The sequence below is a fragment of the Benincasa hispida genome, chromosome 2 (assembly GCF_009727055.1).
Source record: "Benincasa hispida cultivar B227 chromosome 2, ASM972705v1, whole genome shotgun sequence".
Classification (NCBI taxonomy): Eukaryota; Viridiplantae; Streptophyta; class Magnoliopsida; order Cucurbitales; family Cucurbitaceae; genus Benincasa; species Benincasa hispida.
Genome location: NC_052350.1, coordinates 36,214,536 through 36,277,437, shown reverse-complemented (window position 1 = coordinate 36,277,437; position 62,902 = coordinate 36,214,536). Strand labels below are relative to the sequence as shown.

At 35.0% G+C, this 62,902-nt stretch overlaps 1 protein-coding gene, 1 long non-coding RNA gene and 1 pseudogene across 3 annotated transcripts; all 3 read left to right on the top strand.

Moving 5' to 3' along the window:
* Window positions 1–6,314: 6,314 nt before the first annotated feature.
* LOC120072278 (serine/threonine-protein phosphatase BSL3-like) lies at window positions 6,315–29,935 on the top strand. 2 transcript variants are annotated; one of them, XM_039024721.1, is made up of 22 exons: window positions 6,319–6,477; window positions 6,807–7,419; window positions 8,505–8,565; window positions 8,670–8,748; window positions 8,856–8,935; window positions 9,016–9,110; window positions 9,889–9,988; window positions 10,999–11,068; window positions 11,684–11,785; window positions 11,899–11,980; window positions 21,735–21,914; window positions 22,438–22,711; window positions 22,813–23,050; window positions 23,167–23,337; window positions 24,273–24,511; window positions 25,699–25,783; window positions 25,895–25,993; window positions 26,068–26,267; window positions 26,357–26,432; window positions 28,847–28,982; window positions 29,052–29,191; window positions 29,272–29,935. In XM_039024721.1, exons 2-22 carry the CDS (start codon window positions 6,990–6,992, stop codon window positions 29,353–29,355), a joined length of 3,021 nt encoding a protein of 1,006 aa, XP_038880649.1. In that variant the 5' UTR covers window positions 6,319–6,477; window positions 6,807–6,989; the 3' UTR covers window positions 29,356–29,935. The 2 variants fall into 2 exon arrangements, with proteins under 2 accessions (XP_038880647.1, XP_038880649.1); XM_039024719.1 differs by having other exon boundaries at window positions 6,315–7,419.
* LOC120072390 lies at window positions 8,148–8,286 on the top strand (annotated as a pseudogene).
* On the top strand, window positions 11,990–12,781 carry LOC120072279. The gene is made up of 2 exons (XR_005480403.1): window positions 11,990–12,143; window positions 12,229–12,781. It is a non-coding gene; the product is annotated as an uncharacterized LOC120072279 (long non-coding RNA).
* Window positions 29,936–62,902: the final 32,967 nt, after the last annotated feature.

Sequence of the window (62,902 nt, the reverse complement as noted above, 5' to 3'; positions counted from 1 at the left end):
ATGACAAATTTATATATAGTAAAAAGTTTTCTTCAGTTCATTGAAAAGGTTTTTTTTTTTTGCTTTGAAAATATTTTCAGTGGTTTTGTCATTTAAAATAATTTATCTTTATTATAAATTAAAATTAAAATTTCGAATTTTTTAATTTTGATAGTTAAATAATTTTTAAAACGAACGAATTGATAAAAGTGACAAATGAGAATGATGTAGATACTAATTAGATCATTAAAATATTGATTTTTTTTTAAACAAAAGGTTAATTCATTCATAAAATCAATTGTAAAAACGTTTATTCACAAATGAATTTTAAAAATTTTGGTATATTAGTAGTTTATCTTCTTCAACTCCTAACACTATTAAGGGAAAGAAAAACTCTACTTAAAAAAAAAAAACATCATTCTCTTAATTATTGTTTTCTTCATCCCTGGTTTCTTTCCAAAGTCATACATAAAAGGCTAGTAAGCAATGTTTTTATATATATTGTAAATGATGTTTAGCGATTATACAATATGCATTAGAAATAAGAATATAGATACTTCAAGAAAATAGCTCAAACATGCATACCAACCTCCCATGTAGCTGTTTTGAAGTTATTTTATAATTTTAAAAACGTGCCATATATATTTTTGTTGATGCTAAATTTTAGATAGGAGAAATACACTTGACTTTCATATATCAGAATTTGTTTGAAGGAGAAAAGAAAGTGACTTACAAAAGAGAAAACCTGCACATCGGTATGATACTTGCTACACTCACTCTGATGCTTAAGATAAAAAGTTAAATAGTGTGGAAGTTAGTGAGTTTGAGTGTAGGATTCAAGTTATCTCATATATTGTATTTATAGACGTGATTGACGTAGGTTGTGCCATTAGGGTTGCGAAGTCTCTTAAGTTAATTATAACTTACCGGGCCAAAAGGCGTGCTCGATTTTATGTTTCGCTACGGTCGGGCATCTCCTCATAGGCCCATTTTGATCCTAGGGCGATGCTTTGAACACGTGCCCTATTATCTATTTTGTTGGTCAAGGGCGAGCACATAAACTTTGGTTTTGACACGAACTAACTCTCTCCCCATGGTCCATGGATACTAATTTTGGCCCAAACCTTATTATGTTTTCCAACCTTTGTTGCGTATATTCTTATTTTATATTGAATATACCATTCGATCTAAAATCACTCGTAACAATTTTATAATTAAGTTGTTATTTATTATAAAATTGTATTTATGGTTAGAATTCTTTGAAAATTTTATTGTATTAAAAATTGGTAAGATTCAAATTTTATTTCAATATATGATCAAATAAAAAAAATCATGCGCATAAACACAAGTTAAAAACTAGAATCACAAAAAGTATATTGCATGTCACAGAGAGAGAGAGGAGAAACGAAGAAGAAAACAAAAACTGATTTCAATAATTGAGTCAACCAACGATCAACAAGTTTCCTTAATATTGCCATGCATATGTATATTCCTTTTGCAAAGAATATGTATATTGCCATAGTTGCACCTTACATAAATATCTACTTCAACTTATTTACAATTAAAGAAAAATAAATAAATCAACAACTTTAAAATGTTTGTTTGGGTTAAACCCAATAAGCTTATGTAATAAATTACTATATTTGAGTGGATCCATAATTAAAATATACTAACACACAAAGGATTTTATGTGCTCAAAATTTGTATATTTACTATGAAAATTAACGTCTCGTTTGATAATCATTTGATTTTTTGTTTTTTGTTTTTCAAAACTATATTTATAGACACTACTTCTACCTCCAAATTTGTTCTTTTGTTATCTACTTTTTACCAATTGTTTAAAACCAAGACAAATTTTAAAAAGAAAAAATGGCTTTTAAGAACTTGTTTTTATTTTTAAAATTTGGCTGAGAATTCAACCATTGTACTTAAGAAATATGCAAATCGTTGTAAGAAATGATAAGGAAATAAACTTAGTTTTCAAAAAACAAAAACAAAAAATGAAATGGTTATCAAACGAAGTATAAATTAGAAGATTCGAGGAGCAACTACGATGATTTAGCTAAAGCCTTTCCTAGATATGGTAGGATGGTCAGCATAATCTCTGTAATATACGTTACCGACCATCAGTTTTCAAAATATATGCTATGATATGTATTTGAAATGTTTGTAATTAGTTTTACAAGGGAGCGTTTCGAGCACTTAGTTAAGTTATTAAGTATCAGAAGTCGATTAATTTGTGAATGTAAATAATGTGCGTTAGAGATTAGAAAGTTTGTATTTGGAGTGAAGAGTAGTTTTAAGCCATGTTTACACAGGAGACAAGTAATGATTAAATTGTAATCTAAGTGGGCCCAATAAATTACATTTGTTGTTGTTTATCATATTTTTTCGTATTTGTATTGGTATGTGCGTGGGCGCACTACTCAATCTGTAATTAAAAAAATGTAAATCGATTGACAAGTAGAGGGTGATCAATCTATTTGTATTTCAAAATTGTTTGTATACTGTTACAGTATGAGAAGTATGAATATACCATATTTACTATTACGATTACCTTTACTGTTACCATTATTGTTTAGACTCAAATGGTAACGATAACAATAAATGTGATAGATTTATAATTTTAAGTGATTACATTGTGATTTTGAGTCATTACAATTAATCTATCAATAGAATCCTATTATGATTACACCAATTCTCGTTATAAATTGATAAACGTGGCTTTAATATGAATTTTTGAAGTTTGTATGATACTTTCCTTTTGCTATTTTTATTATATAATCGGAGGTATGTTTCAATCAAAATTTACAATAATAACAAGTTTGATTTCAAATTTTCCTACGATATTGGTTGTAATTTTTAATTTTCAATCTCATTCAAATTTGATATAAGATTAAATATATGGGTGTAACAATTTTTCTTAACGTGAGAATAAACTCTATATGACTTGAACTTATATTCTATTTTTTTTCCATATTTGGGATGAAATTTGGAACACATCCAAATGTGTAGGTTTGGAATTGATTTTCAAACTGTTAAAATCACTTTTGTTATATTTCAAACTTTGAAACATGCATTTAATCACCAAATTTAATATTTAATTTAAATTCTTAAATGTAATTTTCATATTATTACAATTGATTTTGCATGATTAAAAATATATTTCATAGTGATTTTAAAATCACTCCCAAATATGCATTTAATTTAATAGAAGGTAAATGTTAGGTACTATCCAAATTTTGGTTTATATTTGAAATGGATTTCTTAGATAGACCTTGTGAAATTTTTTGGAATGAAAATTTTGATTATGCCCAAATTCAGTTCCAAACAAATTTGAAATTTATCTAACTCATCTTTTAATTTAAATTTGATCCATTTGTGGATTATAATTTGAACCAGTTTGTTTAAAATATTTTTTATTTTTAAACAGGTTATTCTTTTAATATTAATTTTCTTTTGCAGGGTGAAATTGTTGAAATTATTGATATGTAGAGTAAATGTTGTTAAAGTTGATGGGTGGAGTTATTATCTTTTTTAGTACAATAATAGGTAAGAGGATTTAAAGTACAAATCTCTTAGCTTAGTTTGGGGTTACTATAATTTTAAAATAATAGTTGACAATTGTGTTTATAAAAAATGAACCGGTAAATGAAGTAAATTAATATTTTATAAATTTCAGTTTAAACTTCAAAATGAGGTTATAGTGTTTGATAAATAAATACAAAAATATGTTATTTTGGATAGAATAACTAAAATAGACTTATAAATAACTTTTTAATTTCTCTGTAATCTAAAATTTTAAATAATTGTTTAAAATTATACTTTTTTTAAAAAGAAATTGATGTACTTAACTCATGGAAATTAGAAAATAGATTTAATTAGGTGAGAAATAGATAAATATACAAAATAAATCTTATTTTTTAAAATATAAAATTGAAAACGGAATATTCGTTAAAAACTCTACTCAATTTTAGGACATTCTAAAAGCTAGTAGGAAGACTTTTAAAATATATGTGAAATTAACTTGTTTTTTAAAAAGTGATTTTAATAGATTTAATTTAAATATGTTTTATCAAACAAAAAAAAAACATTCAAATTGTTTCTATAATCACTTCTATTTCTCCCGAAAGCAATCTCAAATGCCCACTTACTTATTAATAGTTTTTGACAAGTAGTTTTTGGTAATCATTTGAATTTTGATTTTTATTTTTTAAAAATTAAGCTTACATACATTATAAAAATTTCTTCATTTATCATTTATTTTTTTACCTGAAAACTTAAAAAAATGGCTTTTAAAAATTTATTTTTGTTTTTTATTTTTAGAACTTGACTGATAATTTAATTATTATATTTAAAAAATATGCAAATGATCGTAAGAAATAGAGAGAAAATAAACTTAACTTAAAAAAAAAAAACAAAATAATTATCAAACGAGGTTTTAACAATGTAAAGTATAATTGCTTCTCATACATGCTTTTTACGAAAACATAGAGTTAGTCTGTCTAATAATAGTCTCCCTTAGTATAAATTTTATTTTAGTTTTAAAACTTTGATACATATTCCATTTGGATGTTTAATATAACTCATCTGATAAATGATAATTGTCATTTCATTTATTTATTTATTGGGAGAACATATATGTGCATAAATATGAATTGAAATCTTCATATAGTAATATCAGATTTTAAATTATTGAAGTGAATTTGAATTTTCGTATTAAATGTGTGGTAACAAATTAATGATAAAAGACAATAATAGTCCTTCGACAAAATTTATAACCATCAATTGTGGAATATTTATTTTTGATGTATTTTCAACCTTAACCTAAGAGATTAGAACCTCTTAATTTCAAAAAAATGATTAAGAAAAATAACTTAGGTCATAATTATTTTGTCGTTGGTTTTTTGAAATTATGTTTGTTTTCTTATCATTTCTTATTCATAGTTTTCAAATTTCCTACATAATCATTTAAAATTTAACTAAATTTTTAAAAACAAAAACAAACTTTTGAAAACTACCTTTATTAGTTTTCAAAATTTGACTTTGATTTTAAAAATACTCCCGACATGTAAAAAAAAAGTATAGAAAGTAATAAATGGAAGTGGTGTTTATAGGTTCGACTTTTATCATAAAAAAGTTTTTATTTTCAAATAAACCACGTATTCATTTTTTAACTTCGTTCAAAACTTTTTTTTTATTAAATTTTTATATCATGTCACCTCAATTAATGTAAGTTTTGTTTGTTTTATCATCCAAAATTTATTTGTTTTTAACTTCATTTAAATATTTTTCATTGAACTTTTACCTAAATTAACTTCATTCGAACATTAATTTATTTGTATATAGTTCATTTTATAATGTTATAATTAATTACCAATATTTGTAATTATTTTTCCATTATTTGTTTTAACTTTCTACTCTCCCATTAACATTTACACCTATATTTTACAACATAATTTTAAATGTTGCATTACTTTATAGAAATGATGATCGAAAATGGTCAATTACAGTCTAATTCAATCACAGTCAATGTTTCATTGATTAATTATAATAATTTCCATCAATTTTCATAAAGTTTCCCACAATATCTATCAATAGTCTCATAAAATTGGGACATCGAATTTACATCAACATTTATATTTTGAACTTTGATTGGAAAGTCTATATTTAGGACGAAGAGTTGTTTAGTTGAGTTCCTCAATAAATGTGCAAAAGAGATAGAGGAAGAGATGAAGTTCATTGACAAATTTGCAAACTTCAAAAGTGAATATTGATGAAGTTGGTGGAATCATAAGTTATTTAACACCAACTTATGAAATGACTTTACGACAATTTCAAATCTCCACTATAAAATATGGAAACATCTAAGCTTAAATGTCAAGGACCTCTAAATACATTATAATAACAAAAATTAAAAATATATCTAAATTAATAAATAAATATTTTACACTTTTTAAAATAGTTAACACATTATAGGGTGTTTTGTTTTAACCATAGTTTAATGTCGAATTTATGAAAATATAAAAATATCCATGAAAATTTATAAGTTATGGATATATTTTAATTTTCAATTTTGAATAAAAACTATTTAATATGGGGAATTTGAAAGAAAAATGTGAAAGCTATTTTTATCATCCATTTTTAATTGTAGAAAGAGGAAGAGAAACCTTTGGGAAAAAAAAAAAAGGAAAAAAAAGAAAAAAAAGAAAAAGAGGAAGAGAAGTATGGAGGGCGTGACACGCGCCATAAAGAGCGCGTGAGATAGATAAAAATTAAAAAACAAAGTTGTCCCTCCCGACCCGAGCGGATTTTGAAGCGAAAAAACACCTTGGAAGAAGGAGGTGAAATTTTCGGTTTAAACAAAAAAAAAAAAGAAAACGAAAAAGAAAAAAACACAAAGGCCTTGGACCAAGGTCCTCCATTTCCCATCCTCCTTCTTCTCTCCGCCGCCGCCATCACCACCGCCGCCGCCGCCGTTCCTTCCTCCTCCTCACGGTAATTCCTCACCTTCTTACAATCTCAATTCTATCCTAAAGTCATACCAATTCGTCCATAGAAGACGTGTTTTTCTTGTTATGTACATTTTTCCGATACCGGTAAAATTTTGACAGAATTTGGGCTTTATTGGGAGAGAGAAAACTTCGTATTCGTTTCTCATCTCTCTCTCTCTCTCACTTTTGTATTGTACGTATGTCTTTGAGGGGGCCTCTGAGATTGTCATCGGAATTTTGATTCTTCTTCTTTTTTCTTTTGAGCTTCCTCACGTGGGGGGAATTACGGGCGAAGAGGTAGAGGGGGTTACGGGGATTGTTTTTATATTGCAGTGCTCGTTTTGGGATTGATTGAAACAGAGGATTCGAGTTCTAGGGTTCCGGCGATGGGAGTTGGTTGACGTTATGTGGATGGATGATTTGGTTAGGAATTTCAATGTCGATGGAGATTGGTTTTTGTTGTGAATTCTAGTTCGGATCTCTTCGGGTAGGGGTTGAATCAAAGTGTTGAGGGAAATGGAAGTCGATTCGTCTATGTTGTCGGAGGTCGATCACGATCTGGCTCAGGACCAGAGCACAGCGTCGCCGCCTGCGGAAATGGAAGGAGACCAGGATGGGGAGCACACTCCTGGGGGAAATGGATCTCCAATTGAATCGCCTGCCACATCCCAACAGCAGCAGTCGTCTACGCCGCAGGTTCAGCAAATCCCAGTTGTCGGGCCGAGACATGCGCCAACGTACTCGGTGGTGAATGCTTTAATGGATAAGAAGGAAGATGGCCCAGGGCCGCGCTGCGGTCATACGTTGACTGCGGTGTCGGCTGTTGGTGAGGATGGGACTCCGGGATACTCAGGGCCGAGGCTTATCTTGTTTGGCGGTGCCACTGCTCTCGAGGGCAATTCTGCAGCTGCAGGAACTCCTACGTCCGCTGGAAATGCTGGCATCCGTATGTCTCTCTTTTCATTTACTTTTTGGTTGCTCCTCCCCCTTTTTGAGTTGCTGCCTGAAGCTTACTGCTTTTTTGCTGGAATTTCTTGGTGGTAATACCATCTGAAAACTGTACATGGACTTTGCACGCAGCCTTTTGGGTTTCTTTTCAATTTGCATTCTATATGTTCGTCTGCTTGCAATTTGATCGACTTACTTCTTTGCTTTTTGCTTATATAAATACTGAACTAAAGGTTGAGCAATTTTCCAGTTCTATACCATGTGTTGATTATTTAGTGTTATCAACTGACATTGGGGCACGATGTGGATGATATCTTCAATTTGAAGATCCCATGAAACATTTGACGCAAAATATATGAGAGCATCTGCCTCAGTCACTCAATTTTGATTGTGTGGCTAGGAACTGTTACGATTTGTAATGGTTCTTTTGCTGAGGTGTAGGATAGATTTCTTATTCTCTCCTTGTAGGTGCTTGGGACCAGTATAATATATTGCTCTTAATCAGTTTGGGCTTTGAATCCCTTTTGCTTTTGGTATCAACAGAAATATCACGATTTTTTGCAGATTAATTGATGTTTATTCAGGTCTCACCATCTGTCTATTGTTTATAATATTGAGGTTTTTACCCTATGTGTATGACGTTTATTCTGCATGCTTACTAGCCTCTCTGAAATTTAATGTTTCAAGTAATCAGGTCGCTTACTCTTATACTTTTGTTCTAGTATGGAGATAATTTCGGAGAGATGGTTGGCATCTCCCCTGACAGGGTCGGGAACAGCCTTTGGGCTTTCCTGTTAACACATATGATCGAGGCTTGTGTTGAGTGCAGGGAACATGAAAATCAACCTGTAGATAGGGTTTTTTTGTTTGTTTTTTTTCTGTGTTATTTTTTATATTATTATTATTTTTATAATTTGATTTGAATTGCTGAACCAAAGAGTCATCATTAATTGATACCTTAATTTTGTCTGTAAATTTACTCTTAAGGATTTATGCGGTTCTAGAGTGATAATCTTTAATAGCGTTTCTCTTTTATTTTGTTTTACATCTATACTTGACAATTTTGTGTCACTAATTGAGCAGGATTAGCTGGTGCAACTGCTGATGTGCATTGTTACGATGTTTTAACAAATAAATGGACCAGGTAAACTTTGGAGAATGCTACTTCCTAACCAACTCATTTTCTTTTTACTTCTCAACGAATTACTTTAATCAATGTTATTTTTTTTTCCTCAAATTTGTTTTTAGGGTTACTCCACTTGGAGAACCACCCACCCCAAGGGCCGCTCATGTAGCAACTGCTGTGGGAACAATGGTAGTAATTCAGGTATCTTGCTGTCAATAATCCCACTTAAATTCTCACACATACAGAATCACATTTTAGTTTCTATGATCAATATTATAATTTATTTAGGCCCCTTTATTTCAATGTAGGGTGGAATTGGTCCCGCTGGTTTATCTTCTGAGGATCTTCATGTTCTTGACCTCACACAACAACGTCCCAGATGGCATAGGTTAGAATTTTGGAGATGTTCTTGCTTGTTGTTTGATTTTTATGTTTTATGTTAATAATAGATAATTCCAAATCCTGTAGGGTTGTTGTGCAAGGTCCTGGCCCAGGACCACGTTATGGACATGTAATGGCTTTGGTGGGGCAAAGATACCTCATGGTAGTTGGCGGCAATGATGGCAAGTCACTTTGTTTCATTTTAAATGAATGTAGTCAACAAGAATTAATTACCTCAGGAGTCCTTTGGCATGCTTGATTTTTTGTAGTGTTGTGGGGTGGCAACTGCTAAACTCTTAAAAAGAAAACTATACCAAGAACCTGCATAATGTTTGATTTGTTCTAATCTTTCCTCTCATTTTACTTGTTTGCTTTAAACATTGTGTCTACGCCTTCCTGAGCAAATTGTGTCTATGCCTTTCTGAGCAAATTGTATCTATTCCAACAGCATCTTTTGAGACCAACATCTTTCTATCTTCCTATCTCGTTATTTGAACACCCTCAAGTCCATTGTAAAAGCTTAGAAAATTCACTTATTTCCCAATCTCTGAGATTTCTTCACATGAGTTATGATAACTTCCATGATTTAGAATCTTCCTGCTAAGCTTACAAAATTGAAACATTATTCTTCCCAGATCTTATAAAAAGCTTTGTAAATATTAGGGCCAGATTTTCCGCCCATATCTCTATAATTCCAAAAGGGTGTATTCTTGCCTTTGCCTACCCTAATTGAAAACAATCTGTCAAAGGTTTCTTTAAGCTTTATAATGTTCCACCAAAAGTTTCTTGGACAATCTGTTTTCACTTTTCACTTAGTAAACCACCCAAAAATCTTCTTTCCATATATGTCATAACCACTGCTAATGCCATAATTCACTTGGTTCATTTGGTTACCTCCTTAAAAAATCAGTTATTTTGTTCTAGAAGGATCTTGTTTAACTATTTGAGTGCACTACTCAGGAAAACGGCCGCTGACTGATGTATGGGCGCTGGATACAGCAGCCAAGCCTTATGAATGGCGCAAGTTAGAACCTGAAGGCGAGGGTCCACCTCCTTGCATGTAAGTTTCCCCATTCTCTTCTCTCTCTCTCTCTCTCTCTCTCTCTTTCTTTTTGTTAAGAAATAGTTCTTTGAAGTATGAAATTTACAAAAGAGTGGGAAGGATTCCTCAATCCTAAGGAGTTACTATGAATTTCTCAATTTGAGCTTAACTCAATTGGTTAATACATATATCCTTTGACCAAAGAGATAAGATGTTCAAATTTCCAATTTCCACCGACATGTTGAACTTAAAATAAACTTCTCTGTCTCTCACTAAAGATAGGATTTCATGTTTCCCTTTGGGCTTCGGTTTCGAAGCCTTTTGTAATTGCCCTCTAGACAACATTTACCTAGTTGGAATCCCTTTCTTTAGTGGGGTCTTTGCGGGCTTAATTTTTTGTATGCCCTTGTATTCTTTCATTTTTTTCTCAATGAAAGTTATTTCTATAAAAAACGAGAATCTCATTTGTACTTGTATGCATATCTACCTATAATTGTTTGTGACACAAGTTGTATCAGAGTTGGTATAAAGAAAAGAAAAGGAAACAATGAAGCTCTGAAAAATTTGCAAATCTTTCAAAACCAAGGCCTTGAAGAAAAGGGTTGAGTTTGGTGACGGTGAAATACCTAGTAAAATAAATAATAATAATTAAAAAATTGGGGTTGAGATTGGGATTTGGATAAGGTATGTTTGGTTTAGACAATTTCAAATGGGGTTCTGTGAAACTATGTAAAAATAAGTGCGAGATAGAGTCTAAGGTCATTAATGGTTGGGTCTAATTAGAATATGTGAGGGTGAAAATGTAATCTGTAGTTGGAGGCTTTATCTTATAGCTTAGGCTGGCTTGTGCAAGTTTCCGTTTCTTTTACTTTTTATTTTGAGGTTATGCTTGGGCCATGGATTTAATTTTGATAATTTTATTGCTGGAAATTATGAAATTCCTTTTACTATTTACCATTTGGCACTGTATGCTTTTCCGTGGATGTTACCAGATTTATCCTTAATCTAGGTTTTTATACGTTAATTAGGTATGCAACTGCAAGTGCCCGCTCCGATGGTCTTCTTCTGCTATGTGGAGGAAGGGATGCCAACAGTGTGGTGAGTTAAAAAATTGTCAATCCTTCTATAGTATTTATTATTTGTGGATGGCTGCTTCCATATCTTTTTGCAGATTGATGTCAAACATTATAGGATGCTGTTTCCTGAAATCTCTTGTATCTTTTCATATCATTTATTTTCTTGTTAAAAAAAAATCATGCATGCTTGTTCATGAGTCTCTGACACGTCTTTTGTGCTTAATAGTGTTCAGCATGTGTCCAAAAAAATATTCAACTTGTATACAATGTTTGAGGCGTATCCAACAAATCTTAGCATCTTCTTTGCGTGTTGAGCATGGAGATATTCTCTAAATTAAAGTATCTGTACTCAAGTACATAGCTTGGTGGCTGGTGCAAATAGCGTCCATTTATTCCATTTTATTCTATATCATTTTTGTTGATATATGCCAACTCAAACAGAGAAGAGAAAGAGGGTGGGATGCAACAACATAGGATTGCAGTAATTCAATTGTTTACTATTTTTTCTTAGGTTTTATGCTGTCATGAGTGTTCCATGTGTTATATTTATAATTTTGGAGTACGCTACGTATGTTGCTTTATATATGTTAATTTAGTATTTTACTTTTTTATGCTGTCCATTTCTAATTTTTTTTAGCCACTGGCAAGTGCCTATGGGCTAGCGAAACACAGAGATGGCCGTTGGGAATGGGCAATTGCTCCTGGTGTCTCACCATCTGCTAGATACCAACACGCTGCTGTAAGATTTGTTTCGTCTTTTCTTATTTATTTATTTATGTATTTATTTTTATTTTGGCCTCTCTATAACCGTACACCATGGAAAGTCTGGACAGACGTTTGTAATTCTTTCAGGTCTTTGTAAATGCACGACTCCATGTTTCTGGAGGGGCACTTGGTGGGGGGCGCATGGTGGAAGATTCATCAAGTATTGCAGGTTCTGGATTTTAGTATTTTAGTAGTTTCCCCACTTATGTTGCGATGTTGTATTATATATATATATATATATATTGATAGAAACAATTGCTTTCATTGAGAAAAAATGAAAGCATGCCCAAGCCCAAAGGAACAAATCCCACTCAAGAAAGGTTTCCAACGAAGTAAGATATTGACCAGTGAATAATTACAAAAAGAAACAATTTTTTCATTGATATATATATTAACAAGAAACATACTTTTCAATAGGAAGAAAATTGTATGGAGATACAATCTCCCAAAGGGAGAGAAGAAAAACAAAAAGAGAATCAATAAAAGCAAAAACTGGAACCCGGAGGAGCTTGAAACACAGACCAATAAATAAAACAGCTGCAACAAAGAGAGGACTAAAAGGAAGAAATTGAAGAGCGCTAAAAGTAACCCAAACTAAAATAGTCTGCAACCCAGAAGAGGCACTAAACCAGCTGGAAGAATAAAGCTTTCAAATCAAGTTGGTTGTTGTCGCACAACTCACAGATGCGGACTTGGGATGTGGGATGTTGATTCAAGTTCTTTTGAGTTAAATTATCATGGGTGGCTGGTGATCAAAGGAACAAAGATATATGTATAGATGTGTTTGAGGTCATGGGTTCGCTAAATCTTGAGTATCTTTTGAGTTTTGGCTAATTTCACTAATTTAGTATTATTTGAGACTGATTCAAGTTCTTTTGGGTCAAACTATTCTGGGTGGGGTGGTGGTAAATTGTGAAGTCAGGCCAAGATTGCTTGAACACCTTTGGTTATAGAAAAAAAAATTTGTGAACTAGGTTTGAATCTATTTTTTTTTTTTTCTTTTTAAATAAGAAAAAGTTTCATTGATGTATAAGATTACAAGCAAAAAGGGGGAAGAGGGCCTTGGTCAAATAAGTTACAAAAGATGTCTTCTGTTGGACTAAAGAGGAACAAAACTATAAGATTGAATGAGGAGACAATATACACCTAGAAAAAGCTAAGTATTATTGTCGAAAAGTCTATCATATGACTGCCCCTTGCCCATGAAAAGCCTGTGATTTTGTTCCTTTCAAACAACCAAAAAGAAAGCTCTAACCAAGCTCGACCAACTAAGATGCTTTTGCTTCTTGAGTCCATTTAGTAAAAGAAAAAGTTAATGCACTCACAAGCTCTAACCAACTAGGTATGAATTTATGATTACATCAAAATGTGTTCTTGACTCCCTTCTGTTTGAGTCCCCTTTCATATGTTGAGTGACCTGATGAAAAGTTTTTCTTTGTGGGCTAGTCTTCAATTTTGAAAGTAATTTGGGATGTTATGGTGGTGTATTCAAGCTGCAATGGATGCAAGGAAATGTCAGGACTGTTGAGTACCAAATCAAATTCTAAATGGCGTTACAATTTTATTATTGTTATTTTTACTCCGAAATGGTGTTGGTGAAATCCAGTCAACTACTGTTTTTTTAAAGAGGGTAAAGAAACCCCATTCCAAAGGAGTTACAAAAAATTTATCTAACTGGACAAATGAGAATCGAACCTATAAGAAGAGAGAAGCTTAGACTATTTACACCAAGAACTCACAATGAAAATAACATGATCAAAGAAAATATCAGAAGGCTTTGTTTTATTGTTGAAGACATGACTATTTCGCTCAATCCAGACAGACCCAAAAAAACCTCTGATGAGGTGCAAGTGCAACCATAAGAGTTTCTTCCTTCCTTCCTTAGAAAGGACAATCCTCAAGAATATGACCATATGAGACAATAAGCAAGGGATGATGATAGGTAATACTATAAACCATGAAAATAGAGAGGATGTGGCTCCAAAATCTGCTTGAAAAAGGCCAGAGGATAAAAGGATGATTTTGGGTCTTGCTGTCCATCTTGCATGGAGAGCGCCAACTGGGGGATAAGGCCATAGTTGGTATAGGACTTAGGACCCTTTCATTTTTCTGAATTTCCCTGTGACCAAGCTTTGGCAAAAAAGAACTTTATCTTCTTAGGGAAATGGTCAGTCCATACGGTTTTGGAAGGACTCATGGCTGGTTGTGAGCACACACTGTTTCCGTCTTCGTGCAGAAATTTGGTGGAAAAAATTCCAGATGGCTCAAGTTTCTGTTTTCATGAATTTTTTGTTTGTTGAGGCTGGAAATTAGATGAAAAATGGGATAGAGCAGCCCTCTCAAGGATCTTCACCTTGTTGAGATTCCTTCCAAAAGATTAAGATCCCAACACTCCCCCTCCTTCCATAACTCAGAGACTGACTTTTCTCTGAGAATTTGGGAAGGACGTGCATATATAGTATTCTTTAGATATTTGGCAGTTTGTCTTTGATTCAACTGTCAAACATAAATGGCCTCCTCAAACGGATTAATTAACGGTTTAGTTGGTTTGGTTTGGAGGTTTGCTTTTAGTGTGGGCCTAGGGAATGGGCTGCTGGGCTAATGCTTAATGGTGGGAGGGATTGGGATATGTAAATAAAAATGATGCAAACTCGTAGGTGGAATTCATTGGGTTGAGAATATTGGCCTGAATTTAAAGCCAATTTGAACACTAACATCCCCCCAGTTTGCCTCCCGTCTTTTCCCAGTTTGTCTGTTGTGTGGTTGGAGAGGGTAAGCGTATTTCTGGGTAGATTAGTGGTAGGGAATAGTCCCCTTTGTTTTGCGTTCCCCGTCTTTATCATCTTTCTTCCTTTGAAATCTTTTTTTTTTTTTTTTTTTCCTTCTTGTTAGGGGAACTCGGTGCCTTTTTCTTTTGGGTTTAGTTGCTCTTTTAACTGATAGGTGAGAGACTGATGCCATTTTTATGTTGTCGTTCGTGGGAGAGTTTAGCTTTAAGGGTGGAAGATGGGACGTGCACATTTAGAATCTTGGCCCTTTGGAGGGTCTCTCGTAACTCCTTTTTTCATTGTCTGCTGGACCTTCTCTAGTTAGGGAGTCTGTTTTCTTTGCCCTTTGGAGGATTTAGATTCATAAGAAAGTGAGGTTCTTTATTTGGCAAGTTTCACATGAACGTGTGAACACCTTGGATTGACTATTGAGGAGGAAGCTATTGTTATGGGGTCAGTTTTGTTGTATTCTCTGTAGGAAGGTGAAGGAAGACCTGGAACACATCCTTTTCTCGATACGAGTTTGTGCTCTTAGTGTGGAATTTGTTCTTCTAGATTCTTGGCTTTGCATATGTCTGGCAAAGGAATATCAGTGATGATCGAGGAGATCTTCCTCTATCTACCCTTTCGTGAATACTAGAAGTTGAAAAGCTTCCTCTTTTCAGATTCAATTAAGAATGCTCAATGTATTGATAATTCTTCAACCTTTCCTCTTCACCATTCTCGGATTTGTAAAGACTTGAAGAGTTATCCTATCCAGCCACTTTTAAGGAAGCAAATTTTAAGGAGGGTGAAGGGTCTAAGGCTTATATCGATTCGTTTGCAACTTGAACAAGGCTTATAGTAGCTCTTCCTTTGCTTTATTCTTGCAAAGGAGCTTCCTTTCTTTCAACTGAGATTGTAGGAGATAATGCTGATTTGATAGAATTTGGGTGTACTCTAGCTCAAGTGCCAACTTTAGCTTCGTTAAAGTTAGTTCACAATTCTTTGAAGCCTCTTTATCCCTCCCAGAAGTTTAAGCTATCAGGTTTCTCTTTTCCTAAGTCAAAAACCCAGTTTATTTGGGGTATTCCTTGTTCTTCTCCAGAAAGTCCATTAATTCACCATGATTCAGATGATGACTTAGTTGTTAGCGTGAGTAGTGAAGAGTTCAATACTTTTGATGTAGCCCGAGGATGAGATTTTAGTTTATGATGAACATTACAGTGAAGCCCTTGTAAATTTGTTTCAAAAGAATGAAGAGAGAAAGGACATATCTGTATGTCTCTATCCTTTATCTCTTTCTGAAATACCATCCCATCTTTCCTCCATTGTCGAAGTTTGTGGTTTGTAATTTTGTAAAGCTTGGCATTATTCGGTTTAGTTTGCCTTTTGAAGTATCTAGTATGATTTGTATTTTGTGGAATATTTGAGACCTTGGGATGTTAATCTTGTGTGATGACTGGAATTTTGTTTGAGGCCTTCCTTTTCAGAATTTTGTGGCCTGATTATTGGGGTAGCCTTTGGATGGGCCAGTGTATCTTGGTAGTGAAGTTGTCTCTCTGTTTGCTTATATGGTTGGACCCGAGAACTAGAATATCAAGGAATTTTTCTTTAGAGCTTTTGTTTGCATAAACTACTTCAAGTTTCTCTCTTTAAATAGATTGCTGATAGTTGAAGAAAGAATGTTTTTTTCTTCTTTTTTCAGATTTTAGGGTGGTTGTTACCAAGTTGTCAAAGTTGGAGGATGGGTTTTCTTGGTTTTTGTTTGCCCCCTCTCTCCAAGTTCTTGGTTGCCTCTATCTAATTAGAGAAGTCTGTTTTTAAGGCATTGTGGTTCTCCAATTGCATTAGTTGGCTTGATCTCCTCATTTGGCTTTGGTTTTATGGATTGTTGGTTATATTATCAGTTTTGTCGAAGTTGAAGCTGGCTTCCTCTCTCTTGGATTATCTCCTAATAGTTGTCCCCATCACATGGTTTCTTGTTCTCATAGTTTCAGATACAATGGTTTTTGGAGTTTTGTTCAAAGAGTCAAATTGTTCCGTTATGAGTTGTATTTGATTGCATTTGCTTTACTTATTTGGTCATAATTGCTTTATTTTGCTTTTTTGAGCATTACATTAGTCTCTTTTCATTTCATCAATAGAGTCTTGTTCCCTTTTCAAAAAAGTGGTAAGGCCAATAGGCTTGTAATCTCCAACTTTTATAGCATTAAATTTCTTTGGTAAAGAAAAATATGTTTCATTCATGTTTGCATCAATAATTCCGTTAAAAAATTCTTGGAACACCCTCATTACGTTGGGTCTAGGGATTTTTCAAGACTTTGTAAACAATTCTGCAGCTAATCCATTTGGCCCAGAGGATTTGTTGGAGCCCATTGCTTTTACTGCCAGCGAAACTTCATTTTCTGTGAAAGGTGCTTCAAGGGAGCTGTGCTGATAAATCCTAATAGGGTCCCATTCAATCGGCTGTGGAAGGAATCTCCTACCAAGTTTTGTTATAAGAAATGTCTCGTACAAAGAAATCAATTCAAGGTGTCTTGCAGAAAGAAATAATTTCTGTCTCTATCTCACTGTTTTGTAGCAAACTCACATTTCTTGCATTGAGAAATTGTGATAAATAGTAGTGTTTTCATCCCCTTCAAGGAACCATTCAGTTTTGCATTTTTGTCTCCATCAAATTTAAGTAATGCTACCTTTCTTGCAAAGATCAGTGGGTGGGAGATACCCCTATGCTCCTTGTTTGCTCGTCTTTAACATCTTTCTTCCCTTAGAAATCGCTTGGTGTTTGACTTTTTAGAATGGTGGGGAGCTTTTGTTCTTTTCCGTTTGGGTTTTTCCATTCTTTATTGAATAGAGAAGTGACAAATGCGAGCTATCTCGTCTTTGCTTGGGAGGTACTCCTTTAGGTTGGGGAGAGATTGGAGAGTGTGGAGTCCCAATCCTTTGGATGGATCTTGAGGTTTGATGAACCCTTCTCTTGTACTTGAGTTTGTCTTTTCTGTTCTTCGGAGGATCAAGATCTCGAGGAAAGTAAGGTATTTTACTTGGCAAGAATTACATAGTTCCTGTAACACGTTGGATCGGCTTGCCAGGAAGTTGTATTCTCTTGTTGGTCCTTTTTGTTGTATTATCGATTGGAAGACGTAGGAAGACTTGGACCATATTCTTTGGGGATGTGAGTTCATAAGTTTCGTCTGGGGTTTCTTCTTTCAGGCCTTTGGTTTTACATTTGCTTGGCATAAGGACACCATGTTATGATTAAGGAGTTGTTCCTTCTCCATTAACCCTTCCATGAGTGGGGTTGTTTTTTGTGGTTTGTCGAGGTGTCCTAGTTTATGGATTCTTTGGGAGGAGCGAAATGTTAGTGTGTTTGAAGGGTGGAAAGAAATCCTAGTGATGTGTGGTCCTTGTTAGATTCTATGTTTTCCTCTAGGCTTCGATTTCAAAGACCTTTTATAACTATTCTATAAGAACTATCTTATATAGTTGACATTTCTTTAACGAGGTTCCTTTGTTTGTGGGCTTAGTTTTTTGTATGTCTTTGTATTCTCCCATTTTTTCACAATGAAATTTGTTGTTTTCATTAAAAAAAAAAAAAAAAAGACTATGGAATAGTTCATTGTAGAGATGCATTCCATGATCCACTTCCTCCATAGGCTTCCAAAACCTTTAATCATAAGAAACATGTCAAGGAAATATGTCAACAATGTTGAAAGCTTCCTCAATGTCTAACTTGACAACTGTGCCCCTCGTTTCCTTCCTCTTCCATTCATTTATGTGCTCGTTTGCAATTAATGAGGCATCAATGATTTGTTGACCCTCCACGATGATTTGTTTCATGTTTTTGGCTTCTTCTTATTATTAGTTTTAGTTCTCTTTTTGTGGATGTGATGAGGGCGCTAAGGGGGTGTTAACCTAGTTGAGATGCCCGGGTGCGCTTGCTGATCCTTTAGCCTTTGCTTTTGCTCATTGTATAATTCCTCTTGTACTTTGGGCTTTAGCTCACTATTATCTTAATATAATGAATCATTTCCTTTTCAAAAAAAAGTTTTTGAAATAATAGATGGAAGGACCCACATTCAGAAAGGGCTCTAACAAGAATTTTGTACAATCCGGTGGTGAGGGTCATTGGCCTAAAATCTCCAACTCTTTGTACGTTGGTCCAAAAGGGAGCGGATTTGTAGAACATGCTATCTATTATTATCACATATCGCACGATCAGCCGACCTCTATAAAGTTCAGTCACATGTCCAATCTTTATCGAAAAAATATTGTGTTTTCAAAGTGCAAGGCGCACTTTAAGACGGCAAAAAGGCGTTGCTTGATTGAAGTGAGGTGCACCTAATGAAATGATAAATAATATTATTATAGATAAGAAAATACTTAGGATTAGAAAGAAATTAACTAATACTTAGGATTAGGAAGAAATTAACTCAATTTCTCTATATTCAGAAAATTGCTGGTGGTTTTTTTTCCAATTATTCAATTTCGTTGGGGTGTTTGGAGATAGTTTTAGAGGTAATGTACTTCAACTTCTTTTGGGTCCCTCCCTCAGAAAGAGGCCACGATTGCTATGGATCAATATGGTCAAGGCCATTCTAGCTGACCTTTGGTTCGAAAGGAATCAGAGAATTTTCCACGATAATGAAACTTGTTGGAGGGCTCGTTTTGACTCAACTCAAAGAAACGCTTCAGCTTGGTGCTCTTTAAATAGTGACTTTGAAGACTTCTCTATACAAGACTTAAATTTGAATTGGCAGGCCTTCATCTTCCCCGCTTTTTAGGCTTGTTGTCTAAGTTTTAATTTTGGTTTATTGCTTTTATCATTTTTCCTGTTTTTACTTGGACGTTGTACCGTTGTATGGACATGATGAGGGCGCTAATGGGGTGTCAACCTAGTTGAGATGCATGGGTGCGCATCCTAATCCTTTCTCTCAGTTGTACCTTGTAGTTCTCATTTGGTTTTTCTTCATGCTCCTTGTATAATTCTCTTGTACTTTGAGCATTAGTCTCTTTTTTATTTCATTATAATAAAGAGGCTCGTTTCCGTTAAAAAAAAAAGGAAGAAATTAACTCAATTAGTGTTGAAGAAGAAAAATGATAATTGAAAAAAAATAGAAATATAAGTAGAAATGCTTTTTAAATAGGTAAAAATATAGTGCTCTGAGTAGTCTTTATTAGAGTGGACAGATTGCTATCGGGTAGTTCGGCTAGCATGCATCTAGCATTTGTTTATTCTTGCCCGCCACTACGTTAATGTTGGTATCCAACCGTTCAATTCGTCTAGGAATGTATGAAAGAAAAGAGAGCTTTTCATGGGCTCTTCTTCTACCCTTCTAAATTTCAACCCTTCTTCCTTTTCTTCTTTTTTGATAAATTGATGAATGGCTGAACAATATTGGACAGATGCATCTTTTCAATTCTGTTTTTACGCCTTTGACCAATCTTCTTTTTCTTCCATTCTTGTTCCTTTCTTTGATTTTTCCTTAAATCTACCTTTACAGACTTTGATACTTCTTCTTAATCAAAAAATTGAAGAAGAAAATTAAAAAAGAAAAAGGGAAAACAATTAATAATTGAAGAAGGTGAGCGCGTGGGTCGCCTTGAACATCAAAGGTGCAAAAGGCGAGCGCCTTCTTAAAGGTACTCGCCTTGGGTACTTGCAAGGCGTTAAGGCCTCGCCTTGCTTTGCCTCTTGCCTTAGTCGAGCGCCCGGGTGCATCTCAACAACCCAAGCTTTACTATGGCGTATGTGGCAATCAAGTTCGATAGATAGTTAACAAAGTCTTGCCTTATTTGAGGCCTTTATTATAGCTTTTGGGCACAGTGGTTTAAAAAGCCCTCGTGGGCGTGCGGGTGCATCAAGTCGCACCTAGACTCAAGGCGCAAGTTTGGCGTCTCACCTTGAAAAGGCCTTTTGTGAAGCCCCAAGGCTCAAACTTCTGGGTCTTGGGGTTTTTTCATTATTTTTAAAAATAGTAATAATTACGGGGGTTCCTTCTTTATTAACTAAAAAAATCAAAATTTACTAAGCTTAAAAATCAAAACTTTTTTGGGTTTAGGAGTTTCTTTTCATTTCCACTTCAACTATACTTTCTCTTCTGTAGTATTTATATATATAGTGCGCCTCAGAAAAATTCTGCGCTTTTTTTTTGCGCATTGCGCTTAGCCCCAAAATATTATTGCGCTTTATTGCGCCTTGAGCTTCAGCTTGGGCATTAGTTGATAATATTGAAAAATTGGAAAAACCAGGTCATCCTCTCAGTATGTTTGCATAGGATGCAACCTTTGCGTTTAACTCGGTTGAAACAAATCCAAATTAATGTGATATCTACTTTACACTTGCTGCTTAGTTTTTTTCCTTTTGATATATTCTCTTCAGCCAAAAGTTTGATCCTAAAAAAAAAAAGAATATCTAAGATAATCCTTTCTTAAGAGGAATAGACAGTACAACAGACTGCACTAAGGAGAGAAACATTGTTGGGGTAAAAAGGAATTTTACAAACAAGTTGTGGTATGACTAGATCAACAATTTAAAAGTTGTTTCTGATATGCTTTGCTATAAACTCATTTGAAGCTTCAGCAGCAGTTCTTATCTTTAAAATTGGTTGGTACTTTACTAGCAGATGTTTGACATCAATACGATCTATATCCTTATGTAGCAACTTTCAGTTTTTCGGCATCAATTTGACTTATATCCCCTAATCTCCCCTTCACAGTAAGGGAAAACTCCGTGGCAGGCCTTTCTCTTACAGTTTTGTGAGGGATATGGCTGGGAGGTACAACAAATTTTTTTAAAGGGGTGGAGAGATTTTGAGAGGAGGTTTGGGAGGTTTTTAGATTTTATTTTGTAATTATCAGCTTGATTTATTGTTTTAGATTGGAATCACTTCTAGTTAGTTGTGGGATTCTTTTTGTGCTTGTCTTTTGTTTGCTTTTGTACGTGCCTTCATATTTCTATTTTCTAAATGGAAGCTCGGTTTCTTACCCAAAGGAAAAAAAACTCATGACTTAGTTTATGTAAAATTCTTGAGACCAGCTACATGTTAAATTATACTTCATGGTTTTACTCTCATTGGAAATATGGCCAATATGGTTGTACCTTTTTGGCTTTTATGTGTTTTATTCTCAACTTACACAATCAAATGCTTACCATATTTCTACTGTTTTTAGTGTTGGATACCGCAGCAGGCATCTGGTGTGATACAAAATCAGTTGTGACAAGTCCTAGGACAGGAAGATACAGTGCAGATGCTGCTGGTGGGGATGCTGCAGTTGAGTTAACAAGGCGTTGTAGGCATGCAGCTGCTGCTGTGGGTGACTTAATCTTTATTTATGGTGGTTTGCGTGGTGGTAAGTAATGAAAGTATCTACATTTTCTGGCTTTGAGATTCCCATTATTAATTTTCCTGTGTTGGTTTACTGCAGCAAATGATAACTTCATTTCTTCTACAACTTATTAGAACTTGAACTTTGTAGGTAGTGGAAGTGTGTTTTAACTTTTAACCAAGTCTCGTGATTTTATCAATGAAAGTCCAAGTTTGTTAATGTTGTGGATTACAGTTTGAAGCAATTTTCATATAGTGCAAGCTTGTAGAACTTAGGTTTCATATGTGTCATGATTGTGCTTGTTCAGCTGGCTTTGGTTGCATGCTCAAGCTGTTACGACATTGTAGATAGACTAAGAGTTAAATCATGCTTTTTAGCGCTTTACCCCCCCTCCCCCTTTTTGTAGCTTACATTGTTGCCTAATCAAATTGGTTATGGAAGCTCTATTTGTTTCTGATGTCAAATTCTGGGTGATGTGATTTTTCAATGCTACTTTTCTGTTGTTTCACAAGCCTGCAGTATAATAACATGTTCTATTATTGTTTAGGGGTGTTGCTTGATGACCTTCTTGTTGCTGAAGATCTAGCGGCTGCTGAAACAACAACTGCAGCTTCACATGCTGCAGCTGCAGCTGCTGCATCCGGCATCCAGTCTGGGCGGCTGTCTGGAAAATATGGATTTAATGATGAAAGGAGTAGACAGGCCATTCATGTTGTAGCTCCTGATGGTGCTGTAGTGCTGGGAAGCCCTGTAGCTCCTCCTGTAAATGGTGACATGTATACTGATATAAGCACTGAAAATGCTCTGCTCCAGGGCCCTCGGTAAAACAAAAGTTTCCTGATTTGAATGTTTTTTTTTTTTTTTTTCTTTTTCAAATACTTGTTTCTTGCATGCTGGACCAATGCATTTGGTCGCTCTTCAGGAGAACGAACAAAGGTGTTGAGTATTTGGTTGAAGCATCAGCTGCAGAAGCTGAGGCTATAAGTGCAACATTGGCTGCTGCCAAGGCCCGACAAGAACAAGACAATGGGGAAGTTGAACTGCCTGACAGAGATCGAGGAGCAGAGGCTACTCCTAGTGGGACACAAAGCCTAATAAAGCCCGACTCAGATGCATTGAATCACATTGCTCCTTCTGGAGTTCGATTGCATCATAGAGCTGTCAGTCTTTGAGTCTTTGATTCGGTTACCCTTTTGAACGTGATCTCAATAACTATGTAACCAAACCTCAATTTTAATTAAACTGGATGGCTGATAATTTGTCCCATTTGTTTCAGGTGGTTATAGCTGCTGAAACTAGTGGGGCTTTAGGTGGTATGGTTAGGCAACTTTCAATTGATCAGTTTGAAAATGAAGGTCGTCGTGTGAGCTATGGTACCCCAGAGAGTGCAACCGCAGCAAGGAAGCTCCTAGATCGACAGATGTCTATTAACAGTGTCCCAAAAAAGGTATTAACAGTGTCTCATATATTAAAATTACGTAACTAGTTAAACCGAGGGGAATTGAAAATCTTCTTATCGATAATGGTGGGGGGTGGGGGTCAAATCTCACCAGATTTGATGCTCCCAATGTTTTGACTGACATTTGATCCAGAATATTCTCTAAGCTCTATAGAGAAAAGAATTTGCAATATTATGCCTATCTAGTGGGTGGAATTGTGAGTGATAAAAGTTGAATAGCCATGCAGTTAGGTTGATGTATATTTTTGTAGATTGTTACATCCTCAGCATAGCAAGTGTTGCTTGTATTGGATGGTCTTAAGTTATTTCTCTTTTCTGCTTCAGCCGGTTTACTGTTCATACTGCTCAATGTTGATTTTGGAATTGTGCCAATTTCATAATTTATGTTTTGCTGTAGATTGTAATTCTTAGTTGAAGATATATGATCTTACAATGATGCTTGACTTCTGTAGTTGTCACCTCCTAAAGTTAATTTCTGACTTCATTTGGTATTGTGTCTGACTGTTTGTTTTGAAGTACTTTTTAATCTTCTGGGATATTTTTGTTTTATCTTTGTACTTGAGAACAATGCTGGTGCAGCAATATGTTTTCTTAGAGTTTCTCATTTTGCTTTAATATTCTGGGATATTTCTCATTTAACTTTTTACTTGAGAATGGTGCTAGCGCAGCAATATTGCCTCTCTCTCTCTTCCTAACATTTAACATGATGCTGACTCCTCCTTTTGACTGGTCTATTTTCTTGTGGGTACTTAGCTACGATTATTTTTTAGTTACTACAATGGGATGGCATTAACATCCAAAACAAAGCCGGTTTCAATGGCACCTTATTTCTTGGAGAAAATTTTTGTTTTGTTTGCTTATAATGTTTTTTCCTTTTTTTCCCCTTATGTAGTTCTTCTCTCTTTTCCCCAAAAATTTATCAGGTCATAGCCCATCTCTTAAAACCTCGTGGATGGAAGCCTCCTGTTCGCCGACAATTCTTTTTAGATTGTAATGAAATAGCTGACCTTTGTGAGAGTGCTGAAAAGATATTTTCATCTGAACCAAGTGTTCTAGAGCTCAAGGCTCCAATCAAGATATTTGGCGATCTACATGGTCAGTTTGGGGATCTCATGCGCCTTTTTGATGAGTATGGTGCACCTTCTACAGCAGGGGACATTGCGTAAGTTTTTGGCTTACATGTACTTTGTAGCATAAAATATGATTACTTCCTTGGGATCACAAACACCTTTTCATTGCTGAGAATATTCATTTTAAACCCATGATATTAGTTGGCCCCTGTTTTTTGTTGGAAGAAAGAGAAATCAGAAATGTGAGAGATAAGGGATAATGATTAAGGGCAGATTGGCCTCGTGCTGCACTCTAGGAGAAGGTTGCTTTCTCTGTGCAAGTTGTGTTTGTGCTGTCGTGCTTCAGTTAGTTAGGTTATTCAGTTAACATTGAAACAGTTACAAATAAAAGGTATTTTGTTACAGTGGGAGCAGGAAACTAGGTTTGAGTTGAACAATTTCAGTGTTGATTTCAGGTAACAAGGGCAGAGTTCTCTCATGGTCTTAGAATTTTGGTTAATAGCCTTAGTTTTTTTCTACTCTATTTCCACATACTTCAAGAAACGCTTCCCTTATGTTTGGGTATAGGCTTAATGGCTGAAAGCCTGAAACTCTTCTATTATGTTTGGCCTAATTCTTTATTGTGGCTCAAAAGGAGCTTGGAAACTCTCTTCCTTCCAAAAGAATGAAGAAGCAGACATAACCTAATGAATTAGACCCAACATAATGGAAGAGTTACAGTGGACAAGAGATGAGATAGATTAGCCCGTCAAAAGGATGAGGCCTAATTGATCATTACAGTAGAGCATAGCCACAAAGGCTCAAATCAAGGTATTAACCTAATGACATCTCTCACTCCCTCAAAACTCTATTATTCCTCTTGAGACAAATCTCCAAACTAAAACGAAGCAAGCCTGCCATGGAAATTTTACTTAAAAACATTTTTTAAAGTTCAAGGACTAAATAGATACAAACTTGATGGTAGGGATTAGACTTGTACTTCAGCCAAAAAATGAGTAAAGAATATAACAATCTCCACTTTTGTGGGTGGGCTCACTAGTGGTTAGGTAATCAACATTTGATAAGAATCATGAAAAGGCTCTCTACTTTAATTGCTTATTAATACAATTTGTTTTTTCTCGAATATTTGAGGCTTCTTGTTATGGTGTTGTAACTGTTAGGTTAGCCTGCAGGATGGTTAACCGTTTCCAATATAAATATTTTGGAGTGAGTGCATTAGTAAGTCCGTTTCTTTATTGTGCTTTATCATACTTCCTAATTTTCCATAACTTCTTATTAGGTACATCGATTATCTTTTCTTGGGAGATTATGTTGATCGGGGCCAACACAGCCTGGAAACCATCACTCTTCTGCTAGCTTTAAAGGTTCTTTTTGAAATACTATATTTGTGTTTATCGTAATTTAATTGTTACTAGAATGTTAATTCAATTTTTTTTTTTTCATGGGAAAATGTACCTATCTTACAAATTTTGCAGGTTGAGTATCCAAATAATGTTCATTTGATTCGTGGGAACCATGAAGCAGCAGATATAAATGCCCTTTTTGGCTTTCGGATTGAGTGTATTGAACGAATGGTATAAAATAGTTGCATCTCATTGCTGTATTTGTGTTGGTTCATTTCAACTCAACTTTACAACTCAATGACCAGGGTGAAAGAGATGGAATTTGGACATGGCATCGGATAAATCGTTTGTTTAACTGGCTCCCATTGGCAGCCTTGATTGAAAAAAAGATTATTTGCATGCATGGTGGTATTGGTCGGTCGATTAACCATGTGGAGCAGATTGAGAGTCTTCAGCGTCCTATAACCATGGAAGCAGGCTCAATAGTACTAATGGACTTGTTGTGGTTAGTGCACATCTTGATGGTCTCCTACTTTTTCATGATAGCCATGTTTGTAACTTGTATTTTTGTATTCATACTTCTATTTTCTTTAGGTCTGACCCCACAGAAAACGACAGTGTCGAAGGATTACGACCAAATGCTAGAGGTCCTGGTTTAGTTACTTTTGGGGTGAGTGGTGTATATTTCATCTCTCTTTTCTTTTTTCCCCTCTATTTATTTTTCTAAATGGATTTTCAGTTCTATCCCAAATAGGATAGGGACTCTATCCAAGATGCTCTCTATTCTCTTATAAGGAAAAAAAAAAAAAAGATAGAAGGAACAAGATTCTATTTCTCTCTATTCAAAAACTCTGTTGTTCATATAGTCCATAATAAAACCAAACTTGTGTACTTTATGCTTGTTAGTTCTCAAACACTGGCAAGTATTTCAGGTAGAGGCAAGGACAATAGTTCTTTTCATTTTTAAAATTTAGGTCATCACCATTCTCGATTTGTGCATGTTGTCCTTACACTGAGTGCTGCACCACTGCAATTAGATATGATTGAAGAAGAAATTGCGTATATTTGAGACTAGCTTACAAGTTAAAACTGTTTCATCTCTAGTCTAAGATATAAAAATGTCTCATATTGGAGTTATTGCTCACTTCAATATGCTCCTCTCGGTGTTGTCTTCTTGTTCTCCCTCTCCTTTCCTAAGATGTTTCTATTACTTCTTCCCAGAAAACTTTGGTTTGGCTTGTCTTGTGCCAACTTGTCCCCGTGTTTTAGGTTGAATTTGATTTTGAATTGATAAAAACTTAGGCAAGAGGATGATAAAAATTATAATCCAAATTTGCATCTTTTATTCTTCCGTGTAAATGGCAACTACATTTTCAACCCCATAGGGGAGGAATTGATACAAGGGCATACAAAAAAACCAAGTCTATAAAAAACAAATGGGTCCTCACTAAAGAAAAGGTGACCAATCAAGCAAGATAGTAGTTGTGGTGTAATTGCAAAAAAACTTAAAAAATGAAGCCCTCAACAAAAAAAAAGAAAAAACATGAAACCTATTAAGCTCCCAAATATTGCTATGCTCCATGTCCATCCCTCTAGACGTTCTATTGTTCCTTTCATCCCAAAGATTCCACGTGATAGCACACTCCCACCAACCACAAGAAACGACCCTTGCAAAAAAGTGGATATAGATGGAACTTCCCAATCATATATGTGGTGCTCCTAGAAGAGGCAAGCATCAGGAAAAATAAGTTCCAAATAGCAAGTGCAAACTCACATCTCCAAAGAATGTGATCCAAGCCTTCCTTTTTCCTTCTGACATAAGAATACTACGAAACAGGCCCACCAGCGAAGGACACCCCTCAAGAGCCGGTCTAACATGTTCACACATCCGTGTAAAACATACCAAATAAAGAACCTCACTTTCTTAGGAATCTAAACTTCTAGAAGGAGAAGACAAACTCACTAGATGGAGGGGGATCCAACAAACAACAAAAAAATGGAGTTATAGGAGAAACCGTCCAAAGGGTCGAGATCCCAAACACACAAATCACTTCTCCCTTGTCTAAAGTTAAACTCTCCCAACAATAACGAGAGAGGTGACATTAGTCGCTTCCCCATTGGTCAAAGAAGAACTAAACCCAAAGGAAAAGGAAAATGAGCCCTGACCAAATCAAGAACAAAATGATTTTTAAAAGAGGAAAAATGATATCAGATATGGGAGGGGAAACAAAGAACAGAGAGGGCTATCCACCATCCATAGATCTTCCCAGAAATACAGCTTATGAATAAGGAAGCACTTCTAATCTATATCTCTAAAGGCGTTTTTCAGATATTGGAGGAAATGACTTCTTTCAAAGTTTCCAACATTATGCCTTTGGCAATGGATTAAGGAGCATTTAGGACTAAAAGTTCTTTTTTGGATGAATAAGGATTATACATTCTTGAAACATTAGCAGAATTCTATACAAAACTGAAGCATATTAATCCATTAAGGTCCAAGTTTTATATTTCTCAGTAAATCTCTACCTAAAAGAATAGTCAATCACCACTTAACAATTTTGATTACCGGGCTTTTATCACTTCAATTTGAACAGTTTTAAGCAATTCTTCTTTGTTAAGGTTGGGAGGAATGCTGGGTAATGTTTGTATGTATTTTCATGAAAAAGTTAATTAGTTGGGAAGGATTTGTGAAAACTTTATTTGAAGTTGAAACCTTCTCATACAAATACTTCAATTTTGGTTATTGGAATCATGCCAATTGTCCAGTTTATCTCGACTTCCTTTCTTCTTCACTTAAAGGCGGTCAGGTGCATAATTTATTTGGTTATTAGATGGTGTGGGTATCTGGTAATGTAATGTACATCAATTAATTTGCTAAATTGGGAAGGAGTGTGGCAGTGTGCAAAGAGCTTTAGAAGCATTACTGAATGGAAAGGCGTGATCTTTAAGCACTGTTCATTTTGTCTCAACCTTGATGTGCTCAGTTTGGAAATCGAAGTTTGGTGATTGCCTTGCTTCAATAATAGAATTTTGGATGTTTTTAGGAATTTGAAATTATTTAATGGATGTCTTGTTTGGCTGCAGCCCGATCGTGTCATGGAATTCTGTAACAATAACGATCTTCAGTTGATAGTACGTGCTCATGAATGTGTAATGGATGGGTTTGAACGTTTTGCTCAGGGACATCTGATTACACTTTTCTCAGCTACCAATTATTGTGGTATGTGTGCTAATTATACTGCTTACACGTCCTACTTGTTATATCTTTAAGACACCTTGTTCTGTACAGGAACTGCAAATAATGCTGGAGCGATATTAGTTTTGGGTAGAGATCTTGTTGTTGTTCCAAAACTCATTCATCCCATACCACCAGCAATATCATCACCAGAGACGTCTCCAGAACGCCATATGGAGGATACATGGATGCAGGTGACTTCTACTTTTCCATGGCTCTTACTCTATTGTCCAGTTGTGTCTGTATTAATTCTATTGGTTTTTATTGAGAACAGGAGCTGAATGCTAATAGGCCACCGACACCTACAAGAGGTCGCCCACAAGTTGCCAATGATCGGGGTTCTCTTGCTTGGATGTAGTTGATGATTTCTCTGTTGAATTACGGGTCGTCTGCAGCCTGGTCCTTCTGATGCTCTCTGTATATAGCACTACTGCCTCATACAGAAATATCCAATTGGATCTTTAACACAAAAATAGCAGATGAAATTCTGATTTTTCAACACAAATGATAGGCCTTACAAGATATTCTCAAAGAACCAAGTTGCTAGCGGTGAGTTAGATTTAGTTTCTTTTCTCTTGTGCTACAAGTTGATGGTGAGTTTTGATCGTCCCCTTGTATATTGAGCCACAAGCAGGTGGAAGTTAGCGATATATAATCGTCCCGCACAGTTCTTTTTCCTTTTCTCTATATATTCTTTAGAATCCTTGGTATGGCCCCCATTGTTATTTTTATTATTATTATTATTATTATTTCTTTTTCATGGGAAATGAAACTTTCCTTCACGGTGAGATGTAATTTCTTAGAAGCTTTGTGGGTGTCCCTGTGGTGTATCATAGAAGTCGATTACTTTCTGTAATTTTTGCTGCTTTGCTTTTGTACATTATAATTGGTGTAAAGTTAAAAGAACAGTTTCTTTGTTTCCATGGATTTTGCTCAAACTCTAATTTCCACAAGTCTCAGCTTTCAATCTTAGTCGTATCACTTGATTTTTTTTTTTTTTTTTTTTTTTTTTTTTTTTTTTTTTTTTGGTTTTGTTTTAAATTTTGATTCAGGTTTGCTACCAAGTTGGCCTTGTTCTTGTTGCTTGGAACTCTAACGATGCTGGGCTGTGTGCGGGTGTTTAAACAGCTAATGGCACATGAGTTGAGGAGTTCGTTTGGTTCTCTTTTCAAAATCAATGCTTGTGTTGGTTAATAGTTTATTTCATGCCTCTTTCTTTTTTTTTTCTCCTCTTTTTTTTTTCCCACTCTGTAAAAGATTTTATTATTATTATTTTATGTGAAAAAAATATAAATCTGTATTATTGAATTACCTTTTTCTTAGTTTTCAAAATCCAATTCTATTTCTAAAATGGGGTTCAAAAGTATATTGAATAATTGTTAGTCAGGAAGTCTTGTTTTCAAAAGGGATAATACCAATAAAAAGTATATAATTATTAAATAGACGGTTGATTAAAGACAATTTCAAGATTATTTCTGCAAGTTCCCCAATTGAGGTTTTGAATACTAACCAAAGCTATTCACATGAATGGATGAAAATATCAATATTGATGACATGGACTATTTTTAAGATTTATTGAAAATATATATTGAATTTTAACCTTTTAAGATACTTGAAAGTATTGGTATGCGTTGCAAGTATGAATATTTATTATAATTTATCATAATGAAATGTTGATTTAAACAAATCTTTGTATTTGTTTTTATTTTTTAAAATTCTACCTAATTTCTGTGCTTATATTAATATATAAATTAACATTACTAATTTATCTTCGTCGCATAGAGATTTATTTTGGGTAAAAATTAATGAAATATTACCATTTCTATATTTTGCAAAGTTGTTTATGTGGAAAATATTTTAAAAATAGAAAAGTGTTTGTAAATTTTCAAAGTATAGAATTATCATAAGTTAGACGCGAAAAAAAAAAGAAAAAAAAGAAAAAAAGATATATATATATATATATAGTTTTTCAATGCAAGAATATTTAAACTAGTAAAACATGTAATAATATTGCTCTAAAAATATAGGGTAAATTAAACAAACCTTTAATTGTAGGTCATGTTTACCAATACGTAATGAAAATTGGTGTAATCTAATCAAATTTCATTATCCATCGCAAATGTAATTAGATCATTTTTTATTGTATCTACTTAAAATTAAGAATTTTGTCAAATTTACTATTATTATTATGATTACCTTTACCTTTGAGAGTCAAATCGTAATGGTAACGATAACAGTAATAATAAATGTGCTAATATTCATAGTTTGTGCTAATATTCATAGTTTTTCTCTAAAATAATAACAATAATGGTAATCATAATCATAACGGTAGCGATAATGATATAACGTAATTTTTGGATGCAATACAACTGATCACCTCACACTGATCATTTAGATTACATTACTTGATTACAAATTTTCAACTGGGGTCTACTTGTCAGTACAAATATAAATGCTGATAAACACTAGCAAACATAAAAAATGGGTCCTACTTTCCAAATTACCTTTCATTTATTTCGATATACCTTCCGTAAACATGGCCTTATTTTATCTCACAAAGTTTTGTACTTATATTAAATATACAAATTAACATTAATGAGCGTTGGATGATATTTTCGAAGAAATTTAATTTGTGGAATTTGAACTTTGTATTTATTAATTTAAGTATAGTGAGTATATTTTCTAATATTCGATCATTTGATGCTTTCTCTCGAACAATAAATTTTAATCTTTAGGCTTGTTGATATTCTTGGATGATCGGTGTTTGTGCTTGATGATCTTCGTGGAGGATTGACCTTTGGGCTTAATGATTTTCTTAGAGGATCGACATTTAGGCTTGATGATCTTTTTGAAGAATCAACCTTTGGGCTTGATGATCTTATTGGACCGGCCTTGGACTTGTTGATCAAATTGCATTGGTCTTTGACTTGTTGATCAGCTTGGATCGCCTTTTGGTTTTGTTGATCGACATGGATTGGCCTCTGGCTTGTTGATTAGCTTGGATCGAATTCTAGTTTGTTGATATGCTTGGATCTGCTTCGGACTTGTTGATATGCTTGGATTAGCCTTTGGCTTGTTGATCGACTTGGATCGACTTTGGCTTGTTGATCGACTTGTGAATTTTTTTCTTGCGTTTAAGGAGATTGAATCATCAACTTGTAGGTTGTGAAGGTATGATCAATTTGTTGAAGTCTTCTAATCTTTGAAGCTTTTAATAGTTTCGATCTTCAACTATTTCGAATTTGAGTGCTCTAGTCTTTGAAACTTTAGAAGTTTCAGTCTTCAGCACTTAAGAGCTTAAAAGCTTTGGTCTTCAAAACTTGGGAGCTCCAGTCATTGGATCTTGGGAGCCTCAAAGTTTGGAGTTATATTTTGCTGATCTTTAGAGCTTGAGAAGAGTTTTTTAGAGTTCAATCTTTGCAACTTCAAATCTTGAGAGAGCTTTAACCTTCACTTCTTTCAATCTCTCTCTAAATAAAGATGTAAGATCACTATTTATAGAGTTTCAATGGGCCATACATGTGCTTGGCCCCGGTTGCTCTTGGGCCCAATATCTTTTTTAGTCTGAATGTTTGCAATGGGCTTAAATTGGATGGAACTTTGGACTCGAGTGACTTTAATCACTCGTCCCAAGCCAATTTAATTTACACAATGGATTTGAGCTTTCGTTGTGATGACGTGACAATGTGTGATTAGTTAAAATTTCTCATTCAACAATTTGTTTCTATAATAAATATTAATTTTAATGAGGTGCAAAACAATACTATTGATATTATTAAATATTTATTTTTTAAAAAAAACTTTATTCACAATCAAGGAATGTGAAATGATCTCCTCAATCATAACGAGTCTCATTTTTTTTTTCTTAAAAGGAAAACAATAATGTATCTCAATATATATAGTGGGATTTAAGATCACGTATTAGCATATTCTTTATATCGTTTGCATTTTTACAATAATATATTGCTATGAATAATTTAAATGGAATTTAAAATTTTGTTATGATTATAATTGTGGGCTTGATATTAAAAGAAATACAAATGTAAAATCATTCATAGCCAACAAATGTTTTTAATAACACTGGCTTTAAGACTCCAATTATTTTGAGAGAGTTTCTGATCCCATAGGCCATACATTTTCATTATGACCACAATTTCATAATAATATATTACTATTGTAATTTAAAATGGTAAAAGACAAATTATTATAATTTTACTTCTGGTCTTAAAAAGAAATGTGAAAAAAAAAAAAAAGAATTTACAAAGCAATAGAAGAATTTAAATCTTGAAATAAAATAAAGGCGAAAAAAAGAGAAATATCTTGGATCGATCAATTTGGCACAAAAGAAAAAGATATTGTGTTTTTAGCTGGCAACGAACTTCTTTGGGAAGAAAGAGCTAAACGGTTTGTCTATCTATATAAAAGGCGATGAAAACAAATTAAATGAAAATTTTAAAATAGGAAATGAAGTCTTAATTCAATATTTATACAATTGGAAGAGGAGGAATGGTTAGTTGTCTTGGAGGAAGGGTAAAACCAACAAATAAGGTCTCGTTTGGTAACTATTTCATTTTTTATTTTCGATTTTTGAAAATTAAGTCAATTTTCTCCTATTTTTTATAATGATTTACATCTTTATCAAGTACAGTGGTTGAATTCTTAGCAAAATTTAAAAAACAAAAACAAGTTTTTAAAAGCTATTTTTTTTAGTTTTCAAATTTTGGCTTGGTTTTTTAAACCATTGATAAAAATAGATAATTACCGAAAAAATTTGGAGGTGGAAGTAATGAGTAAAATTAGAAAAATATTGTTCTTAAAATTATTTAGAAACATATGGTTGTTTGAAAAGAATTTAGAAAAATATTGTAGTTTTTTTTTTAATTCAATATGTCGAGTTTTGAAAACTCAACAAAGGAAGTGGAGTGTTCAAAACTCAAAAAGGTAAATCGATTTTTGAATACTCGACTTCTTCTCATTTTATTATTTTTTCATTTTCTCTCTTTCCATTTTAACTTCTTCCCATTTTATTATTTTATTATTATTTTAACCCTTTTTTAATTTTATTATTTATTATATTCGACTCCACTTTGTTATTATTTTCAACCACCATTTTCTTAACCTCTAAAAAAATATCATAGAAAATAATATCTCATTCACGTTTCCTTCCATAATTTAAAAATAATAAATGTAAACTAAAACATTCATACTAATACAACTACTATTTTATTTATTTAAAAATAAGTAAAAAAATTAATGTGTCCCACTAGGCGACTTCGAACTTGAGGTTGCTCTGGTTCCTCTTGATGTTGCTCTGGTACTTCTGCAAGCGCTTCATAATATAAATATTCATTATGCTCTCCACGACCGCGACCATGTCCATGCATGTATGAAGACGATGGACCAGCCTCTGAATCATAATATCATAACCCAAATGTTGGCATCATCATCATCAGACTAACATAATCAGTTTGGTTATGCGTCTGTATCATAGGGGACAATTATTCCACATTGTGAGCAACCTCATCAAACTCATCTTCTTCTTCTCGAATAGGTCTTCTATCTTTGTGAATTATAAAACAATTAGACAATATTTGAAATAAATTTAAATTAAAAATAATGAGATAATATATATTTATGTACCAGATGACCCACAACTGCTCCCGTACGAGTAACATAGCTCATTGTAATATTGATATAGTTTTGAGTGACATCTCTATCAAACTGCCCAATAGAAACTCCCACTCCAATAAATCTTGCAGGACAGTGTCATCGCACTACCAAATGTGCAACTTTTTCGGACCAATCTCTAGTTTTAAGTCGATGTCATGCAGTAGGGGTTCAGTATTACAAGGGGATCGGACATCCTGCTGAAATTCGAATTGTCTCATTACCCTGTTAGGAAGATGCCACTCATCAATGTGAAAACATATGAGAGAACTTATCGTCCATCAGATTTTTCGATCGCTTGTACAAAAATTGGGCAAAGTATACATAACAACTCTGTAAGGCTCCCAAATAATCTGAAACGCAAAATATTATATTGAAAAATATTAAAGACAAATACAATAAAAATTTGTATAAAAAATTCAATTTGGTTCAGTATTAATGTACCTGATCAGGTTGAAGCAGATCAAACATGTATCTATACTGTCTGATTACATGTGTGGCTGTCCTAGTCACACAAAATTTGTCTCTCCACCTAAATTTTTAAATTAATAATTTGGATTTTAAATTAACCAGATTAGTCATATAAAAATTAAATCGAATTAAAATAACATACTGAGAACCGTAGGCTCATCCAGCTAACTGAGCGTCATTTACACGTTGGAGTTATGGAGCCATTGTCGGAAATCATTCTCAAGCCCATAGTTACAAGAGTATCAAAGGCCTAGTGATCTCATAAACTTCAGGTTTTGTTGCTTTGCAAAGTTGTCTATACAACCATGCCAAAAATGCCTCACCCCAAGAATACCGTCCCACATCATAGAGGTTAGCTAGCAGTGGCAGGAACATCAAGTGAACAAAATGACTTGATTTGTCAGAAAATAGACATACACCCATGATTTTCAGTATTTATGCTTGCGTATTGACGGTTTCCTCATTTGCATCATCGACAAGCTCAAAAAATTGTGTCCCTAACCATATCAAACTTAACCTCGATCATTTAATTTTATGGGCAGGTAAGGTCACATCGAGGTACAGTTGATAAATTTGTAACTAGTCATCATACATCATTCCGAAGATTGGCTCACCGTCAATAGGTAACCCGAACAACACTTCTATGTCTTGTAGAGTGATAGTATACTCTCTAATGAACATATGAAAGATATGTGTCTCATGCCTCCATCTCTCGACTAATGCTGTGATGAGATGCCAATCCAGCTAAATGAATTCCAATCTAGCAACTCCATAAAATCCAGACATACGAAGTAATGGTTGTATTCGAGGGTGGAGTGGGTAGTGCGCTGAACAACTGCCTCTCGATGTCTACAAGATATTTCGCCAGTGGTATGATCTTTCCATACAACTGGTGATCGATGAATCGACTGGTTGTACAAAACATCAAGATCAATAGGTCCTGGATTTAGAGTCATGATCTAAAAGAAAAAAAATTATTTATTTCTCAAGTAAATAATATACAACTTAATTAAAAAATAATGTACAATTTAATAAATTATAATAAAAAAATTAATTATACAATAAAATTATTATTTACAAAATAAAATATTAATAATAAAAATTCCTAACTGTCTGGAGCCTGTCTTAGTAACGAAAGATATTTCCTTCGATTATGACTTAACTGATTACAAAACCCACATCCTAGTCGAGCGTTTGGTTCTGTCCAGTTCATCTCGTTATGGTATCGTAAACTCTTTGGTCTACCAGGTTTCCTCGACAACAATGGGTCAACATGTAAGACAAGAATATTAGGGTGCATGATCCAGTAATTTTCATGCGCTACAGGTTGAAATTGAGGAGAGTAACATGCAACATACGCTGACAGTTTATAGTAGACCTCGATAAAATCTTCATAGTTCATGTTAAAATGTGAGCAAACTGCCATAAAATGCGAGCATGGAATGCCGAAGACTTGTCACTTGTTACATGAACAGTACTGCTCGGACCCATTTAGCCTCAATGTTTGAACATTTCCTCCTTTAGCATTGAGGCTGTGACGTCCGGTCTTCACATAAAATACACCTTCATATCGATCGTATGACTGTACTTCATATTTTATAGATCTTGTAGCCAATTTATCAATTTTTTCGTGTGCGTACCTAAAATTTTACTCCACTTAGTTTTATAAATATGCTTGAAACAAATTTTTAATAACATATATATATAAAAGTTAATATTACTGGGTGTATTTATCTTGACGCTCCAAAGTAGCTCTTATTTCTTCTCTTCTTTTTTCGAAATAATTTACACACTTGAAGAATGTTATTTGAGCAAGAGCATTTATTGGCAATATTCGAGCTCCTTTGAGGATGTCATTTATGCACTCTGATAGATTTGTCGTCATCCACCCATATTTGAACCCTCCATCATGTGCTTGAGTCCATTACTCTATACCAATGTTGTCAAAATTACTCAGATAGCTCCAATTTATTCCTTTGATGTCGTCAATGGCTTTATTAAACTTTTGAATTTAAAATTGACACCCGACACGATAAACACAAATTTTTAATGTGTTAAATTTGTATTTTTTTTAATTGAAGTTGCCGACGATATGTCGTAAGCAAAAACGATAGTGGTATGGTCTCGTCCAACCATTTGCTGGATTGTTCATTGCTGCGATGATGCCAACATATCGATCTGAAATTAAACACACATCTTCATATGTTACAATTTCTCTCAGGTGTTTCAGGAACCATCCCCACGAGTCTGCAAACTCCTCATCTGCAACGACGAATGCAAGTGGAAGAAGATTCCCATTTGAGTCAACTAATGTAGCAATCAGTAATTTTTCTTGATATTTGCCATACGAGTGGATACCGTTTATCTGAATCACCAACCGACATTTATTAAAAGCTTCTATACAAGGACCAAATGCCCAAAATACAGAAGTTAGGATAACATGACCTTTAGTTGGCATTTCTTTCACTCTCCACTCCACACGTATTCCGGAATTGGTCTGTTTAACCATATACAACCACCTGGGTAACAATTTGTATGACTTGTCCCAGTTGCCGAACACTTTAGCCAACGCGTTTCTTTTGCCCTCCCACACCCTATGGTAAGAAACATGATATCCAAATTTTGATTTTATGTCAGATTGCAGTTGTGCCACACTAATAGATGGTTTTTCTCTTACGACATCAAAAACTCTAGTGCAATTATTGATGAATCTAGCTAAACATGACTTTTACTCAATTTCGAATAAAAAGATGTATGTTGCTCAACATACTTAGTGATCTCAAACAAGCCATGCAACTTTTTCTTTGTTGCACGAAATCTCCTTTTGCAATGTTCTTCCCATTTCTTACACCGAAGTGCCTAAATCGTCGATGTCGATTCCATAACCTCATATGGTGCGTGACATATAATAGAAAAATATTTGACTGCGTGTTGTAGCATTTTTTTGTCTTGACAAATCATCCCCTTATACAATTGGGTATTGTTAACATCCACGGAGGCTATAATTGAGTCGTATTCTCAAATGCTATCTATTACATTCATATCCAAATCGTTGAATGTATTTGAAGGTAACTCATGTTCACAACCATCAAAATCTAACTCTTCAAATCCATCGTCCGTTTCTGTTCTAAAATATTTGTACCGATTGTTAGGCACCATATCTTCATCATCACATGGCGATGCAACTAATTCCGGATTAGGATCAATACATTGGGTTGGATCTTCAAACTGACTAAAGGGTGCATTCAAGTTTATATTCAACTCTACCCTACTTACATTAACATATAAATGCACTAAATTCGAGAGTGACATCGCGATTGAGAACATCAAGTTCATTGCTTGTTCATTCGAAATAGGGAATGATATAAACCTTATTGATCCTGATGGTGCTAGATTAGGATGTCTATATATTATTTCAAATTGATTTGTTCTCATATCTACACCAAGTGACATCCCTACCATTTTAATGAATTATTCAAATACAAGTTCACATTTATGCTAAAACTCCCACATGGTGGTTGGTCATAATCAATTCCATCAACATCATCAATCACATTACCATTTGTAAACAACATAAATCCTAAACATTTGTTCGTCATTTTCTAGAGAAAAAAGACAAACAATACATTACTAATTATTTTACTAATTATCAAACTTAAACGAAAAAAAACTTCAAATTAATACTAACTTTTTAAAACTATTTTTTCAAAGTTAATACTAAAAAAAAATAAAATCGTATAAAAAATATAAAAAGTAATTAAAGTAATAACTTTTTTTGATTAAAAACAAATAAATACTAAACTTGTTAACTAAAAAACAATACTACAATATAGAATATCATATAAAAAATGACAAATAAACAAAATTACTTCTAGATCTCCAATTAAAAAATAATAAAAAAATATAGAGAAATTATAATTAACATGTTTTCAAAGACAAAAAACAAAAAACAAAATATAATACCTAAAATCTAATGTTTTCAAAGACAACAATAAACCCTACAAACCCTTACTACTAATATTATTATATCAACATTAACGAATTAAGACTATTAGAAAACTATTATTGAATTGAGACTAACATAGTAGATCTAAAATATTAACATGTTAAACTAACATTAACATGGTAAACTAATATAAACATGATATATCTAAAATATTATTAAATTCAGTGTCATATAGATATATAACTAATATTAAAAAAATTATTAACATCAATATAAGGAATAAAAATGATATATTTAACATAAAAAAATATTAAAAACAAAAAACTACTGATAAATAAAAGTTAAAGTTCAACTCACAAATTCGGTAGTAGTTCTTTTTTTCCCCTTCAAACGTATACCTCTTTTTGAATCTTTGTTTCCCGAACAGCAATAAAAACTATATAAAAAAGAAATAATAATATAAGAACAAAAAAGAAATTTATAATTATTCTTAAAAAAATAGAAATATAGTAGAGTGAATTAACAAACCTGTATAGTTTGTGATCAAGGGAGAAGTTTGGGGATAATTTCAAATGATATAAAAGAAGAGAATGAATAAAAAAGTTGCCAAACCTCTAAAACTACCCAAAAAATCTAAATACTTTTCAAACAATCATATTTCTCTAAATACTTTTCAAAACTGCAATATTATAATAAAACCTTCGAAGTAATGTCTATATGCATAATTTTAAAAAACAAAAACAAAAAACAAATTGTTACCAAACGAGACCTACTTGTTTTAGTCTCCAAAATTTGGCTTAATTTTTTAAATCATTGGCAAAAAGTTGATTACAAAGGAAGAAATTTGATGGTGAAAATAACATCTATAGGTTTAATTTTCAAAAATAAAAAATAAAAAACTAAGGTCTCGTTTGGTAACAATTTTGTTTTTATTTTATTATTATTTTTTTAAAATATTAAGCCTATGGACACTACTTCCACATCCAAATTTTACCAATACTTTTGTTATCTACTTTTCACCAATAGTTAAAAAAACCAAGCCAAATTTTGAGAACTAAAAAAGTAGCTTTCAAAAAGTTGTTTTTGTTTTTGGAATTTGACTAAGAATTCAACTATTGTACATAAGAAAGATACAAATCATTGTAAGCAATATGGATGAAATAAGCATACTTTTCAAAAACAAAAAAAAATTGACAAAAACAACCCCCCTCCCACATTATTTATTGAAAAAAGGACACTTTTCAAAAAACTTTTTTGTTTTGGATCCTATGATGATGAAAGTGATGTAAGCAAGAAAAACTTGGTATGGTTAATTACTTTTTTATCCTTCCAACCAATTAATTGCAATCTCATTCCTTTATTTACCTCAATTACAATTTCTAATAAAAAAAATTACTAATAAATTACCTACCTTACTAATTAGTTACAATCTCATTTCATTACCCAAAACAATAAGATAAAAAAGAAAAGAAAATGGAGATTAGTGAAAGAAAGAAATTAGTTAAAAAATAAAAGAATATATATATTATATATATATATATATATATATATATATATATATTTAAAAATGAAGTGAAGAAATCCGTCCGGGCTTCATAATGCATACACCAGGTCCTTATCGAGTCGATGAGGTGGTGGGGACCAGATATCCTTCCGAGTTATAAAAAGAAAAAAAAATTGAAGTGAAGAAACTCGAGCGGGCTTCAAAACACATACAACGAGACCTTACTAGGTCGATGGGTACTGGGTATCCCGTCAGATTTTTCTCTCTCTCTGTCTGTCTTTTTTTTAGCATCGGGTTTGGTAGAAATGACCCCACTCAGACTCGGACCAGGTACCCATTGTGGTTTTCTCATCTAATTTTGCGCGTTCTTTTGTTAGTATCTTACCCGCTACTAATAACTTATTCTTTTTAATGGTAGGAAAATTCCTCACATTTGAGTTTTTTTTTTTTTTTTTTTTTATTGTACTTGATTTTCCATGGTTCATGATTTTTTTTTGGTTTTCACAAATTCAATCTCAAGTGAATAATAATTATTTTTATAAGAATAAAACTTAATTTGCTTTTCTTTTTTGTTTAAATTATTAATTTTCCATTATTTCGGGGTTATTGTACTTGTTTTGCATGGTTTTGCATGATTTAGAATGATTTTGCAAGATTTTCCTTATTTACATGATTTTGCATGATTTTTTTTTTATTTTCACTAATTCAATCTTAAGTATTTGATAATTAATTTTATAAGATTAAAACTTAATTTGTTGTTGTTTCTTGTTTAAGTCACTGATTTTTCATGATTTTCCATTGTTTTGGGATTATTGTACTTATTTTGCATGGTTTAGATTGGTTTTGCATGATTTAGAGTGATTTTACAAGGTTTTCCTTTTTTGTATGATTTTGCATGTTTTTTTTTAACTTTCACTAATTCAATCTCAAGTGTTTGGTAATTAATTTTATAAGATTAAAACTTAATTTATTTTCTTTTTTGTTTAAATTATTGATATCATGATTTTCCATTGTTTTGGGATGTTGTACTTGTTTGCATGATTTTGCATGGTTTAGATTTGCATGATTTTCCATTGTGATGGTAGAGATGAAGTGGACGAAATTGTTGATGATGGAAATAACACTTATGGTGATACACATCATGCTGAAAAGCAACCTGTTCAACATGCAACATGTTCTCGTAACTTGTACGTCCATCCAATAGCACATTGGTCATGTCAGGTCAGTCTGGTTCTTCTGAACATGTAGAATTAGGTGACATATTTATATCTAAGAAGGATTTAAAGATGCGATTGTCTATGTTAGCAATTAGAGGTAACTTTCAATTTAGGGTGAAGAGGTTGAACAAAAAACTATACAAGGTGTTGTAACCGGCTACCCTCCGACGGTGAAACTTGACAACAACAAATAGTTACCAACGTCGTTAGAAATGTAGAACCTGCAAAATAGAAACTCGTTACAGGTTGAGTTGTGGATTTTGCTCTTTTTAAGACGTTTCACGGCTCTGCCCAAGTGTGCAAGCAGTTCAACAGTATTGCCATGTCGTCCCTTAGATAAAACAACCTAGAAGTATAAAAATGTCTCGATCGGAGATGCATAGTAACTAACTGAAAAACTCACACCCTTCGATATGATATGCCTGAAAAACAGATTGAAAACAGAGGAAGGAATGGAGAGGGATTGAGTTATGAGTGGAAGAATGAGTTGTGAGAAATGATGGAAGGTTGATGCTTTTCGTAGGCCTCGAAGGCCAACTGTAGTGCGAAACTACCCGGGAGGAAGACACGACCTGCCATAGAATGTGCGTGCGTAGAAGTTGACGTGGGCGATGCGGGCAGAAGACCAACGACTGAAGACCATAAAGTGATATTATTATTTTTTAAATAAATAAATAAAATAATAATAAAATTTAAAAATAATTTTATCTTAGACCATACACACGCGCCTCGCCTTGTCATGCCCGATTGACTGGATGGATGGCAGCGCACTCGTATGGAACTTCCACCGTACCCACATTCATTTATCCCCTCACTCCCTCTAAAATATGGGTACCCCTTGGGGCCAGAACCCAAAGTCTAAGATGATAGTATATGAATAAGAATCCACTTCTCAACCTAAGTAATGTGGGATTCTCAAAAGCAATTTTTCCTTTTAAAACTCAAATTTTCACCAACAATCCCCCACTTGAAAATTTAAAAATATAAGAAAAATATTTTTCATCGAGCAATATCAGTCTATACAACATTGTGCATAAGCAAAGGTGTCTTACGACTTGAACCTTTACGTAGTGCAGATGATTCAGAATATACTAGGGTAACTCATGGTTTTGAACTCTATCTCTAACAACATCTCACACATAGTATCATTAGGGTATAGTTTGAAAAACCCGTGCTTTAAGGCCTAACACGTGTATCCCAGTTTAGTGAACGCTTTAGACAGTTTGCCTAAAAACTCCATAGGAAACGACCCCCACTTCTACATTCACATAGGTGAGTCTACCGAGAGTACTCCTGTAGCTAGGTACTCTACTTGACATCAAGCATAGATCTCATTAAAAACTAAGTTCAATCTTTCTTACGCTTCAGGATATCATGCTCAGACTCTAGGTCATAGGAAGAGAACTTTGTGTTTGTTTTAGCATGATTCACTATATATCACTTCTGATTAGTTATTACCCATTGAACCCGTTTCTTGGAATTTCCAGTCTATAGGTTGGGTTTTCCTCACAGTGATTCATCTCTCTATAGGCATGAGTCCCATCCTTTCTGAGATTTTGAAAACCTTCTCTCTGGCCATTCCTTTCGTTAAAGGATCTACCAAGTTTTTATTAGTTCGTATATGGTTCACTCTAACTGCACCAGTAGTGAGGAACTCTCTAATGGTACTGTGCTTACGACGTATTTGTCGTCTCTTTCCATTGTAATTAGAGTTTTGAACTTTTGCGATTGCTGTAGTACTATCGAAATGGATCAATATGGCTGGTATCGGCTTTTCCCATAGGGGAATATCTGATAGCAGACTTCTAAGCCAGCCTGTTTCTTCACTAGCTATTGCTAGTGCTATCATTTCTGACTCAATCGTAGATTGGGCTAAAATAATCTATTTCTTGGACTTCCAAGAGACAACTCTGCCTGCTATATTAAAGATAAAGCCATTTGTAGCCTTTGAATTATCAGAGAGGGAGTTCCAGTCAGTATCGCTGAATCCTTTCAGGATAGCGGGAAACTTCTGATAATGTAATCCTAGGTTTTGGGTTTTCTTCAAATACCTTATAACCCTTTATATAACATTCCAATGCTCTATACTAGGTCTACTTGTAAATACACAAAGTAATCCTACAACATAAGCTATATGGGGCCTAGCGCAGTCAGCAACGTATTTAAGACTGCCTATGATGCTCGCATACTCAGATTGATTAACACTGCCACCAATGTTCTTGAACAACTAAATTCTAGGATCATAAGGAGTACATGCTGGTTTACATTCAAAGTAATTATATTTCTTTAGAATCTTTTCTACATAGTGAGACTAATAAAAATAAATTCCCTTGTCAGACCTAGCCACTTTTATGCCTATGATTACACTTGCTTCTCCTAAGTCTTTCATGTCGAAGTTTGCACTCAATGTAGATTTCACATAATTTATGACGTGCAAATACGACCCAAAGATTAACAAATCATCTACATGCAGACAGAGGATAGTGCAAAGATTATTTTCAAACTTATAGTAGATGCATTTGTCACTTTCATTAACCTTGAAACCTTTAGATATGATTAGGTTATCAAAATTTTCGTGCCATTGCTAAGGAGTTTGTTTCAGACCATATAGAGATTTATCTAGCATACAAATCTTATTTTCTTGACCATGGACTATAAAGCCCTCATATTGTTTAATGTAAATCTCTTCTTCTAGTTGATCATTTAGAAAAGCAGTCTTTACATCCATCTGATGTACTACGAGTTTATAAAGTGTAGCAAGAGAGAACAAAACATGGATTGAGGTAGTTCTAGTGACAAGGGAGAAGGTGTCAAAGAAGCTATTTTTTCTCTTTGTCTAAATCCCTTTGCCACTAACTTGGCTTTAAACTTGTCAACTGTTCCATCCGGTCTAAATTTATTCCTTAAGATCCATTTGTACCATATTGCCTTGCAATATGTGGGTAGGTCTACTAAGTGCCAAGTCCTATTTGACTCAAGAAAGTCCATTTCATCATTTATGTCTTCTTAAGTTGGCATCAGGACAATGCAACTTTTAGGTCTTTAGGATCTTCTTCTACATTATAGGTTTGGAAGTCATCCCCAAAATCCTTGGCGGTTCTAGTTCTTTTACTTCTTCTAGGATATGAGTTGACTTACTTTGTAGAGTTAAGATTTCTAACTAGGGTTAGAGTACTGGATCCTGAGCCCCCACTATTTCTTGATTTAAAAGAAAATCTATCCTCAAAGAAGTCGACATCATTTGACTCAATGATCACTTGGTTTACAAGGTCATAGAACCTATAGACTTTACTATTTATGGCATAACTTATAAAGACACACTCATGGGCTCTACTAGCTTGTTTTTTCCTTTTAGGGTCTGGAATCCTTATAAAGGCTAGACATCCCCATGCTCTAAAGTATGACATGTTTGGTTATTTATTTATTTATTTTTGAGGACTTCATAAGGTGAAGTTGTGTTTTTAGACTTTGGTTTTCTATTTAGGACATAACACACGATAAGGATGATTTCACCGCACCAATAAGATGCGACTCCTGAACTAAGTAAAATAGCTACTACTAACTCAACTAAAGTTCTATTTTCCCTTTCTACTTTTCCATTCATTTTAGGAGAGTAGGGTGCAGTATTTTCATGTATTATTCTATGTGAGTTAAAAAACTTATTGAATCTGTTTGAGTCGTACTCAGTTCCCCTATCACTACGAAGTCTTTTAACCTTTCTGTTAAACCGATTCTCTACTTCAGTTACAAATAATTTGAAAGTATCAAACACATCATTTTTGTTTTTAAGCAAATATACAAAAAAAAAAAAAAAAAAAATCAGAACAATCATCAATAAAAGTAATAAAATATCTTTTATTGTTTCTAGTCAGAATGCCATCAAATTCACATAAATCAGAATGAATTAAATCTAGAGGCTCGGATACCCTAGATATAGATTTATGCGGAGTTCTATTTAGCCTGACTACAATACTCCCATTTATCAAATTCATTCACGAATAACTTAGGTATCATTTCCAACACAATCATGTTACTAATTAATTTCTTATAAACATGACAAAGTCTAGCATGCCAAATGTTCAAAGAACAATATACACAGAAGATTTGTATTTATGTCTAAATTCAATATGAATAATAAGTCTTTGAAGGATAAATATTTTCTATGTTAATTCCCCCACATTGTGTTGATTATTTTCTTCAAATTCTAATTTTGTAGGTAAAACGGTCCCTAAGGCGTTTAGGAGTCACTAAGAGAAAATTGTGCTAAAAGGATAAAAAATGACCAAGAAAATAAAAAAATTGAAATGAATCGAGTAATTACCGAAATGCCATCGAGTATCATTAAGTAAAAGGCCATCGAGTAATGTATTGAGTAAATGCTAGTGAATGCTATCGAGTAATCAAACATCGAGTAATCGAGTAAATTGTCATTGAGTAAATACCCAGAATGCCATTGAATATAATCAACTATCGAGTAATTGAGCATTGAGTATATACCAAAATACTGTCGAGTATCGAGTAAGGCTGTCGAGACATTAAGTAATTATTAAAAAGGTCATCGAGTAAATGCTATCGAGTAATCGAGCATCGTGTATTGAGTAAAGGACCATCGAGCATCGAGTATCGGGTTAAAGATAGAACACTCACTTTTTGCTGCAAAAACTCGATGTGTTGCAACGCTTCAGATTTTGACGTGATTCATCCCTGCGCCTTGCGCAACCAAGTGACGGTGCAACATTTCAAGTTAGCCCAACGCTTCTTGGCTTTTTTATGATTTAGCATTGCAACGTTGGCCTTGGCGTCGCGACACTATCCTGCAAGTATAAATAGTTTTCTTTCATTTTTGTTGAAGGGGAGGAAGCACGTTTTCGATGGAGGTTGGAATTTTCTCTCTGCATCAATTAGTTTCTACGGTAACTTTGTTTCCTACCTAGGTTAGATTTTGATTTCTTTTTGATTTGTAATCAATAACTTGTAATTCTTTATGAATTTGTCCATGGATTTAGGAAGTAATTCAATCTTGTTTCTATTTCAAGAGTTCTTGCAAATTCTTTTAAGCTTTCTACTTTTCTTTATCATTAGCAATCTGAATTTGAACATTCTTGAATTTGATTTTAATTCTTGAAACATGTTGAATGATCTATATCTTGAGCATGTTTAGCCTAGATGCTTGATTTTGTCACATTCACTCATGATTGAATACGTTGCTTTTAATGTGTTCGATAGAATGTCTAGCCAAGATCTCCAAGAGGCAATAGTAATTATGTGTTGAATAGCTGACTAATCTAGAACACACTAATTACAAGATTTGGAGAAAATTCAGTTACATGAGTAAGCTATCTTAACAACTAATTGACGCAATTGAATCCTAGAACTTAATGCATGTGTTTTCTCTTCTATATGACTGTTAAGGAACCCAAAGAGGTAGAGACATGTAGATAGATTAGGGTTAGGGCTATCCTACCTTAATTGTTGATTAGGACGCTTTATTGACTAGGTTATGCTAGTTGTCCGCCTTTGTAGAGACTAGTTTAATCTAGACTAAGTAAGCAGTTGCATGCTTAATCCGATTGTGAATTAAATTTGTAGAATTCAATGAACGTCTAACTTGGATTAGAAGCAAGATTTTTCTAAACTTGGTTACAATTATCCTTTATCTTTTGATTTTTAGTATGTTTCTTGTCTTAATAAAAAACCCCCCGTTTTATAGCTTTCATAGTTAAGCTTGGTTAAAGAAAGGATTAAATAACATTTCTATGTGAATTGTCCTCTTACTTCCACTTTAACTACGAGTTAGTTAGGTTGTTGTTCCAGCTTTATAAATATTATTTATTTCGAGTTAGGTAGAACTAATGACACCTACCTAGCTCTGGACACTGAACATTCCCTCAATTGCATAACCCTTCCCTACGAATACACTATTCTTAGTAAGGGTATATAAATCTGCCCTTATGATTTGAGTAAATTCGGCCATGTTGAGGAGATAGCCTGAGACTAAGTTCTTTCTTATCTTCGGAGTGTGCAGGACATCCTTCAACGTGAGGGTCTTCTCTGAGGTAAACTTTAACTCCACCTCGCCGATTCCAACAACTTTATTGGTGATACTCCAACAAAATATTCTTATCCTTAGTTTCAGTATAAGTTTAAAAGAGACTAAGGTCGTGACAGACATGGTGCATAGCGCCAGTGTCTATCCACCACCCCTTAGAACAATCAATCACATTTACTTCTATGATCATGGCAATTAACGGTTCCTCGATCAATTTTGCTTGATCAGCAGGACAACAGTTGTTCTTATAGTTCCTAGCTATGTGTCCAGGTTTATTATAGTTAAAGAAAAGGAACTGTATCATTTCTCCTGAGGGGGGTTTCTGCTTCTTTTGTTAGTTCTGGTTTCTAAAACCACGGTTCTGACCTTTCCTCTTTGTCCCCTTGGACTTTTGGTCAGTCTTTATCATGGTAGAAGCAGATCTCCCAAGTACGATGTTAACTTCCTCCCTCTGGTCTTGCTTCCGAGCTTCCTTCTCAATCCTTAGTCGGGTGATAAGACTCTCCAAGGAAAACTCCTTGGTCTTATGCCTCAAGGTGTTCTTAAAATCCTTCGACAAAGGGGGCAGTTTGTCAATAATAATAACAACTTTGAATTGTTCGTCTAGGGGCATACTTTTGGTTATTATTTCATGGGCTATCTTCTGCAGTTCATGAGATTGGACCTCCACATATTTGTCTTCTGTCATTTGAAACTTAAGGTAATGGCTGACAACATATTTTTTCGACCCGGCCTCCTCGGTATTGTACTTCTTTTGCAGGACGTTCCAAACTTCCTTTGTTGTCATCATTGTGTTGGAGTAATCATTCAAATCATTTGTCAAACCATTTAAAATGAAGTGTGTATATATATATATATATAAAGTATTTTTTCTTCCTAATCAGCAACTTCTTTTATTTGTTGTTCAGTCAGATCTTCGCTTGAAACGACTGGCTTATCTGTGGAACAAGCGTCGACAACTTTCTTAACTGTAAGAAAATACAACATCTTCTGCTTCTATCGTTTGAAGTTCACTCCTTCGAATTGGATAGATGATTAAGGGCCATCGCAAGGGCCTTCAAATTGGATAGATGATTATGACTTGTAAGGGCCATCGCAACAGCAACAGATGAAAACGTCTTAAAATTGTTGGAACCGGCTATCATCCGACGGTGAAACTTGATAGCAACAAATACTCACGAATGAAAGTCGTTAGAAATGGGAACTTGTAAAACAGAAACTCATTACTGGTTGAATCGCAGATTTCACTCTCTTTAAGATGTTTCATGGCTCTGCCCAAGTGTGCAAGAAACTCAATAGTATTGTCATGTCGTCCCCAACATAAACAACCCAGAAGTATAAAACTGTCTTGAACGAAGATGCACAGTGACCGATAAGAAAACTCACACCCTTCGATATGATATGCTCAAAAAACATATTAAAAACAAAGGAAGGAATGGAGAGGGATTGAGTTGTGAGTGGAAAAATGAGTTGTGAGAAATGATGGAAGGCTGACACTTTCTATAGGCCTTAAAGGGCAACTATAGTGCAAAACTGTCGGGGAGGAAGACGTGTCTAGCCACAGAACATGCGCATGTAGAAGTCGACACGGGCAGAAGACCAATGACTGAAGACCAAAAACTGATTTTATTATTATTTTTTAAATAAATAAAAAAATAATATTAATAATTTAATAATATACTCAAAAAATAATTTTTCCTCGCCACACCTAACCAACCAGATGGACGATGTCGTGCGCTATGGGATGTCCACCGTACCTACATTAATCTATCTCCCCACTCCCTCTAAAATATAGGTATGAGGACCAAATCCAAATTCCAAGATGGGAGTATATAAAGGAGAGTCCACTTCTTAACCTAAGCAATGTGAGATTCTCAAAAGCAATATTTCGTTTTAGAGCTCAAATTTTCACCAACAAAAAGTTAGATGCATTGTTGAAGAATGCAAATAGAGAATTAGAGTCGTTAAATTGAAAAGTTATGTAATATTTATGATTTCTAAGTACGATAATATACATACATTCAAAAATGAATCCTGACAAACGATCATAGACAAGCTTCAAGTTGGGTCCTTGGACATTTAATAAAGTAGAAGTTTGAAGACGTCAATCGTTCATATAGACCCAAAGACATTATGAAGGACATAAAACAGGAGAATGATGTCAGTTTAGGTTATGACAAGGCATGGAGGGTCAGGAAAGAAGTGATAGTTCTAGTTAAGGGATCACCGGAATAATCTTATTCAATGTTACCCAAATTTGGTGAAGCCCTAAAAATCGAAAATCCTGGTTCAGCCTTTGCATATGAACTGCAGGAAGATAAGTATTTAAAGCATGTCTCCATAACCATATATTAGTGGGAAGTTCCATTCGGTTTTCGTAACTGAAGAATGAAATGAAAATTGTTTTCATTTTGCTGAGATCACGCTTAATTACTCAAAGTGTGTTTGGCTTTCTATCGCTTAATAAATCAGAGCCTATACAATAGCTTGTGTTTATTAAACGATCGCTTACACATGCGCGCGCATCTACTAGACGATCGCCTACCTTTTGCTAAATGATCGCTTAGGGTCCGAGTTTTACTAAACGATCGTATAGACGATCGCTTACCTTTTCCTACATGATCGTGTACCTCACCTAAACGATCAAGCACCCTGTCTAAACGATATACTCGCCTTTCTCCCACTTGCTTGATCATTGTATACGATCTCTTTTCCTATTCCCCTCTACCAAATCCGAACAGAGCCCATTCTTTGGATTCTTACTCCGAGAATACCAAGGGTTCCAAGTGGTGGTGTCGTCCCTATCTTCATCTTTTTGTGTGGAGTCCATTCGTGGTAGACGATTGGGTATTGCCGAACGATAGCTTACCGTTCCAACGAGAGCGAGAGTGTCCGTTCATGGAGAGAGCGAGATTTCAAGTAAAGAGAGTCTTGAATTGGTAAGTTTACTCGTTCTCTTGTTTATTTATCTTTAAGAATGCTGGTAATTTAGTTGATTAATGTATATCTATTTGTTTGAATGTAAATGTGGAAATTCTGTCACAATGCTTTTAGAAAGATCCGCTTCCTCTCATAGAGACTCTTATATAAGAGTTCCTTCAATTTGTATCAGTGCCAAGTTTCTGATATTCCAAATTCATTGATGCAAAGAATTGCATTTACATTCTTGGTGGGTAAAAGCATGTCTACTCTCTGTTTTAAGCGTTAATTCGTTTGTAGATGTGTGGGTTAATGGAGTTTTATGGGTTGAAACCTTGGTTTGTTAAATTCTTTTACATTTCAAGTTAATTTAAAGGCCCCTGCGTTTTTGGGCATTATTAACTGCTATCGAGTTTGTATTCAAAGTTGTTTGAGTCTTTGAGTCATTTGTGAAGAAGCTTCGTAGCAAGAGTTGTTATTCTTTGAGGATGAAGACGACCAAGCGTTGGTTGGGTTATGTAGATGATGGGGTAGACGATCACTGAGTATCAGATAGTCGAGTGCTGTTTTGAGCACACGCACTAGATGATCATATAGCTCAGCAAGCTTCACTGATTAGTTACTGCTATATGATCGCGGAGTAAAGCACATAGTAAATTGTTTACCTATCGCGTGTTAAGCGATCATCTAGACGACCGATCTTCGCAGATTCGTTGTTGTCTAAGTGATCATTTAGCATCCGCATGCTATTGTCATGTGCGCTACACAATCATTTACCTGGAGGTGTTTACTAAACGATGGGAGCTTCACCCAGTGGTTCAAGACCCGATTCGTCTTTGAACTAGTTTGCTCGGTTGAAAAATGTAATAGATAGAATTTTTCATTCTGGTTTTAGAGGTGGTTCATCCCGATCCATTCAACTGTGATTTTATACATGAGATGTATGTTTTATATATATGTCATTTGGTATGCACATATAGCAAAATCCCACCTTAGGTTATGCATTGGTCATGCATCATCACTTTATTATAAATGTTATGATTTAGAGAAGCATGATTTAAATTACGTCTGAGCATGCTTATGCATCATATAATATAAGATTTATATTTATGCATGCAAAAAGCATTGACATGCATCATCTTTATATTATAATTGTTATAGTATAAGGGTGTATCGAAAGCATGTGTGCTTGGTTGTTTCTTGTATATAAAAGTTATGTATAGTAATGACTGGACATTGCATGAAGCATGACACATAGGTTAATTTATAAGTGTTATAAATACCTTGTTGTGTGGCAATGTATGTTTTAATTGTTTCTTTTATAAATGGTTATAAAAAGAAATTATAACTAAAATCAATAAGAAAGACATGCATGCCAACTTAGGTTTAATTCATGGTTTTAAAATGTTTAAAACTTGGATGAGATAGACCTAAGATCACGGTTCTAATATGATTAGCAACCTTAGGCTTAATCTTTTTAATCAGTTTAATGGGATTAAATTGACTAATAAAGGTTAAAGTGTAGCAAATCTACCTATAAAGAACCTTTGTCTAAGGTAGGTCCTGCCTAGGCTGGGGTATTTAAGGTGACGAAAACGTAACACCCCTATCTAGGAACCTACCTAGAAAGATGAATTAGATAAATTTGATGCATGCATACAAGTTAAGGACAGTCCATTAAAGAGTTTAATGTGACTACTTGAACTTGTTTTATTTCAAAGACAAAAGTTGTTTTTGAGCGGACTTATAAATGACTTAGACTAAAAATAAATAGCCGGATTGCCTAGGTTAATGAACCCGTAGGTAGAACATTCAGCGGGAGGTACTTGGGGCATTTGATGCTTCATTTAAACCTTTTGCGTTTCTCCCTTATTGTCTACATCGTGACATCTACCTTCAGCCTCGTGGAACCTTGACAGTGTCCCCCTAAAGAATGATGTTTGGGTAGGTCAATATCAAGGTGGATGGAGAGAATGTTTATAGTAAGTGGGAGGGGGAAGTGCGACAGCATATCCCACGGTCTCTCTCGTTAGGTTGAATAAAGTTTCTGCTCATAGCCTCGAGGCACCCTGAGAGTGTCCCCCTATAGGATTGCAGTTTTGCGTGTTTTTTTATTTGATTTCCTGTAAGAGGATAAAGTTACTTAGTCTCTTGTCTTAATCTACTTCTTCCCTACGGTGGGCTCATTAGGTTAGGACTCTGGGGCCGAAAATGAGGGGTCACACTTACGCGGAATTGTTAAGGGTTAACAGTTCTGGAGCGAATAAATGGTGGCTGTTAGGTTCAGTTCCAAGAGTTGATTCTGCCTAATGGTTGAGAATGTCTCATCCTAGTGAAGGGGCATCTGATCACCCCACCGGTGACGTTTGTCCTGCCTCACTGGGGCATCATTGCAAAATAGAAGTCTTAATAACTTAGGGTACTTGGAAATTGTTTTGCTAAAACTAATTGGTTAAAATGTGATTTAGCAAAGTCTTATAAAAATTTGTTTGTTTTTCAGCAACGGTTTTAGAAATGGCTATAGCCATAATTACTTTGTTAAGCGCCAAAAAACTTATTGGCGACAACTATTCGAGTTGGAAACATATGATCACGATGATACTTATCATCGAGGATCTGATGTTTGCCCTTACGGAGGTCTGTCCTCCTATTCCAGCTCCAAATGCTTCTCGAAATGTTCGGGAGGCGTACGAGCGATGGACACGGGCAAACGAGAAGGTCGGAGCCTATATCTTGGGCAGTCTTAGTGACGTGTTGGCCAAGAAGCATGAGCCCATAGTCTCAGCGCGTGAGATCATGGATTCCCTGCGAGGGATGTTTGGATAACCGTCTAGACAACTTAAACACGAGGCTATAAAATACATCTTCAACTCCAACATGGAGGAAAGCACCTCTGTTCGTGAACATGTGCTTAACATGATGGTCCACTTTAACATGACGGAGATGAATGGGTCTAGAGTAGATGAACGCAGTCAGGTTAGCATAATCCTGCATTCATTGCCGGAGAGCTTCCTCCACTTTGTAAGCAATGCGATGATTAACAAAGTGGAATATACCCTTACAACTTTCCTCAACGAGTTGCAGACATACCAATCTTTACTGAAAAGTAAGGAGAGAAAAAGGGGCGAGGCAAATGTTCCTCGTCTTCTCGAACGTTCCATTAAGGTTCGACCTCAGGGACAAAGTCTGCACCTTCTACTTCTAACTTTTGAGAGGGGAAGAAGAAGAAGAAGGGTGGTAAGGGGAAAGGGAAAGCGCCTGCTAACCCGCCACCTTTCGCCCCAAAAAGGGATCTGCTGTTGGTTAAAAAAAGAAAATATTTCTATTGCAACCAGGACGGACACTGGAAGAGGAATTGTCCTCGCTGGCTAAAGGAAAGGAAGGCAGCCAAGGCAGACAAAGGTAAATATAATTTAGTTGTGCTAGAAACTTGTTTAGTGGAGAATGATGATTCTGCTTGAATAATTGATTTAGGAGTCACTAATCATGTCTGTTCTTCTTTTCAAGGGATTAGATCCTGGCGACAGCTGAAGGCTGATGAGATGAAGATGCAAGTAGGCACCAGGCACGTCGTCTCAGCTGTGGTAGTGGGAGGCATCTAGTTAACTTTAAAGAATAAGTTTCTTGTATTAAAAGATGTTTTTGTAGTTCCTGATTTAAAAAGGAACTTAATTTATGTAAAGAGTCTGTACAATGTAAATACACTCTTTCTTTTAATATGGATAAAGTGTTTATTCATAAGGATAGTGTTGAGATTTGTACAACTAAACTAGAAAATAACTTGTATGTGCTAAGATCATTAGCCTTAAGTTCCCTCCATAATATATAGATGTTTAAATCTACCGTAACTCAATCTAAACGTTAATGAATTTCTCCAAATGAAAATGTTCAACTTTGACACCTTCGATTAGGGCACATCAATCTCAATAGGAACAAGAGATTGGTGAAGAATGGCCTTCTAATTGAGTTAGAAGAAAATTCTTTACCGGTGTGCGAATCTTGCCTTGAGGGTAAGATGACTAAAAGATATTATACTGTTAAAGGTTATCGAGCCAAAGAGCCTCTTGAGTTAGTACATTCTGACTTCTATGATCTTATGAATGTGCGAACCCGAAGAGACTATGAGTATTTTATCAGTTTTACTGATGATTACTCTGGTATGGGTATGTTTATTTGATGCAACGGAAGTCTCAATCCTTTGAAAAGTTCAAAGAGTTCAAGCTTGAAGTTCCAATTGAAGGATCTCTTATTGAAGAGTTCCATGAGCGCGTTCGGATCGCTTCGATTTCACAATGATCAAAATACATATTATACATTCAAAACATACAGTTTTGCAAACAAATACTAATTATCGACAAGGGAAATAGTACCATACCAGTTGAAGACAATCTTCAATCTTCGGCACTCACAGCAGCAGAAAACCTCCACGCAATCTACCAACACCCAACAGCAGCGTCAACAACAGCAACACATATAAGTACACGAACACGCGCGAGGCGACTATCATATAGGCTCTCGATTCCTTAAGTGATCGTTTACAATCTTACCAACGCGCGCTCTCTTTTTCTCTTCGGGCGTTTGATTGAACGAACAAAAAATGAAAACATTTTTCATTTTAATTCATCGGTTACAATAACCGACTTGCCCCACTAACCTAGTTCGAACGTGAATTTTTGGATTAATTATCATATAATTAATCAACTAATAAATTAATAAATATAATCATATTATATTTTTATCCTATAGTTTGATATCACATATCTACTATAGTATTTTCTCCTCTACTTGATATAAATCATATTTATATCTAATTTCCTCCAAAATAATGTATCTCATACATTTAGCCAATTATATCTATATAATTAACCAGTCCAATTATATCATATATAATCAAACTTCCTCTTGACAATTCGAACATTTCAAATTAACCCAAACACTGGTTCTCGGCTTTATCCAAGCTACTCAGGGGACCTAATGGACCTATGGCTCGAAGCTCCAACGATCCGTGAATAGCTGACTAAACTCTTTAGCCTGAGATCTACCATCCGTTAACTGTTAGGCATTCCATTAAAGACAAACAACTGAACTCTTCTTACCATAAATATATTTTTGTGTCCATTGGATATAACCAATCATGAGTACAATGACCTTTCATAGATGCTCGTAAGTACAACTGGGCCAAATTTTCGTTTTGCCCCTGTAGTTACATCTCAATTCTTAAGTACCACTGATTCCTCTAATGAACAATACAACATAGTCCAACTATGTGTGAACACCTCTCAGGCCAAGAGAAGGTGTATGGCGCCACATCGTTCAAGCCCCGGAATCAACCCTTAAGGGAGCTATCTATCTACTTACCCCCGTCTCGGGGAAGGAATGAATTCCATCTTGTGTAACTGGGTTCCCAGCTCCCAAATCAGACGAATCCCCAAAATGGTAGGTTTGAATCGATGAACTGGCCACTCATACCCATGCAATTCAAAGGACCGCCCTCAATGGCAAGAGTTCCCAACTCACTCAGGATTAAGGTCATGTTACCTATGGTCATCCTAGTGAAGTGAAGTCTCTGTCATGAACAGTGTTATATAACGAGAAGTTAACACTTCGTGGTCAGGTTTTATACAAACTCTTTGTATAGGATGCCCTCGCTCGCATGTCCCCAATATGAATGATCAGGATTAGACCATCTGTGATAAGCCACAATACTTGTGACCATTCTACAAAGCGGGTTGCATCCTTAGCATTACTAGGATAAGGTTTCCCTCCTATATCCATATATGATAGACCATTTTGGTTATCACTCAAGACATGGTCCATTTGTATGTCACCACATACATGCTTGAGTCACATACAGATAACTAGGGATTTTATGGTTTATTGGTTTGTGGTAAAGTAAATAAAACAAGTAACTGAGCAAAATACAAGATGTGAAGTAAATATCATATATTAACAACACAAGTGTTCGTACAAATTGTTTACAAACTACAAGACACGAGACTTTAGGGCATCAACCCCAATAAAAAATGCATTGGATAGATGGATTAAAACACTTCGATCGAATCAAGGTGGAGAGTTTTTGGATTCGACATTCCAGGATTATTTGATAGAACATGGAATCGTTTTCCAACTTACAGCACCGGACACGCCTAAGTTGAATGGTGTAGCGGAGAGGAGAAACAGAACCTTGTTAGACATGGTTTGTTCGATGATGAGTTACGATTCCTTACCAGACTCGTTTTGGGGTTTCGTAGTGGAGACTGCGGTATACATACTCAACTGTGTTCCTTTCAAGAGTGTTGTAGGAACACCTCTGGAGTTGTGAAATGGGCGTAAAGCTAGTTTACGTCATTTCCACATTTGAGGTTACCCAGCACATGTGTTTGAGGCAAATCCCAAGAAGTTGGAACCATGGTCAAGGTTATGCCCCTTTATAGGCTATCCCAAAGGTACACGAGGGGGTTATTTTTATGATCCATCGAAAAATAGGGTGTTTGTTTCTACGAATGCTACTTTCTTATAGGAGGATCATATTAGGGAGCACAGTCCACGTAGTAAAGTTGTGTTATTTGAGTTTTCCAACGAAACTACTGAAACTTTAACAAGAGTTGTTGAAGGGTCTGCTTCATCAGCAAGAGTTTTTTATGATAGTTCATCTAGTACGTCGGTTCCACCTCAAGAGTTGAGGGAACCTTGACGCAGTGGGAGGGTTGCGAACCTGCCCATTCGCTATCTGAGTTTCACGGAAATCTTAGCTATGGTAGTAGATGGCGACGTTGAGGATCCATTGTCTTATCAGAAGGCAATGGAGGATATAAACCGGGATGAATGGATCAAAGCCATGGATCTCAAGATGGAGTCGATGCACTTCAACTCAGTATGAGATCTTGTAGATCAGCTTCATGGGGTAAGATGTATAGGTTGTAAATGGATCTACAAGAGGAAACAGGGTGTTGATGAGAAGGTGCAAACCTTCAAGGCTCGACTTGTGGCAAACGGTTATACCCACGTGGAGGGAGTCGCCTATGAGGAAACTTTCTCCCCTGTTGCCATGTTTAAGTCAATCAGCATCCTACTGTCCATTACCGCTTATTATGATTATGAGATTTGGCAAATAGACGTCAAGATGGCCTTTCTAAATGGCAATCTTGAGGAGACCATTTACATGGTGTAGCCTGAGGGATTCATTGTCCAAGGTTAAGAGCAAAAGGTTTGCAAACTGAATCAGTCCATTTATGGGCTGAAACAGGCGTCTCGATCTTGGAACAAGATACTGCGATCAAATCGTATGACTTTGACCAAAACGTTGATGAACCTTGTGTCTACGGGAAGATCATCAACGGTTCAGTAATTTTCTTAGTGTTGTATGTAGACGATATCCTACTCATTGGGAATGATGTAGGTCTATTGATTGCAGTTAAGAACTGGCTAGCGATCCAATTCTAAATGAAATATTTCGGAGAGGATCAATTTGTTCTGGGTATACAGATCTTTCGGGATCGTAAGAACAAAGTGCTAGCACTGTCTTAAGCATCGTACATTGACAAGATGTTGCTCAAGTACTCGATGGTGGACTCCAAAAGGGGCCTACTTCCGTTCAGGCATGGTGTCACTTTGTTTAAGGACATGGGTCCCATATGCATCTGCCGTTGGTAGTTTGATGTATGTGATGCTATGTACTAGGCCAAAAATCTGCTACGCTGTGGGAATAGTCAGTAGTTATCAGTCAAACCCAGGACAGGGTCACTAGACCGCAGTTAAGAACATCCTCAAATATCTTCGGAGAACGAGGGACTACATGCCATGTATGGATCTAAGGATTTGATCCTTACTAGATACACGGATTCTGACTTTCAGACTGATAGAGACTCTTGCAAATCCACTTCAGGGTCAGTTTTTACTCTTAACGGAGGAGCTGTAGTATGGCAAAGCACTAAGCAGGGGTGGATCACTAACTCCACAATGAAGTTCGAGTACGTAGCGGCTTGCGAAGGTTCTAAGGAGGCCGTCTGGCTCAGGAAGTTTCTAATAGAGCTGGAAGTTGTTCCAGATCTGTCTAGGCCCATCACCCTCTATTGTGACAATAGTGGTGCTGTGGTGAACTCCAAGGAGCCCAGAAGTCATAGGCGCGACAAACACATAAAGCAGAAGTATCACTTGATCCGCGAGATAGTGCTCGAGGGGACGTGATTATCACGAAGATCGCTCCAGAGCACAACGTTGCTGACTCGTTTACGAAGACTCTCACGGCTATAGTGTTTGAGGGTCACCTTCAAAGCATGGGTCTATGGGACTACTTGCGGTTGGACTAGAGAAGGTGGGAGATTTTCTTATACTGGGTCTTAGTGTCCTAGTTTATTTTTTTGTACTAGTTTTTGTACAACCTCACTTGCTTTAAGACAAGTGGGAGATTTTTGGGTATGATGCCCTAAAGTCTCATGTCCGTATTTTATAATCACATTTTATACGAACGCTTGTGATGTATAATATATGATATTTTCTTCACTACATGACTTTACACATTGGATGTTTTTTTTTCTTTACCACAAACCAATAAACTAAAATCCCTGGTTGTTATTATGTAACTTAAGCATGTATGTGATGACATACAAGTGGATCATGCCTTAAGTGATAACCAAAATGATCTATAGTACATGGATATAGGAGGAAACCTTATCCTGGTAACGCTACGAATACGACCCGCTTTGTGGGATAGTTACAAGTGTTGTAACTTGTCATAGATGATCTGATCCTGATTATTTGTATGGGGACATGCGAGCGGGGGCATCCTATACAAAGAGTTTGTACAAGACCTGACCACAAAGTGTTAACGTCTCGTTATATAACGTCGTTCATGACAGAGACTTCACTTCACTAGGATGGCCATAGGTAACATGACCTCAATCCTGAGTGAGTTGAGAACTTCTGCCTTTGAGGGCGGTCATTTGATTTGTATGGGTGCGAGTGGCCAGGTTGCCGACTCAAACTTGCCACTTTGGGGATTCGTCTGATTTGGGAGCTGAGAACTCAGCTATACAAGATAGAATTCAATCCTTCCCCAAAGTAGGGGTAAGTAGATAGATTAATCTCTTAAGGGCTGATCCCGGGGCTTGAATGATGTGGCGCCACACAGCTTCTCATGGCCTGAGAGGTGTTCACACATAGTAGGACTATGTTGTATTGTTCATTAAATGGATCAGTGGTACTTAAGAAGTAAGATGTAACTACAGAGGCAAAATGGTAAATTGGCCCAGTTGTACTTACCAGCATCTGTGAAAGGTTATCGTACTGATGATTGGTTATATCCGATGGACACAGAAATATATCTATGGTAAGAAGAGTTCAGCTGTCAGTCTTTAGTGGAATGCCTGGCAGTTAATGGATGGTGGTTCTCATGGCTAAAAAGTTTAGTCAGCTATTCACGTACCGTTGGAGCTTTGAGCCATAGGTTCATAAGGTCCTCTTGGTAGCTTGGATTCAAGTTGGGAATCCGTTTTTGGGTCAGTTTGAAATGTTCAAATTGACAAGAGGGAGTTCGATTATATATGATATGATTGAACTATTTAATTATATATGATATGATTGACTTTATGTATGAGATATATTATTTGGAGGAAATTAGATATAAATATAATTATATCTAGTGGAGGAGAAAACACTATGGTTGATATATGATATTAAACTATATGTTAATAAATATAATATGATTATATTTATTATTTTTTAATTGGACAGTTATGGGATAATTGGTCGCCGTTCTTCGTATCCATATGTTAGTGGGAAGTTCCATTCGGTTTTCGTAACTGAAGAATAAAATAAAAATTGTTTTCATTTTGTTGAGAACATGGTTAATTGCTCAAAATGTGTTTGGCTTTCTATCACTTAGTAAATTAGAGCCTATACGATAGCATGTGTTTACTAAACGATCGCTTACACGCACGCACGCATCTACTAGACGATCGCCTATCTTTTGCTAAATGATCGCTTAACGTCCGAGCTTTACTAAACGATCATATAGATAATTGCTTACCTTTTCGTACACGATCGTGTACCTCACCTAAATGATCAAGCACCCTGTCTATACGATAGACTCGCCTTTCTACCACTTGCTTGATCGTTGTATACAATCTCTTTTCTTCCTCCTCTTTACCAAATTCGAACAGAGCCCACTCTTTGGATTCTCACTCCAAGAATACTAAGGGTTCCAAGTGGTGGTGTCGTTCCCATCTTCATCTATTTGTGTGGAGTCCATTCGTGGTAGACGATCGGGTGTTTCTGAACGATGGCTTGCTGTTCTAGCGAGAGCGAGAGTGTCTGTTCGTGGGGTGAGCAAGATTTCAAGTGAAGAGAGTCTTCAACTAGTAAGTTTACTCGTTCTCTTGTTTATTTATCTTTAAACATGTCGGTAATTTAGTTGATTAATGCATATCTATTTGTTTGAATGTAAATGTGAAAATTATGTCACAATGCTTTTGGAAAGATCCGGTTCTGCTCATAGGTACTCTTGTAGAGTCCCTACATTTATTACTAGAGAAAGTTTTTGTTTTTTTGTTTTTTTTGTTTATGTTTTTTTTTAATATTTTTAGTTAAATGTCTGGTTTAGATTTGTGACGTATGGATTTGCATGTTTAGGGTGGTTTTGCTTGGTGTTGTATGTTTATGATTGTTTTGCTTGGATTTGCATGTTTAAAGTGGTTTGTGGTTTTGCATGGATTTGAATGAATTTGAGGTAATTTTGCATGTTTAGGGTGGTTTTACATGGATTTGCATGTTTCAGGTGGTCTTGCAAGGATTTGCATGTTTAGAGTAGTTTGCATGGATTTGAATGGATTTGGGGTGGTTTGCATGAATTTGCATATTTATGGTGATTTGCATAGATTTGCATGGATTTGGGGTGGTTTTGCTTTGATTTATATATTTGGGGTCTTGCATGGATAGGCATGGATTTGGATGTTTAGGGTGGTTTTGCATGGATTTGTATGTTTATGATGGTTTTGCATGGATTTGAGGTGGTTTTTCATGTTTAGGGTGGTCTTGCATGGGTTTGCATGTTTCAGGTGGTCTTGCATGAATTTGCATTTTTGGGGTGGTTTGGCATGAATTTGCATGTTTGGGGTGATGTTGCATGGATTTGCATGTCTTGGGTGGTCTCGTAGGGATAGATATAGTACTTAAATGAACCATTGATAATGCATGAATCATTTCATTACACATCATTCATTATATGTACTAAAAATAATACTCTATTGGCCCAAATCTGAATAGCATATTGTCTACGAAAATAGTTTATGGTATCCATTTTCGTACCAGTTACATTGTAGTTAAGAAATTTACATGCATATATACCACAATCACCACCTTCATCTTGTTGTGGCATGGAATTATCTCGATGTAGACTCCACCGATCTAGTGGAAGATTCTTGTGCTCCATAACCCCACCAGTAGTGAGTAGACAGGAAAAAATTTCACATACGATTATCAGCTCATGTTCCATGTTTGAATTTGAATGTAGTGAAACCATTGAATCATACACGATTAACTCTTTGGCCTCCAAGTTTGCACATAGAAGTACCCGGTGAATCTTAGAAAGGTTGAAAGGCATATATACAACATCAATGTTGCTCCAAGGTACATTCAATGTGTTGACCCTTAATGTACTTCAATACATTGGTCTCCTTCTCCAATCGGTAGTACGATTACCATATCTTAGAAAGTTCTGGTGAAATAATAAATAAATATGTGAACAAATGTGTTTTGAATGATAATAGCTAAAATTTAGAACGTACTGTCACTACAAGGTCAGTTATGGAAAATTTTCGACAATACAGGTCTGAGCGAATTTGCATTTTTTCCAAACAAACATAAATATAGTGTCTATTACCTACATGAGGTTGTTGAGTCTCAGATATGGACTGCAATGCAAATAATTAGGAATGCAAAAGACAAAGGAAGTAGGCACGAAGTAAGAGCAATTCATACCTCATTATTCAACCATTTATATGGCATCAAGAGACTATTAAACCATATTTTCTCCGTATAAATATACGATTTCTTCGTATTGTAGTAGTCGAATCTGCGTTGACCGTCCACTTATTGAATTTAGTTTCAAGGTCTTCAAGTTTGTCGATGATGGGA

Bases quoted from the DNA above. Each gene is read 5' to 3' on its own strand.
- LOC120072278 (XM_039024719.1), top strand. From the start codon at position 6,990: ATGGAAGTCGATTCGTCTATGTTGTCGGAGGTCGATCACGATCTGGCT. The intron at 8,936-9,015 runs GTTAGAATTTTG...CAAATCCTGTAG, and splicing joins CAACGTCCCAGATGGCATAG to GGTTGTTGTGCAAGGTCCTG. The intron at 9,111-9,888 runs GCAAGTCACTTT...TGCACTACTCAG, and splicing joins GGTAGTTGGCGGCAATGATG to GAAAACGGCCGCTGACTGAT.